We start from the raw sequence: 72,089 nt of genomic DNA, 5'->3' as shown, positions 1-72,089 counted from the left end.
AGGAACACTGGTTTCTAGGTGGTTTTAAGTAGAAATATATATCTATATTTTTAGATAGGTATGCATACTTTTGTGTCTGTGACTATGTATGTGTATATCTAGTTATCTGTATATAGAGTGCTGGCCAAAAGTATTGGCACCCCTGGAATTCTGTCAGATAATACTCAGTTTCTTCCTGAAAATGATTGCAATCACAAATTCTTTGGTATTATTATCTTCTTTTAATTTGCTTGCAAGGAAAAAACACAAAAGAGAATGAAGCAAAAATCAAATCATTGATCATTTCACACAAAACTCCAAAAAAGGGCCAGACAAAAGTATTGGCACCCTCAGCCTAATACTTGGTTGCACAACCTTTAGCCAAAATAACTGCGAACAACCGCTTCCGGTAACCATCAATGAGTTTCTTACAATGCTCTGCTGGAATTGTAGACCATTCTTCTTTGGCAAACTGCTCCAGGTCCCTGATATTTGAAGGGTGCCTTCTCCAAACTGCCATTTTGAGATCTCTCCACAGGTGTTCTATGGGATTCAGGTCTAGACTCATTGCTGGCCACCTTTAGAAGTCTCCAGTGCTTTCTCTCAAACCATTTTATAGTGCTTTTGGAAGTGTGTTTTGGGTCATTGTCCTGCTGGAAGACCCATGACCTCTGAGGGAGACCCAGCTTTCTCACACTAGGCCCTATATTATGCTGCAAAACTTGTTGGTAGTCTTCAGACTTCATAATGTCATGCACACGGTCAAGCAGTCCAGTGCCAGAGGCAGCAAAGCAACCCCAAAACATCAGGGAACCTTCACCATGTCTGACTGTAGGGACCGTGTTCTTTTCTTTGAATGCCTCTTTTTTTTTCCTGTACCCTCTATGTTGATGCTTTTTCCCAAAAAGCTCTACTTTTGTCTCATCTGACCAGAGAACATTCTTCCAAAACGTTTTAGGCTTTCTCAGGTAAGTTTTGGCAAACTTCAGCCTGGCTTTTTTATGTCTCTGGGTAAGAAGTGGGGTCTTCCTGGGTATCCTACCATACAGTCCCTTTTCATTCAGACGCAGACGGATAGTACGGGTTGACACTGTTGTACCCTCTGACTGCAGGGCAGCTTGAACTTGTTTGGATGTTAGTCGAGGTTCTTTATCCACCATCCGCACAATCTTGCGTTGAAATCTCTCGTCAATTTTTCTTTTCTGTTCACATCTAGGGAGGTTAGCCGCAGTGCCATGGGCTTTAAACTTCTTGATGACACTGCGCACGGAAGACACAGGAACATTCAGGTCTTTGGAGATGGACTAGTAGCCTTGAGATTGCTCATGCTTCCTCACAATTTGGTTTCTCAAGTCCTCAGACAGTTCTTTGGTCTTCTTTCTTTTCTCCATGCTCAATGTGGTACACACAAAGACACAGGACAGAGGTTGAGTCAACTTTAATCCATGTTAACTGGCTGCAAGTGTGATTTAGTTATTGCCAACACCTGTTAGGTGCCACAGGTAAGTTACAGGTGCTGTTAATTGCACGAATTAGAGAAGCCTCACATGATTTTTCAAAGGGTGCCAATACTTTTGTCCACCCCCTTTTTTGGGTTTGGTGTGGAATTATATCCAATTTGGCTTTAGGACAATTCTTTTTGTGTTTTTTTCATTGAAGACTAATTAAATGAAGAGAATAATACCAAAGAATTTGTGATTGCAATCATTTTCAGGAAGAAACTGAGTATTATCTTACAGAATTGCAGGGGTGCCAATACTTTTGGCCAGCACTGTAAGTGTGGATATGGGTGTAGATTTTTATGTATCTGAATATGTATGTGTATATGGATGTATCTGTATACATATGAGTACACCAGTGGCGTACCACCATTGGCGGCAGGCCACATAACTGCTATGGGGCCCGTGGCCGTAGGGGGCCCGTGAGCCAGCGGACCTCATAGCAGTCTCCCCCATTCTATACCCCAGGCTCCGCTGTTTGATTGCCGCCACCGCCCACTGCCACTGTGTTCAGACATGGCCGCGCGCTGTGCGGCTGTGTCTTGTGGTAATGACGGCAGGGGCGACACTGCACCTTTAATTGTGCTTGTGTCGCCCCTGCTGCGTCATTACTACAAGACACAGCCGCACAGCACACTACGCGCAGCCATTACTGAGTACAGTGCCGGTGGGCGGCGGTTAATCAAACAGCGGCTACGATGCACCACGCTGTGTCAGACAATGGAGCTGCCAGCTGCTGTCGTGATGAGAGAGACAGGCTGCAGAGACTGAAGCAGCGGGGAATGAGGAGTGGTAAGTATGTATTTATTTATTTTTGTAAATCAGTCAGTACTGATAATACTGGAGGACTGGGGCTGCCTTTTACCCTATGGGGGGCTGCATTATACTGTGTGGAGGACCACAGCGAGTGCATTATGTATATGTATGCATATGTATATGCTCTCCCATCCTGGTATACAGGGCAGTGGAGTCGGCAAGCCAAACCGACTCCTCAATTTCCATGACTCTGACTCCACGACTCCGACTCCCTCATACATGGCTCATGTGATACATTTCCTATAGCACAGATTCATCTCAGCTAAAAGTCCAGATCCAATCAGGAATAGAACATTTATAGGACATTTCATAAATTTCCCAAATTCTTTGGAAAAAAATATTCCACACAAACTGCATTGAACTACTGTACTCAATTTATTATATATTTTATGAGTCGGTCCTTTTTATACCGACTCCAACTCCGACTCCACAGCCCTGACAGTAGGGTCATTACTCTGTATGTGGAGGCTAAAAAGGAGGAATTCACCATCGGGGTATCATACTGTGTTAAGGGGGACACTTTTGTTGGCATCACATTTTATGGGGCTATGAAAGAGGAATCTAGGAGTTCAGAAAGGAAGAAAGTTGCTATGCAAAGGCTGGAAGGTTGTGAGATCTGCTCTTCTGTGTCCCCAACAATTATTTACTTTTTTTTTTTTTTTTTTTGTGGGGGTCCCCAATTATAACTTCTGCTATGGGGTACCATGATTCCTATGTACGCCCCTGGAGTACACGTATGTATATACGGGCCCTTACTACTGAAACAATGAGAAACAAAGCTTTTGCAAAGTAAAACACAGTTTATTACACAAATCAGTACAAAACTGAAAGTAGTGTATAATTGTCAGTAGTTGCCCACTATAAGTTCTGATGCTGCCAAGTAACAGCACCAGGACCTTTAAAATACTGGCAGTAGTTGTCGCGGCAGGTCTTCGCATCCTGGGTGTTTCTGCCATATCCCACTGGTTGAAGGCCTGCAATTGCAGGATCGTTTGCACGCCATTCTCCGAGCTCCACTTCCCCATTGGCTAGGTCCACAGAGTCCACGAAGCCAGGCGGAGAGTACGTAATTGCATCACGTCGACGAAGAAAGTTTTGAAGCGTGCCACAGGCCAAAACAACAGAGTCTATTGATGTAAGCTTCATGTTAATTGGCGTATGAAAAACTCTGAAGCGGTTGGCCATGATACCGAAGGCATTTTCTATAACACGACGTGCCCTTGACAAACGATAACTGAAAATTCTTCTTTCCTGGGTCAGACTTTTTTGGGGGAACGGTTTAATAAGATTGGGATGAAGTGGGAAGGCTTCATCACCGACAAAAACAAAATTAAGGTTACCTGTAGTCTCTGAGTTGGGACGCAAGTGTAGGTCACAGTTGTCCAATCGCTCTCCAAAAAGTGTGTGCTCTAAAACACCACCATCAGAAACCCTGCCGTTCATGCCAACATCTACATTTATAAATTCGTAATTGGCGTTAACAAGGGCCATCATGATGATGCTGAAATAGCCCTTATAATTATAAAAATAGGATCCGCTATTTGGTGGCTGAGTGATTCGGACATGTTTCCCGTCCAAAGCCCCACCACAGTTAGGGAACTGCCACAGCTGCTCAAAATCAGAGGCAATCTTTTTCCATTCCACCTCCGTGTTGGGAAACTGTATGTAACTACGTAGACTGTGGTAAATCGCATTACATGTCTCCGGGATTAGAACACTGAGCATGGGCCTTGAAATGGCTGCAGAAAAATGCAAGTCTTGCAGTGAGCGTCCGGTGGCCAAGAATCTCAGTGTGACTGCCAATCTTTCATCTGCCGGAATGGCAGCACGCATCGCTGTATCCTTCCGTTGAATACGTGGCGTAACTCGTTCCAGTAACTCTTTAAAAGATTCCTCTGACATCCTCAGATAGTTGCGGAAATCATGAGTGTTCTTCTCCTGAAGCTCTCTTACAAGTTGCATGTGGGACAATTCAGACCTCTTCTGCAGCCACTCTCTGGTCCACATGCGACGTTTTCGTTTGGAACGCCTCTGTAGCTCTCGTGCCTCATCTTGATGCCGAGCTTCCTCAACCTGCAATGCAGCAACCACAATAGCACACTGCCCGTCGTCCATGATGTGCAAACTGCAAACATAACATGAAAAGATGAGAACACTTTCAACAAAACAATTAAAACAAGTATTTAAACTGTACATAAAAAATATCATGGAAAACTGTGTTCCATTCTGTTAGTGAGCATGACAGAAAACGTGCTGTGTGGGTGCGTGTGCACGAGACCCCTAAAATATCTGTCCATGCAAAAGCATATATATACAGATAGAAGCCAAGCGCTCCCTGAAGAGCAATGATAGCAGATAATTGGTAAATGTCCTATAAATTAATTAGAAATGGAAACTCATTTGAGACCTCAAACAATTCCTACCTCGCTAAAGATGCCTGATTTCTTCAAAGCGGAGTCACAGCTGGAGAACGCTACAGTGATCCGCAAAAATCATCACTAGTCCAATGAACGGATATTAACAGCCCGGAGAACTCTGCTACGATCTGCAATCAAGCACGAGGTCAGAAACAAAGGACGGAATCGCTATTCTGTTGCCTTCTTTATGCGCGGCCGGAAATGAGAACGCTGTAGCGACCACCAATCGGGGACGAGGGGCGCGGAAAAGTCCAATTTATGCACGCCTACGTGTCTCTGCTCTGAATCGCTGACAAGGTCGTTGGTTAGGTGTCAAATACAGCGATGCACACTACCCAGCGGGAGTGCAACGACCCAGGAATGGTCCAGGAAGCTTTGTAACGATCAATGATCTCACAGCAGGGGCCTGATCGTTGCTACCTGTCAAATGTAACGAGATCGCTAGCGATGACACTATTGCGTCACAAAACCCGTGAGGTATCAACGATCTCGCTAGCGATCTTGTTATGTGTGACAGGGCCTTTACAGACATTTGTTTAGTGATATTTTTAATGGTCTTTCCAAAGGGGCGTTGCTTGATACAATACTGTAATTTCCCTGGGAATCAGTAACGTATCACTGCAGCAGAACATAACATGAATAGACATGCTCACAGTGTAATATAAAGCACCTAAAGACACACCAATTGACTCCTGTGAATAACACACCCTTGGTGCGGACCATAAAAATTGTCACTAAATACAAAGGCCAACATCTTGGGAACTGCATAAAAGAAAAGTGAGAAGTCAGAATTAAATAAGAGCAAAAGTGACCATTATTGACTTGGTAACAGTTCCTCTTTAAAAGCGTGCCATAAAAGAAACCGCTCAATAATATATAAAGACCAAGCTCAACTTATGAAGAGGGGTGCCAGGAACACAACATACTCGTCAATGTAGACAAAGATTCCGGCACACCAAATGAATTTACAGAGTCAAAAGTATGAATACAATAATAGTTGCTTTAATTATTTCTCCAATATATACTTGCTCAAGGTGTTGTCAGTATAGTTGCACAACGTTTCAACCCCACAGGGGTTTTCATCGGGGGCTTCAGATAAGCTAAATCACATAGTCTGTAAGGTACTGGAAATCTTCACATGTGGCATACTGTATATCGGGGATGAATACCAGGTATAGCCAGAAATTGCTTGATGCAAAAAGGGGGGGGGGGGTAAGGTATACACCGCCAGTAATGGCTGTGGGCAGCCTAAATAAGTCGTGGCCGAGAGGTGCCAAGAAGAGGTGAAATGTACACCGGCAATAATAGCTATAGGCAGCTTAATTAGTCGTGGCCGAGAGGTGATATTTCTTGGTGAGGGCAGGTATAGCCGTCACTTAAGAGTGTTCGGGTGATCCGTATGCCGGGGGTGGTGAAACGTTGGGCAACTATACTGACAACACCTTGAGCAAGTATATATCGGAGAAATAATTAAAGCACCTATTATTGTATTCATACGTTTGACTCTTTAAATTCATTTGGTGTGCCGGAATCTTTGTCATCATAAAAGAAACAGCTGGCATGAAGCACTGAACGTTGTCAGTCACAATGCTTACATACGCCTTGTTGAGTGCAGTATCCCTCTCCAGCAGTCAGAGGGTGCCAGGAAACCATTCTCCACATCATTATTCGGACTCCACCAGCGTGAAAGGATGACACTTGGCTGGAAGGGTTCACTGCTTCCTGCTGCTTGTGCAATACTAGGGCTCTCCTGTTGGCATGCTGGAACAGAAACCTGGATTTGTCTCACTAGGGAATGTTTTTCCACTGCTCAGTAATCTTAGTGTTTTTGTTTCTTTCCCCTTTGGAGTCATCTACAGTAATAGCCCATCTGTACTTAGGACTGATGAGTTGTGCATTCGGACCCGTTAGTATGAGCATGGCATTCTTTATTCAAGAATAAGTGTTTTTACATTTTCTATATCTATGAGAATGCTGGATTTCTCCATTTCCCCTGCTGCCAGGGATGCTGTATCGAGCCCGTGCACCTGTCTTCTACACCTGCCTATTACTGGCATTGCATTCAGCTGCTTTTACTTGATATTACCGCATGTTTGGCAGAACAATTTCTGACATCCTCCCTTAGCTGCTATTGTCTACAGGATCTGCACTGACTGGCGGTTTGTCCTTGATCACACCATTCCCAGCATGCTCATACCATTTTTCCACAAGAAAACCACATAAATTAGTCAGTTTTTATATACTGCCTTCACCCCTCTTGCACGGATGACTATGCCCCATTTGAAGTCGCTCAGATGGCTCAGTTTTCCCTTTCTAATGAGGATTCACACTGATCCTGATCTTCAGTTTCTGACTTGGTTTTATGCCGCACTGCAGGGGCAGGTGTCTAATAAATTGGAGTTTTGTTATACGAAAATCAAAGTGCTCACGACCTCCAGTCTCAAATCTTCTGCAGGGAGTTTTAACCACAGGGAGGCAGTGATCCCGCTACCGTCTGACAACGCTGGACTGATTCGAAACGCGTCGTCTGGTCCTTGTCTCCTGTTCCTCACCATTTCTTGTCATGGATTTTTAATCAAGCTAAATAAAGATGGACTGATTTTAAGAACTAGCCAGAAGCTGGAACCCCTTTCTTTTGGACATTTGGTCAGAATGACATTCCCTGCAAGCTGGGCTTTATACTTCATTGGTGAGCTGCAGTTTTCCCATTTTGAACAGCTGTAATAGTCTCCAGCGCCGAGGTCATGTCAACAGCGTGGCAACCTGTCAGGCAAAAGGTATTTCTGCCTGAGATTTTAAAAATGAGAGATGTTTTAAAAAAGAAAACCCCCACCCCCTATCCGTTTGTAAGAAGACATAGAACTGCAGTGCTGGCCCCCACCCTAAGAATTTGTATTAGCGTCGTAAACCCTCAGTGTAGCGCAGCTTCTAGCTCAAACTAGATTATTCCCTCCAAAATTCCCATTGTTTAAAAGCTTGTACAGTTAATGTAGAATTTAATAACGCACAGGTCTGACAGAAACATCGGGACCACTTTTTTGGAATGCTCACCTTTTTCCCATTACAATAGTATAACTTGCATAACTGAGGAATGACCGGGAACTGAGATAATGAATTCTGAGCTTCTGAGCGTCATAGCAATTTCATATTTGATATCTATCTTCATGAATATTGGTGACGGTCAAGATGATGTCTCCCTCTTGGATGTGGGACCCCCCCACACCAAGATATGAAATCTGAAGGATTTTTTAGGTCTTCTGCAGCTGAGTGGGCTCGCAAAACCGAGCCCCCTTGTGAGGTAAATAATGGGTGTCTCCCAGAGTTTTGGCTGCTTGCTAAAAACCAGATCGGCCATTTTTCAAGTCATTCCAACCAGGGACGTCGACGCATGCACTACACGCTGCGTGGAGGAATCAAATCTAATTTCCGGGGAGCCGTCCCCCCCACAGAATCTGAGACCATCACCACGTGGCACAGGTTTTGCTATTACTTATCCCTTTTATTTTAATAACTGTTTTATGCATACATGTAAATTGTCTCCTTTATATTATCTTGTATATATTTTGTAAACACTGCCCCCCTTTGGGAGTAAATCATAATTATTTACCAGTTTCGTCTTCTTGTCCTATGTCGAGCAAACACGTTCCTCACCCGCTAATTCACGTTACCTAACGGGTACCCGATCCACCTGTTAAGCGATCGGTGGTGGCAGTATACCAGTATTTATGTGATATTGTGGTTTGAGGGTGGCTGGTCGGAGGTATATATACGTTCCTGGAAGGAACTGGTGGTATATATACGTCCTGTCACATCACGTGCCGCAATAGTCGACATAAACTAGAGCAGCTGCACCCGTGCTTATCCTCGGTCAATACCGGGTTTGACCAGCAGGATAAGGGGGCGCCAGAGAGCTGCAAGGTCTGACCCAAGAGTGGGTGTCATTTTCCTGACAAATTGGTGGCAGCGGTGGGATCATAGGACATTAGTGATCGGGTTTGAGCAATCATTCCTCTCACTAAAAACTTGCACAAAAGTTTTGGAAGATCGAACTCAGTGTTTATTAGATCTGAGACAATACTGTATGTGTAGCAGTTACCCCTACCCTTCTTCGTTTTTTCTTTTCTATTTTTATTTTGGTGATCATGGTCGTAGTTGGGGAGTCCTGGTACAGCCAGCAGAAAAAGGACACTCTTTTTGGAATATGTATAACCAAAGGCATTGACCCCCTCGGCAAAAGCAGAGAACAAATGATTGCTGAACTGTTACAAGAGGCTGTAGAGCCCGTCCGACAGCAGAGCCCTGATGAGGGGGCGGCCAGCCAAGGCCCGGATGGCGCTGCTGCAGGGGTCCAACCTGTGATTGCCAGCCATACCCGCAACCAGGGTAGTGTGGACCCCCACCTGCAGATGGCCTTGGAGGAGCTCGCTGCAGACGATCGTGATGGACGACTGCAACTGATCCTGAAATTCCGAGAGGCTGCTGAGCGACAAGCTGACCAAGAGGCTGCTGAGCGACAAGCTGACCGACAACACCAGCTGGAGCTAGCCCGGATTCAGAAGGAGTCGCCCTCTACGCAGACCCGTGAGTCCAACAGTGCCAGCTGCTTTAAACCTCGTCCTGAGCACTTCCCTGTGATGGAAAAGGATGGGGACTTGGACACATTTCTGCGAGGCTTTGAAAAGGCCTGCAGGCAGTATCAGCTGCCCACCGACCAATGGGCAAGATATTTAATTCCAGGGCTCCGAGGAAAAGCCTTGGAGGTGTTCGCTTCCCTCCCTCGAGAACAAGATGGAGACTATGAGGCCGTCAAGCAGGCCCTGATAAAAAAGTACCAGCTGACTCCGGAGGTTTACCGGAAAAAGTTCAGAGCCCTCCAACGTGGACCACATGACACCTACAGCGATGTGGTAGACGGGCTCAGAACCAACTTTGAGCAGTGGATCCAAGGACTGTCAGCGACCACCTTTGAGCAGCTAAAGGATCTGATGGTGAAAGACTAGTTCCTGCATCTGTGTCCGACTGAGGTACGGCAGTTCGTGATGGATCGGGAGCCACCAGATGCCAATAAAGCAGCGCAGATTGCAGACACCTACGAGGCCAACCGGAGACCAGAGGTGCGGAAGCCGGTCGTCGCCAGCTGGAAAGGGGGTAAGCCATCAACCACCATCCCTGCCCCTGCCAGCCGACCTTCCGGAGGCCTTTTTCCCGTTACCAAGGCCCTGCCTGCATCTGATGCCCGCAGGTGTTATTCCTGCAACCAGACTGGTCATCTCAGCGCCACTTGCCCAGAGAAGCAGAGGAAGAACCCCCCATCCAAGGCCCCAGGGCCTAATGCCTCAGTTCTTTTGGTGGGTGGGCCGGTTGGGAGGGCCTGTGAAAACTTTCAGTCTGTCAGGGTGGGGGACACTCTCACTGTAGGCCTCAAGGACACTGGGGCCGAACGAACCCTCATCCGACCTGAACTGGTGTCCACTGAAGAGCTTATTCCGGGTAAGACCCTGACTGTCACCGGGATTGGGGGCGTCCGATGCCCCTTGCCCATGGCCCGGGTTTTTATTGATTGGGGTGCGGGGAGTGGGGTGAAGGAAGTGGGAGTATCCAAAAACCTACCTGCAAATGTTTTGTTGGGAACTGATTTGGGGAGGATGCTTGCTTATTATGTCCCTAACACCCCTCCCAGATCTGATACGGTTGGTAAGGTTAATGCTGATACTGTGAATGTCAATGCTTTACCTGATGATGATGATGATGATTGATGATTGATGATGTTGTTGTTGTTGTAGTATTGGAAGGTGCAGAACTCAGCCATGTCACTCTGCGGGGTGATGTTGCTGAGGATCCCCTAGCAGGAACAAAGGTCAGTGCCAAGGGTAATGGGGAGAGGCACGAGGACCATGAAGCAGGTGGTGCTGTGCCAGCGACTAGTGTCACAACAGAAGGTGACCTGGCTGATGGTAGCTGCCCCATACGTAGCACTGTGCCTGAGGTAATGGAGGATGATGGAGAAGTAGTTCTCATGGCCTCGCAGGCTAATGAGACGGTGTTATTCCCCGGGGAGACGGCCTATATAGCCGCTGTTACCCGCAGTCAGAGTGCCCAGAACGCAAGTAACGCCCTGCCTTCTGGACCCTCCTCGGACAGAGGAATAACAGGATCAGGTATGGACCCAGAGCCGGTCCCAGAGGGTCCCAGTGAGGACGTGGCCTTAACCTCACTTCTGGCTTCCTCCAGCCAGGAGTTTCAGGCAGCTCTGCACTCAGATGCTAGCCTGGAGACGTTAAGGAGCCTCGCTGAGAAACCCACCTCCGAGTCGGATAAGGAGAGGGTATTCTGGGACCAAGGGAGGTTGTACCAGGAGACAGTTCCCTGTACACCCCAACAGGAGTGGCTGAGGGAAAGACAGCTGGTCGTCCCCTACCAATTCAGGGATGAGTTGTTGCGGATCGCCCATGAAATTCCACTCACTGGACACTTGGGGGTCAGCAAAACCAAGGCCCGGCTGTCTCATCACTTTTATTGGCCCAAAATGAGGACAGATGTGGTGAACTACTGTCGCTCCTGTACCACGTGTCAAAGAGTGGGAAAGTCAGGGCCGGCCCCCAAAGCCCCCCTGATCTCTTTGCCAGTGATAGAGAAGCCTTTCCAGAGGATTGCTGTGGACATTGTGGGACCACTGGCCATGCCCAGCAGCTCTGGAAAACGTTTCATCCTTACCGTGGTAGACTATGCTACCCGGTATCCGGAGGCAGTAGCCCTGTCCTCAATTAGGGCGGATAAGGTGGCGGACGCCCTCTTGGCCATCTTTTTGCGAGTAGGATTTCCCAGGGAGATGCTTACCGACCAGGGGACTCAGTTCATGTCACGCTTAATGGAGGCTCTATGTAAGAAAATGCAGGTGCAGCATTTGGTATCGAGCGCGTATCACCCACAGACCAATGGTTTGTGTGAGCGATTCAACGGTACCCTCAAACAGATGTTAAAAATGCTGGTTAAAACCCAGGGTCGCGACTGGGAGCGTTACCTCCCACACCTGCTATTTGCTTACAGAGAGGTTCCACAGGCCTCGACGGGGTTCTCCCCCTTTGAGCTCCTGTATGGCAGGCGTGTCCTAGGACCCCTTGGGATGATAAGGGAATTCTGGGAAGAAGAGCCGAGCTCCCCAGGAGTGTCCATCGTGGAGTATGTCATGCGCTTCCGTGACAAGATGCAGACCTTGACGCAGTTGGTGCATGACAACATGGTGCAAGCCCAGGCTGACCAGAAGCATTGGTACGACCAGAACGCCCGAGAACGGACCTACCAGGTGGGTCAGAAGGTGTGGGTGCTGGTCCCCGTACCAAAGGACAAGCTTCAGGCGGCCTGGGAAGGCCCGTACGTCATTCACCAACAGCTCAACCCGGTCACCTACGTGATCACACTTGACCACGAGCGGGGTAGGCGGAAGGCGTTTCACGTTAATATGATGAAGGCTCATCAAGAACGTGGAACCTGCGCCCTACCGGTCTGCAACCTGCCCGAGGATGGGGAGGATGACCCCCTCTTGGATATGCTCGCCCAAGCGAAGGCCAGCGGGTCCCTAGAGGATGTAGAGCTAAGCGACTTGCTATCCGCAGACCAGAGGTCTCAGATGCAAGCAGTGCTGAAACCCTTCCAAGCAGTGTTCACCAACCTGCCTGGCAGGACTGAAGTGGCGGTCCATGAAGTGGACACCGGGAATCATGCCCCACTCCGGCGGACAGCCTATCGAATCTCCGACGAGGTGCAGCATGTCATGCGCCAGGAGGTCGAGGAGATGCTGCAGTTGGGGGGTGATTAAGCGGTCCAAGAGCGCGTGGGCCTCGCCTGTAGTCCTGGTGCCAAAGAAGGACCGGACCACCCGGTTCTGTGTGGACTACAGGAGGCTCAACGCTATCACAGCCTCTGATGCACAACCAATGCCACGCATTGAGGAGCTGCTGGAGCGGTTAGCCAGTGCGAGCTATCTCTCCATTATGGATTTGAGTCGGGGATATTGGCAGATTCCCTTGAGCCCCAGGGCCCAGGAGAAGTCCGCCTTTATCACCCCCTTCGGATTGTATGAATCCACGGTCATGCCCTTCGGCATGAAAAATGCCCCTGCCACGTTCCAGCGAATGGTCAACCACCTGCTCCAGGGACTGGAGAGGTACGCAGTGGCGTACCTGGATGACATTGCCATCTTCAGTCCCACCTGGGAGGATCACCTCGAGCATCTGCAGCAGGTGTTCGGGCGCATTCACCAGGCGGGCTTGACCATCAAGCCGGGAAAGTGCCAGATGGGCATGAACGAGGTCCACTACCTGGGGCACCGGGTAGGTGGGGGTACTCTGAAGCCAGAGCCTGGAAAGGTGGACGCTATCGTGTCCTGGCCCACCCCCAGGACCAAGAAGCAGGTGCAGTCCTTCTTGGGCACCGCAGGGTACTATAGACGCTTTGTACAGGACTATAGTAGCCTTGCGAAGCCCTTGACAGACCTCACCAGGAAGAGCCTACCCCATTCCGTCAAATGGACAGATGAATGCGAGGTGGCCTTTAGGGCGTTGAAGACTGCCTTGAGCAGATCCCCTGTGCTAAAGGCGGTCGACGGCATGCAGCCACTCTTAGTACAGACCGACGCCAGTGAGTTTGGCCTCGATGCTGTACTCAGCCAGGTCGACTCGGGGAACCAAGAACACCCCGTGTTGTACCTAAGCCGGAAACTGCTGCCGAGGGAAGTGGCCTATTCCACCATAGAGAAGGAGTGCCTGGCCATTGTATGGGCCCTCAACCGCTTACAGCCTTACTTGTACGGGCGCCCCTTCACTGTCGTGACTGACCACAACCCCCTGAGTTGGCTGCACACCATGTCCGGTGCCTACGGAAGGTTGTTACGCTGGAGCCTCACGCTCCAGCAGTACGACTTTACCGTTCAACACCGCAAAGGCAGCGAGCATGGCAATGCCGATGGGTTGTCCCAGCGAGGGGAGCCTCCAGACATACGCTTGGAGGAGTAACAGAAGGTCCTACCTCCATAGCGCAGTCTAAAAGGGGGAGGTGTCAGGCAAAAGGTATTTCTGCCTGAGATTTTAAATATGAGAGATGTTTTAAAAAAGAAAACCCCCACCCCCTATCCGTTTGTAAGAAGACATAGAACTGCAGTGCTGGCCCCCACCCTAAGAATTTTTATTAGCGTCGTAAACCCTCAGTGTAGCGCAGCTTCTAGCTCAAACTAGATTATTCCCTCCAAGATTCCCATTGTTTAAAAGCTTGTACAGTTAATGTAGAATTTAATAACGCACAGGTCTGACAGAAACATCGGGACCACTTTTTTGGAATGCTCACCTTTTTCCCATTACAATAGTATAACTTGCATAACTGAGGAATGACCGGGAACTGAGATAATGAATTTTGAGCTTCTGAGCGTCATAGCAATTTCATATTTGATGTCTATCTTCATGAATATTGGTGACGATCAAGATGATGTCTCCCTCTTGGATGTGGGACCCCCCCACACCAAGATATGAAATCTGAAGGATTTTTTAGGTCTTCTGCAGCTGGGTGGGCTCGCAAAACCGAGCCCCCTTGTGAGGTAAATAATGGGTGTCTCCCAGAGTTTTGGCTGCTTGCTAAAAACCAGATCGGCCATTTTTCAAGTCATTCCAACCAGGGACGTCGACGCATGCATTACACGCTGCGTGGAGGAATCAAATCTAATTTCCGGGGAGCTGTCCCCCCCACAGAATCTGAGACCATCACCACGTGGCACAGGTTTTGCTATTACTTATCCCTTTTATTTTAATAACTGTTTTATGCATACATGTAAATTGTCTCCTTTACATTATCTTGTATATATTTTGTAAACACTGCCCCCCTTTGGGAGTAAATCATAATTATTTACCAGTTTCGTCTTCTTGTCCTATGTCGAGCAAACACGTTCCTCCCCCGCTAATTCACGTTACCTAACGGGTACCCGATCCACCTGTTAAGCGATCGGTGGTGGCAGTATACCAGTATTTATGTGATATTGTGGTTTGAGGGTGGCTGGTCGGAGGTATATATACGTTCCTGGAAGGAACTGGTGGTATATATACGTCCTGTCACATCACGTGCCGCAATAGTCGACAAACTAGAGCAGCTGCACCCGTGCTTATCCTCGGTCAATACCGGGTTTGACCAGCAGGATAAGGGGGCGCCAGAGAGCTGCAAGGTGTGACCCAAGAGTGGGTGTCGTTTTCCTGACACAACCAGTGAGCCACAAGGCTAGGCTCGTGTCATCTACTCGAGCAGAGCCGCTGAGCTCCGTTATTGGTTGCAGCGCTGTCTGTGTGACATCAGCACTGCAGAAAATACCAGGCACCAGGAGCAGGGGTGGAGACACAGCGCTGGACTAGGGGAGGGTGATTAAAGAACAGTCTTTGTTTGTACAGTCATGGCCAAAAGTATTGAGAATGAGACAAATAGTAATTTTTCCAAAGTTTACTGCTTCACTTTTTGTAATGGCAATTTGCATATACTCCTGAATGTCAAAGAGTGATCAGCTTAACAGCAATTACTGTACTTGCAAAGTCAATATTTGCCCAGAAAATGAACTTTAACCCCCAAAACACATTTCAACATCATTGCAGTCCTGCCTTAAAAGGAGCAGCTAACATCGTCTTAGTGATTGATCCATTAACACAGGTGTGGGTGTTGATGAGGACAGGGCTGGCGATCAATCAGTCATGATTAAGCAAGAATGACATCACTGGACACTTTAAAAGGAGACTGGTTCTTGGTATCATTGTTTCTCTTCAGTTAACCATGGTTATCTCTAAAGAAACACGTGCAGCCATCATTGCACTGCACAAAAATGGCCTAACAGGGAAGAGTATCGCAGCTACAAAAATTGCTCCTCAGTCAACAATCTATCGCATCATCAAGAACTTCAAGGAGAGAGCTTCCATTGTTGTCAAAAAGGCTCCAGGGCGCCCAAGAAAGACCAACAAGCGCCAGGACCGTATCTTAAAACTGTTTCAGCTGCGGGATCGGACTACCAGCAGTGCCGAGCTTGCTCAGGAATGGCAGCAGGCTGGTGTGAGTGCTTCTGCACGCACTGTGAGGCGGAGACTCTTTGAGCAAGGGCTGGTTTCAAGGAGGGCAGCAAAGAAGCCACTTCTCTCCAGAAAAAACATCAGGGACCGACTGATATTCTGCAAAAGGTACAGTGAGTGGACTGCTGAGGACTGGGGCAAAGTCATTTTCTCTGATGAATCCCCTTTTCGATTGTTTGGGACATCTGGAAAACAGCTTATTCGGAGAAGAAGAGGTGAGCGCTACCACCAGTCTTGTCTCATGCCAACTGTAAAGCATCCTGAAACCATTCATGTGTGGGGTTGCTTCTCAGCCAAGGGAATCGGCTCACTCACAGTCTTGCCTAAAAACACAGCCATGAATAAAGAATGGTACCAGAATGTCCTCCAAGAGCAACTTCTCCCAACCGTCCAAGAGCAGTTTGGCGCCCAACAATGCCTTTTCCAGCATGATGGAGCACCTTGCCATAAAGCAAAGGTGATAACCAAATGGCTCATGGAACAAAACATAGAGATTTTGGGTCCATGGCCTGGAAACTCCCCAGATCTTAATCCCATTGAGAACTTGTGGTCAATCATGAAGAGACGGGTGGACAAGCAAAAACCAACAAATTCTGGCAAAATGCAAGCATTGATTACGCAAGAATGTACTGCGATCAGTCAGGATTTGGTCCAAAAGTTGATTGAGAGCATGCCAGGGAGAATTACAGAGGTCTTGAAGAAGAAGGAGCAACACTGCAAATATTGACTTGCTGCATTAACTCATTCTAACTGTCAATATAACCTATTGGTACTCATGATATGATTGCAATTATATTTCTGTATGTGATATAAACATCAGACAAACACTAATAAAAACCAGAGGCCAGCAGATCATGTGAAAATATAATTTTGGTGTCATTCTCAAAACTTTTGGCCATGACTGTAAATAAACTGCAACATGGAGGCAGGTGATTTCTGAAACCAGAAAACCCCACTCCCCAACCCTGCCCACCTGCTTACCAGAGGGCATGGCACTCCCACTTGCCTGTTCAGCCCAGCAGCACGATTGGCCTGAACTCTCCACTGCAGCAGACAGCTCTGCCTCTGCAGCATCAGAGGAGCCATTAGAACAGCTTCAGGGCAGCACTTACAAGCTCTTCCCAAGAGAGCTTGTAAGAGCTGCGCTCCCTGCCTGAGAATGACCACTGCTGGCAGACTGCAGGCAACAAGCAATAAAAGTTTTGCGTTCTTGAGAACGGAGAGTTTTTTTTCTTAAGTTCCAATAAACCCCCTGAAGATTAGCCACATCCTGGGGAAATGGAGCTGGTCAGCTCTGAGTATAATGATGTGACCTTGTGCAGCTGGCTCCTACGAGGGGCATCTGTGCAGGCACAGTCTGACATACTGGTGAGGCCGGATGTAGATGAACCTTATGGGCTGGGGATACTATCCCTGGTACTTTGTGATCCTCTCATGCAGACACTAAGCTTTCACCACACGAAGGCTCTAAAGTGAATATACAAAAATAACACTACAACTACCAGAATCCTGAGGGTCACGCATCATACTTTACGCCGCATCGCTCAGCCAATCTGAAGAGAGAATAACGGCTTTCTGGGTACGAGGCCTGAACCGCACAGCCGAGAAGTGACGTCAGGCCACGCCCCCTTATAGCTTACTCGCATACCCGGTGTCCTGTCTCGGCTCTGGTTCCGGTGGCTGACTGCCGATGATACGCCGGGCACAGAGCCGGTGCAGGTCAGTGCTGCGCTCCCAGCGCATGCCGTCTGTCACTACGTACTACTTGTATACGAGCCACACTGCCGTCCTTTATTGCACGCGGCTGCTCGTGTCACGTGACTGAAGTCACATGATTTTACAGGCACTGTTGTCTCAATGTAGTAAATCACGCTCTTGCTTTCTTTTCACTTGTCTGAGTCACGTGACATTGGATATACCGCACAGCGTCACGTGCTTCGCCTTAGTGATACAGGTGGCTGGCGTGTTGTGCGCATGTCCGTGTCTGTGACAGCTCTGAGGTGGTCAGACTGAGAATGACAATGACTTTCCCCAGTTGTCCAATATGGGGTCATGACAACAGTCAGAAGTCTCCACGTATCCCTGCCACCACTCCTTCCTATACCCCTGTCCCTGCCCCATGTGATACCACAGCTCCCCTGGAATAGTCTGACCTCTGCAGTAACAATCCTTGGCGTATCTGGTACAGGTTACCATGTCGGGACCTGCAGGGAGAGCAGCCCTACTGAAGCCCCTCCACGCGGTGGGCTCCGCTCCAGTACATGGCTTGTGGCGGTCTCGTGTCTAGATCTGCATGTCCAGCAGCAGCACCTAATCCCATCAGAATCAGTCAGGAGGTTTATATACATGGGGCACCGCCACATGGAGTGGGCACAGTCTGGCTCCCATCCCTCCAGGGCCTCTGTTAGTTTAACCCTTCATGACCGGTGAGTCTTGGTTTTTCCAAGAGCTATAACTTTTTTCCATTGCTATAGCCACATGAGGGCTTGGGGTTTTGCGGGGCACATTGTAGTTTTGATTGATGCCATTTTACCATATAATGTATTGAAAAATGGGCAAACAATTCCCAAGGTAAGTGAACTGGTAAAATTGAAAAAAAAAAAACACGAAATTCCACCATAGGTTTCTGGGTTTTGTTTTTAAAGCATTCATTACATAGTAAAAATGGCCTGACAAACTGATCTTTCAGGTCATAATGATTACGGCGATGCCAAACTTAAAAGGTCTTTTTTTTTCTTCTTTTCATCTTGGTTTTCTTTCTTTTGTGCTGAGCTTGCATCTGTACGGATACTATTTTGCAGTACATTTAAGTTCCCAAGTGGACTTGAACCTGCGATCACTTGTTCTATATACTGCAGCAATATTGACAGAGGCATTTAAATGGCTAAGCAGCGATCAGTGTGACAGCAGGCACCGCTCTATACGACCCCCAATTGAAATATGATATCCTATTATGCCTGTCGTCGGGAGGGGGTTAATATATACTCCAGGAACTTTTCTGGTACAGGCTGCCAAGGGGTTTGGCATGTTTTTTTTCTGTTCCATACACTTGACCACAGTAAAGGTATTAAAATAAGCTTCATGCCGCCTCCTCGGTTCCAGCCCTACCGCTTTAAAGCTGTGTCAGTCACGGTTGATAGGCTGCAGTGGTGATGCCACAACTACAGTGTACATGACTGCTGCAGCCAGTCACTGGGGTCAGCGATGATGCTTATGTAGTTGGCCAAAGATTGCTGATCCCTGTGTTTGGCCAAAGTGGTAATATGCAGTAGTAGCGACGTCACCGCTGCAGCCTGTCAACAAAGACCAATAGTGGCTGCAGAGAGGCAGTGCTGGATCTGCTTTGGGTAAGTAAAGCTCATTTGATTTTACCATTGATAAGAATATACAATGAAAAGATAAATCTTGAAAAAAACCTTTTTAATTGCCATTTATGGGCTCCAAAATCCATATAAAAGTAAGCACAGGTCCTTGTATAGGACTTTATGCTCAGAAGAACCCTTAGTTGTGGGGGGGGAGTTCTGCTGATCTGGCACCTTGGGAGCTATGCAGTTGGCACCCACAAACTTCCAGCAAAAGCCAAATGGCGCTCCTCCTTCTCTTCCACAGTCTTCTCTTTCAAGTTCCCAAACCGTATTTTACAACTACATATGGGTTATTGTTGTGTTTGGGGTAATTGCGTAGCAAACTGTTCGGTCCATTTTCTTTTTACTGCCCAATGCACCTGTGGGTTCAAAATACTCAGTACACCCCAAGGTGAGATCTTTGAAGGGTGTAGTTTCCAGAGTTGGTTCAGTTATGGAGTGTTCCTGTCCCTCAGAGGCTCTGCAATTTATTCCAGTCAAATTTTACACTCCAAAAATAGCGCCCCTTCCATTACGAGTACTGCCAAATGGCCAAACAGTAGTGTCTACCACATAAAGGGTATTGCCTCATTTAGGAGAAATTGTATAACTATTGTGGGGTTTATTTTTTCCTTTTACATTATGAAATCTGGGGTTCTGCAAATGTAACATGACTCTCGCATCCTATTCCAGACAATTTGGTGCTCTATCCATTTTCCCTGCTGCCACATGACCATATATAGTTTACGACCACATATAGGGTATTGCTGCTTTTGAGAGAAATTGAGAAACATTTGTGGGGTTAATTTTCTCCTACTACCTCTTGTGAAAATGAGAACATTTGTAACTAAAGCAACATTATAGTGAAAGAAAATGTAATTTTTCCTGTTGTTTTTTTATTCCATTTTGCATGTATTTCCTGTAAGATGAAGAAACTTCCTGACAGCAGTTTTTAATACTTTATGGGATGCAGTTTTTAAAATGGTATCACTTTTGAATGTTTTCCAATAAATAGGCCCCTCAAAGTCATTTTAAAAGTAAATACGTCCTTTAAAAAGAAAATCCTCGGAAAAAAATAAAATTGCTACTAAATTTTTAAGCATTCTAACATCCTTTTCAAAATGCAGGGACATTTAAAAAATGATGGCTAAGTATGTATCGTGAAGATTACAAACTTTTTTTGCTGTGGTATGAGTATCTATCTGTTTTTCAGATTTCACAAATAAACACATAACACGTATCCACTACTAATATAAAGTACAATGTGTAATGAAAAAAACATTCTCAGAATCTCTGGGATATGTGGAAGCATTCCAGACTTATTACCACATAAAGTGACACATCAGATTTGAAAAATGGGGCTAAGGAAGGTGAAATCAAGTCTACAGGTTAAGAGGTTAAACTAAAGTTATAACCACGCTTAGGCTAAATTCTGATGTCCATCTATCATAGAGTTCGGACCACAGTATGCGGACTGGTCGCAGGTCTCCTAACCTCAACTTGACAGTCTCATATATACCTATGAGGCTGTCCAGTTCAGATCAGGCAATCCTCAGCCGGTCCATGCATTGTGTTCACGGACCATGATACAAGGACGTCTGAAAAATACATTATTACAAGATCCCCACAAGGACCTGTTCTTGCTTTGCTATGAACTTTGAAGCTGATTCTTGTAAAGGTTATGAACACCTTCTTAACCTTTTTTTGGTAATTGAATGTATTTTTGGCTAAAGGACAATTTAGCACCTAGGTTTCACTACAATGGTTCACGGTTTGGCTTCTATAGCCTCTATGTATCACTGTACATAGGACACTGAGTTAGAAGAGTTATGTTCCAATGGGGAAAAGTGCAGCAGATCTTCCCAGTGGAAAATCAGCTGGGTTTTATAATAACCGTGTTGTGGATGAGATTTTAAGAAATCTCCTTTACCTGGTGCAAAAGATATCAGATGTGGAAATTGTTTCCACCTGCCTCAGCTCCCATGAAAGTGAATAGGAGCTGAGCCGCAGTAGCTGGGGACAGCCCAGTGGCCAGATGTAAACAGCTGACTGATGGGAGTGCCAGGTGTCAGTCCCCCACCTATTTGATATTGATGACCTATCTTGAGGATAAATCATCAATATAATATGCCTCATAAACCCCTATAAAGCTCCACGCCAGTGTTTTTTTATATTTCAGCGCTGGAGTGGTGATACTAATCGAAGTTCCCTGACCCTAGTCTGATACTTACCAGCTGCCGCCTTCAGCTCTACCCGGCGCTGCTCCAGTTCCGCACCCCCATCTGGTGATCGCAACTTCTTACTGACCAGAAGTCAAGAGATAACGGTCACAAGTAGGGATGAGTGGACCCGTGGAAGTTTGAGTTCTGGTACCTGACCAAACTTTAGTCCAAAGTTCAATTTGGGTACCAGAACTGTGCCCGAACTTGAACCTGAACCCTAACCCCATTGAAATCAATTGGACCCAAACTTTGGAGCTGGAAAATCTCTGTCTTACTCACTCTCATACACCCGAACTGTAAAACGGACTTCCAGGAGAAGTCCGTGTTCGGAGTTCAGCACCGGACACCTAGTCCGGTACGAACCTTGAACTTTACAGTTTAGGTTCGCTCATCTCTAGTCACAAGCTGTCAATGTAATTTTATGAGATCATTGTTCTGGCCTCGTTCTGGCTCTCATAGACTTACATTGAGTAGTGAGGTCTGGCTTTCTCGGCAAACACAAAGCTGGTCATAATGTGCAGAAGTCGACCGTGTCTGCGCCGATAAAAGATGAAGATGGGCAGCTGGTAAGTAGAATACTAGGGGCAGGGAACTTAGGTTAGTGACACCACTCCAGCACTGCAATAAAAAAAAACAGCTGGAGTGTTGCTTTAATGCATTCTTCTTTCACAGTGATATGGAGATATGAAACCCAATAGCAAAAATAATTTTAACAAAAAGTAATGCATTTAATAAAAAGTCTCCAGAGGTCCATATCCTTTACCCCACGGGTGGGGAATTTCTTTTCTGCCAAGGGCCATTTGGATATGTATACCATCCTTCAGGGGCCGTACAAATTGTGCACCAACTCTGCCCACAAAGTATGTCTTGGCACTGGTGTCAGGTCGTAATCATTCACTACACATGCCTTTGCGCTCAGTAGTGAACACTATGCTTAATGGGCCGGTGGCCTTTAAAACACAGCTGCCAGCCCAAGCACTGTGTTCCCCAGGAAACCCGCCCAGGGGCCAGATAAAAGGTCATCGAGGGCCGTAAGTGGCCTGAGGTTCCCCACCCCTGCTTTAACCGTAGACTGCAGACACTGTGTAAAAAGTCTTTGGCAAATGATTTGTAAGTGCTGTTGAAAGCGTGCTGTTAAGATGATCGAACACCTTTGGTGCTTGCGCAGGCCCTGGGCATATTAAAATCTAGCACGTGTGTAGTGTGTTGCAATAGGGGATACTGATGGTTGTAACATCAATTACCCCTCCATATACTGCCATTTTCTGGATGGAGCGACTTGCAGTCGATACTGAAGACTTTGATAACAAAGGACTGTAGCTTTAATAATAAGGGCTACAATTTGGTAGATATTAGTTTTCTATATCAGTGTTTCCCAAACATTTTTAAAAAATTACTTCCGAAGGAAAACTCTTCTTAATTTTTGTGTATTGAAAATCTCAATAACTTACTAGTATAGTATGGTTGAATTTACTGAGACTATTGTATCGTACAAAAGCCCACGGCGTAAAATTTAAATTTTAAATCTATTAAAGGGAACGTTTTGTAAGTTAAGTCCAACCCACAGGAATATTCCTACGTTAATGATCGCTAGGGCTCCAACCGCTGGGTCTCCTACCGATCCTGAGAACTGGGAGTCTGGAGAACCCTGTGTGAATGGGATAATAGTCGATCATGTGAACCTCTGCTCCATTCTGAAGACCAGCAAGGCGAAGTGCTCTTCTGGTGGTCCCATAGAGAATGAATAGCGCGGCAGTGAACATAATCAGTCATTTCTTCAGAGCCCCAGGTCTCTGGATTGTGGTGGTCCCAGCGGCTGGACCCCAGCGATCAGGAAGTTACTTTCTATCTAATGGATAGGTGATAACTTCGAAACTTGGTACAAACCCTCTAAGGCCACGGTTCCACTATCAGTATTTGGTCAGTATTCGGTCAGTATTTTTTCTCAGGAGTGGGAGCCAAAACCAAGTGAGGAACAATCAGAGAAAAGGTATAATAGAAACAAGTCACCAATTCTACATTTATCACCCACTCTTGGTTTTGGCTCCCGCTCCTGAGAAAAAATACTGACCGAACGCTGATAGTAGGTCCGTGGCCTAAGAAGCGTACATCTCCTTAATATATTTTGTGCTTCTTGTGCGGTCCATATGCTGCAAATGGAGGTCTATTACAGCAAAATGTTTTCTTTAATTTAGGCCAATTTCTGGTACACAATTGCTGCCCTGTGTTTGGACAGGTCTATCAAAAACCAAATGATTATACACTGCAGTGATTGGCATCAGTATGAAACAGAGTAAACAATGGCAAAATTGCTATCTCAACACCCTTCCCCCACTCTCCCCCAAAAATGTTTTTCAATACATTTTATGTCCCTTAAAATAGCTACTTCGCCAGGAAAAAAATTATATGATGTTTTGGTTGCACACCTTAAGAGTGTGCTACTCTGTCTGTCTCCAAATTTGATCTTAGAACATGCACAGAAGGATCACACTGACACCAAATAGGATCAAAGCAGAACTTGTTTATTGCGCAGCAAGCAAAGCCTTTTATAGTGTTCTGTTGGGTGCTTCCCAGCCAAGGGTGCGTGTACATATACATATCTTCACCTTAGTGGAGTTTGGAGTGTGAATGTTTGAGGTTGCGGCCAGTACTACAGGTAATGAGTGGAGGACAGAGGAGCCTCTTAAAGAAGAAGTTACAGGTCTGTGAGAGCAAGAAATCTTGCTTGTTTGTAATTGACCAAATACTTATTTTCCACCAAAATTTGAAAAAAAATTCTTTCCAAATCAGACAATGTGATTTTCAGGATTTGTTTTCTCATTTTGTCTCTCATAGTTGAGGTCTACCTATGATGTCAATTACAGGCCTCTCTCATCTTTTTAGGTGGGAGAACTTGCACAATTGGTGGCTGACTAAATACTTTTTTTTTCAATTGTAAGGCTATAAATTCTATGGTTATATCTATTGCAAAATTACAGATATATGTTGAATCATATAAAATATAAAGAATTTAGGTGCGATTTTCAGGATGTCAGCACCATTTTGGATATCTTCATTTCCATGCTTCCTTAACACTTCCCCTTTTGGAGATATCCAAAATATTGCCTTTACTTTCTCAAGGCTATGGATCTGTCCAAATGTACCACGGGGCCATTCCAGTCAGATCCTACCCTGTCCTTCCGCTTGCTGTATGTGTGATCGGACTCCTCTTTTAAAGGTGGTAGCATCCTCATGGCTTCATAGGGTCCCTGCATTTGGTCCCCGAGATCAGCGTACATAGTTGGGATTGCTTCTTCAATCATCCGAGAGAGCATTCTTCTCACGCAAAGAACTATGCAGCACATGACTAAGGCAAAAATAATCAATACGCACATAGCTATTAAATCAATTTTTATGAGCAAAATTTGCCATCTTCCTCACCACCCAAACCATGCATCCCACGTTTTTTCTACTCCTGAGTTTTTGGCCAGTTCTTTGGATAGGTCGGTTAGTTTGTTGAGGGCCCTTGTAATTCTTCCATCTTTGGCAGTATTGTTGGAGATGGAAGTGCAACAACTTGTAACTATCATTTTACAAACTCCACCCTTCTCTGCCAGGATCATGTCTAGCGCCATGCGGTTTTGGAAGGCCATCATGGATGTGGGGCCTAGTTGTTCAACTATGTCTTTCAGAGCATCCCTTGTATAATTGACAAAGCATTGTTTATTGTAATAAGGTAATTTACCCCATCTACTGTCTTACATTTGGTGATAACCAGAATCATTGCCTTGAATCCAGTTGTCACCTGCTCTCTAGCTTTGAATTCATCTGGAACCCCCTCGTCTATGTACATGTGGGGATCAAATGAGCCTTTTAGTTCCCTCCCTTTTCTCCCGTCACTTTAGTTGTAGCTGTTCTCTAGCTAGCCGGTGGAGGTCAAAGATATGGAATGGCATTAACAGCTTTACTAACGTACATTGTCCCTTCCATGGGGTCAGTAATTTTAACCTGATTTTTAGGTCGCTGCAGAGCTTGTAGACATCAGGTAACCGGTGGGTGTTGTTTGTGAAGAGAGAATCATTATAACTACTCCCATGTTTGAGTTTTATGGTGTGGGTGGCATTTTCCTACCTCTAGGCCTGCCTTATCCCTCTGGAAGCAAGTGTAGTCCCTGGGATATGGTGTTAAACCATTTCCTGATTGCCCCCCTCTGCTAGATGGTGGGTATAATTGATGTAACATCTGGCACCTTTTTGTATGTCTTGTCTGACCAATTGTCACGGCGTTACCGTGACAGTGTGGAGCCAGAAGCCCACAGCGTCGGATGGCTCCTACTCCAGCTTTGAGAAGAAGCACTTCTCTGTAATTTTGTTTGCTTATTTCCTTCTGGCAGAGCAGGGGTTAAACGGTATGTTGAAAATCCGTGTGTTCACAGCTAAGCTCGGTTAGCCACTCATTTTTCCCCTTCTCCCATGACAGCACCACCTGAGAGAGGGTATCCGCCCACCAAGGACAGGAACCTACTGAATAAAAAGGCGGTACCTCTCCTCCGCATCAGTTTTTGGTTCCTGTCCCTGATGGGAGCCTCACCAGGTGGTACCTCACGTACCTGGATTATGGACGGTGCGGCCTGGAGGCCGTGGAAGCAGCAGATGGTCCCTGTTCCCAGCCCGTCTGGCTGCTGCCCGGGTCTGCGTGTGGGGAGGTGCTGTTTTCCTTCGGATGCCTCCCCGCGTGCGCCGGGGCCTGCGGCCGGGTCTGCGCCTCGCAAAGATGAACTGAGCGCGCCGGCCGGCAGGTCTTCCGGGCTGCGCACGTGGGGGTCGCGTCGCACCCTCTGACGGAGCGCGCCGGAAGTCCGGGCTGCGCACGCGCGGGGTGCTGACGCGTCCTATCACGGAGTGCGCCGGAAACCGGGTCTGCGCATGCGCGGGTGGGAAGCTGTCATCCCGCTGCAAGCGCGCCGGGTGCCGCTGGGCTGCGCACGCGCAGAGGCAGGTGGATCTGCGGGTAGCGCGCCAGCTGGCTAAAATTAAAAAAAAAAAAAAAAAGGAAAAAGAGAGATGAGCACGCTGCCGGAAGGGGAGGAGCCTAAAGGAGGTGGAGCCCTACTGCTTTTAAGGATGGGGAGCAATCAGGATGGCGGTGTCTGCATCCCCGCCATGATGAATGAGGAACCGCAGTCACCTGGGCAGCAGCTGTCACCGCCACAGGAAGTACAGCAGCAGCCACAGCCATCAAAGCAGCGCAAGCAGCTCAAACAAATGGAACGGGAATCTTCCCATCGACAAAGTCACAGCAGTGAGGGGCGTACGAGTTCCGGCAAGACTGGTCAGAAAAGACTTCGTCAGTCCACCTCCGCCAGATGGGAGCCCTCATGTGAACGGCAACCACCGCCTCCGGTACCCTTAGTCTGAACGGCAGTGTGGTGAGTGATCTTCGTGAAAGTCTCACCTTGAATAATGTGCTCTTCTCTCTCTCTCTCTCTCTTTTCCTCCTTCTCCTTTTATTTCTTGGGGCAGGAGGCGAAGAAGTGTAGTGCTAAAAATAAAAACAGGGAGTGTGCTTTATGCAAAATCGGTCTTCCCACCTCCTATGCCAAAAACCTATGCTCAGACTGTATTCAGAAAACCATTGCAGAGGAGTCCCCCAGGTTTTCTTTAGAATTAAAGGATCTAATCCAGACAGAGGTCAGAGAGTCTTTAAGAGGCTTAACCTCACTCAAAAAGAAGAAGCGAAAACTAGTTTCTTCAGAATCAGAGGAATCAGTGGAGTCCCGTTTTACGAGAGAACTGCCTTCCTCCTCTAATCACTCCTCATCGTCATCGGAGTCTTCGGATGATAATGGGGGGGGCAGACCTTGTTTTTCGGTTGATAATACTGAGAGACTAGTTAAAGCCGTCAGAGGGACTATGGGTATTACCGATACCAAAGTGCCCAGAACAGTCCAGGATGTTATGTTCGGGGGCTTAGACCAAAGGAGGAGACGCTCATTCCCGGTCAATGACAGGATTAAATCTCTGATAGAAAGGGAATGGAAGAAACCGGAGAGGAAGGGTCAGCTGCCGTCATCCTCCAAGCGGAGGTACCCCTTTGAGGATGAGGATGCGGCTAAATGGGACAAAACCCCTAAGATTGACGTGGCCATTTCAAAATCTTCAAAAAAATCCACTCTGCCCTTTGAGGATTTAGGAGCCTTAAAAGACCCGCTGGATAAAAAAGCGGAGTCCTTCCTTAAGCAAACCTGGGAGTCGTCAGCAGGGGCCCTTAAACCGGCAGTAGCAGCGACCTGCACTGCTAGATCTATGATGATCTGGCTTCAACAATTGGAAGACCAGATCAGGGGGAATGTGTCCAGGGAGAAAATTCTATCAGACCTTCCTCTTGTGCAGGGAGCGGCTGCATTCCTGGCAGATGCATCGTCAGATTCAGTTAGGCTGGCTGCCCGGTCTGCAAACCTCTCTAATGCAGCCCGTAGGGCGCTATGGCTCAAGAGCTGGCCAGGAGATGTGCAGTCAAAGTCTAAACTGTGCTCAATCCCTTGTGAGGGGGACTTCTTGTTCGGCAAAGGTCTAGATGACATCCTAGATAAAGCCGCAGGCAAAAAACATGGATTTCCCACGGTGTCTGGTTCCCGATTTAACAGTTCCTTTCGGAAGAGAAAATACAGCCGCAGTAAAGCTCCCAGAGACCAAGGTAGCTGGAAAGACCGAAAGCCGTATAGCAGAGGCTTCATGTTTGGGGGTCCCTCCTCCGAGAATAAGAAAGCCCCTAAGTGACAGTTCCCCCCAGGTGGGAGGAAGATTGTCCCACTTCCTGCCTGCCTGGAAGAAAATTTCATCCAATTCTTGGATCTTAGGGATAATCAGGAGGGGGCTCACACTAGAGTTCAAGAGCAGGCCCAAGAACACTGTCAAAATATCAGCCCCCAGAGGTTTAGTGGAACAGATAGCCTTACAGCAGGAAGTTCTCTCTCTGCTCAGGAAAGGAGTTCTGGTGGAAACACCTGCACCCGAGCAAGGAAGAGGATTCTATTCGACCCTCTTCCTAATAAAGAAGCCGGACGGCTCCTTCAGGACCATTGCGAACTTAGAGACTGAACGACCATTTAATCTACAGGCCTTTCAAGATGGAAACAATAAAATCAGCCATAAAGATGTTATTTCCGGACTGTTTTATGTGCGTCCTCGATCTGAAGGACGCCTACTACCACGTCCCGATTTTGCCAGATCATCAACAGTTTCTAAGAGTAGCTGTACAATTCGGCAGGCACGTAAGGCATTTTCAGTTCGCAGCTCTTCCCTTTGGCATTTCCATGGCGCCGAGAGTCTTCACAAAAATCATTCTGGAGGTCACAGCGCACTTGAGGGAAAGAGATATTTTAGTCATCCCTTATCTGGACGACTTCTTAGTAGTGGGCAGATCAAGTCAACTCTGTGCTCTAGCCCTGGCGGACGTCATGGCCAGTCTAAGACGCCTAGGTTGGCTGTTAAATCTGGAGAAGTCAAGGCTGGAACCAAAGAGGGTTCAGTCTTTCCTGGGTCTCATTCTGGACTCGGAAAACCAAACCTGTCTTCTGCCAGAGGAAAAGAAACTGAAGATCAGATCCCTAACATCTCAGATTGTCAGCAATCCGACCATCACCCTGAGGAGTGCAATGTCTCTGTTGGGTACAATGACGTCTTGCATTCCGGCGGTTCAGTGGGCCCAGCACCATTCCAGATGTCTTCAACAGGAGATTCTGGCAGCGGACAGGCGGCTCAAAGGTCGCCTGAATGGGAAAATATCTCTTCCAGATGTTGTGATCAACTCCCTGGACTGGTGGACATCTCCGGTCAACCTATCTTTGGGGGTTCCTTGGACCTTCCAGGTGTCGGATACAATTACAACAGACGCAAGTGCGGAAGGTTGGGGAGCTCACCTAAGGGATCGTTCTGTACAAGGCCTCTGGTCGGACAGCGAGACAAGCCTCTCTTCCAACATGAAAGAGCTGTTGGCAGCCAGAAACGCGCTAAAAGAATTCAGTTCTGTTCTTCAGGGTCCTCACGTCAGGATAATGTCAGACAACAGATCAACAGTCGCCTACATCAATCATCAGGGGGGTACCAGGTCTCTCCCTCTGATGTTAATAGCGGATCAGATCTTCAGGTTTGCCGAGAGTCGGCTGGTTACGCTCTCGGCACTGCATATAAAAGGGGAAGAGAACATAAAGGCCGATTTCTTGAGTCGTCACATCTTGAAACAAGGAGAGTGGGAGTTGAATCCAGCCGTTTTTCAGCAGATTGTGGATCGGTGGGGACAGCCCCAGATAGATCTGTTTGCAAACAGACACAATCGGAAGACCGAAACCTTTTGCTCCCTGAATCCAAAAGAGGGGGCGTTTGCGGTGGACGCGCTGCAGATTCAGTGGGATTTCACTCTAGCTTATGCCTTTCCCCCTTTAGTACTGATCCCTACTATCCTGAGGAAGATCCGAGAGGAACGGGCGAGGGTTATATTGATCGCCCCGTTCTGGCCCAAGAGACCATGGTTCACTTGGATGAAGAGAATGTCCCAAGCAGATCCATGGGTTCTTCCGGACATCCCGGATCTCCTCAGGCAGGGCCCAGTCTGTCATCCCCAAAGAGCGGGCCTGCATTTGACGGCTTGGATTTTGAGAGGTCGTTATTGACGCAAAGGGGGTTTTCTCCAGATCTTGTTACTACCCTTCTAGCAAGTAGAAAGCCGATAACAACTAGAATCTATGGTAGAACCTGGGCTAAGTTCTTGTCTACCTCGGGTCAGTCTGCCAAAGGGAGGGTTCCTATTGAGGCCATACTAGAATTCCTCCAGAAGGGGTTAAACATGGGACTAGCCACCAGTACTCTTAAGGTACAGGTATCTGCTCTGGGGGCACTGTATAATTATGACTTGGCAGCAAATAGATGGATCATTAGATTTATTAAAGCCTGTCATAGATCCAGACCTATTCCTGTTCCAAGAATGCCTCCTTGGGACCTTAATTTAGTTCTGGAAGCATTAACCAAACCTCCCTTCGAGCCCTTAGAGAAGGTTTCAGAAAAAATCTTAACTTTAAAGACTGCGCTATTGGTGGCCCTGACATCAGCTCGTAGAGTCAGTGACTTACACGCACTATCCATTAACCATCCATTCACTCAAGTATGTATGGATAGAGTAATCTTAAGACCAGACCCGGCCTATCTTCCAAAGGTAGCCTCCAAGTTCCATAGGACGCAAGTAATCACTCTCCCTTCCTTCTATCCTAATCCTAGGGATTCTGAGGAATATAAGCTTCACACCTTAGATGTTAGGAGGGTGTTAGTCCAGTATTTGGAAGTGACAAAAGCCTGGAGAAAGAGTGACGCTTTATTTATATCCTTTCAGGGGGCTAGGAAAGGACTTAAGGTTACAAGGGGGACCATAGCTAGATGGGTCAGGGATACTATTACCTTAGCCTACTCTTCTATCAATCTGCCGGTTCCTGAGAACCTGAAGGCCCATTCCACCAGAGCGGTAGCTGCTTCCTGGGCTGAGAAGGCGGATGTGCCCATCGACATTATATGTAAGGCGGCAACTTGGTCATCCCCTGCTACATTTTACAAACATTACCGTCTTGACCTTTCCTCTTCTACTGATCTGTCCTTTGGTAGAAAGGTGTTGCAAGCGGTGATCCCTCCCTCTGGTATTTAATCTCTATAAATCTCTCAGGTGGTGCTGTCATGGGAGAAGGGGAAAAGATCCTAGTTACTTACCGGTAACGGGATTTTACAGAGCCCATGACAGCACCCTATTAATTCCCTCCCCTTTATCACTGTGGTGTGCACTTTTTTTAAGGTGTTTAGTACATATGTTGAGGTGGTGGTTATGTATTAACCTGTCTTCGGAGGCCCTCTCATGCTCTGAAACAAAAAACTGATGCGGAGGAGAGGTACCGCCTTTTTATTCAGTAGGTTCCTGTCCTTGGTGGGCGGATACCCTCTCTCAGGTGGTGCTGTCATGGGCTCTGTAAAATCCCGTTACCGGTAAGTAACTAGGATCTTTCCCTTTAGAATCTGGGCTCTGATACTAATCCTTGTCAGAGCTAGCTCTTGCTGCATGGCTAATGGAGGGAGAGGAGTTGTTATGAGAAGGAGAGTTGGAGGAGTAATCAGTGACTGTTGTTTGGTTTGCATGCATGATTAATCCTTAACCTTCTCTACTTTGGTTTATTCCCTTACCTTCACACCCCGATGCATTCCTCTGTTATATGTGAGTGAATATTTTGTGTGCCTGGAGTCTTCTGTTTACCTTTGTCTATGTTGCCCTGTTTGTCGGGTTAGTGTACTACAGTAGTGCCCCTTTTCCCTGGGTGAGGGAGGTGAACAAACAAAGGGCTTATTTAGGAAGCAGGGCGAGGTCTGAGGCCCCGGCATCTTCACCTTTAGAAGTATCCCGGGGGAGTAGGGCGCCCCCTAGCGTTAGGGACAGGGTAGGTGCCCCTGGTCCCGGATCTTTCTACAGCTGTGTCGTGACATTAGCTCTGACCACAACTGTTTCTTCTGATCATTGACGGATCCTATCACTGCCCTGACTGCGCAATTACAGCAGCTCAGTCTGGAGGTGACGGATTTACGCACGGTGGTCTTGCAGTCCCCTAATACGTCTGGTGTGGGAGGCGCGTCTCTCAGACAAGCCATAGTGGAGCCCAAGGTCGCGTTACCTGACAGGTTCTCTGGGGGCGGGACAAGTTTGTTGTATTCAGAGAGGCCTGTAAACCGTACTTCAGGCTAAGTCCGGTTTCCTCGGGTACAGAGGAGCAACGTGTGGGGATAGTGATTTCGTTCCTTCATGGGGATTGCTTCAGACTGTGGAGGTTTTTTTCAGGCATTGGGCCTTATGTATGATGACCCCGATCGCAACTCCTTAGCCGTGCCAACTTCGGCAGGGAGTTCGGCCAGCAGAGGAATATTGCTCTGAGTACAGGAGATGGACCATGGATACCAAATGGAATGACCCCGCACTCCATAGTCAGTTCTGTGAGGCGCTTACAATGAGGGACGCTTTGGCTCTGTATGAGACTCCTGACTCCCTTGAGACAGCCATGCCTCTGGCGATTCGGGTTGATCGCCGTCTTCGCCGGAGACATAGGGAGTCACCTCCATGTGTGTGGGGGGTCCAGAGTCAAAGGAGGTCAGCGTGGAGCCACCTGTGGAACCTATGCAAACCCCTTCCAATCCACTAGAAAAAAGGACTTTTCCTCTTACCCTTTTGGTGGCCAGAATGTTCTCTACCTCAAACTCGTTTTCAGTGGAAACCGGAGCAGGAGGCGTACCTGTAGATTTGGAAAAAGAGTTAAGTACCACGGGTTTGAGTAGAGATACATGGAAGGAGTTAGGAATCCGCAAATTGGCCGGGAGTTTAAATTTATAGGCCACCGGGTTGATCTGTTTGATAACTTCCAGTGGACCGATGAACCGAGGCCCTAACTTGTAGGAAGGAATCTTGAGCCGGACATATTTGGATGAGAGCCAGACTTTATCTCCAGGACAGAATTGTGGTGGATCCAGACGTCTTTTGTCAGCCTGTTTTTTCACCCGCTCGGATGACTGAAGAAGTGTGGATCTGGTACTTTCCCAACTGGAGGAAAATTCGTTAACGAGAGATTCCGCAGCCGGATTGTCCACCGAGGTGGAGACGGGAAACGGGATCCGAGGATGCTGACCGAAGACTACAAAAAAACGGGGATTCGGAGGAAGATTCGCTCTCGTGATTATTGTAGGAAAATTCGGCCCACGGTAAAAGATCCACCCAGTCGGAATGGTGAGCATTAACAAGGTGCCAGAGGAAACTGGTTAAAATTTGGTTGATCCGTTCTACTTGGCCATTGGACTGTGGGTGATAAGCAGAAGAAAAGTTCAAGGTGACCCCCAGCAGTTTACACATGGCTCGCCAAAAGCGAGAGGTGAACTGAACCCCTCGGTCGGATACGATGTGGAGAGGAAGACCATGAAGACGGAAGACATGATGGATAAAGTCTTTAGCTAACTCTGATGCAGACGGGAGACCCGGCAGGGGAATAAAGCGAGCCATTTTGGAAAAACGGTCAGCGACCACCCAAATGACCGTACAACCGGCAGAGACAGGGAGGTCCGTTATAAAGTCCATAGCTATATGCTGCCACGGGGCAGCAGGTACAGGAAGAGGAAGGAGACGGCCGGCTGACAGATGTCTCGGAACCTTGTTGCGGGTGCAGGACACACAGGCTGAAACAAAGTCTTTTACGTCCTTGTGCAGGGTAGGCCACCAGTAATGCTGGGTAATAAGCTGGAGGGTCTTTTTCTGACGAGCGTGGCCAGCTAGCTTGGACAAGTGTCCCCAGTGTAGAACCTTCTCACGATCAGGTACAGTTACGAACGTCTTACTGGGTGGAAGACGATTTAGATTCACGGGGGCCACCTGCATTACTTTGGCAGGGTCGATGATGTGTTTAGGCTCCTCCTCAAGATCAGAGACCAAAAAGGATCGGGACAAGGCATCAGCTTTGATGTTTTTGTCAGCCGGGCGAAAATGAAGAATGAAATTAAAGCGGGCGAAGAACAAGCACCACCGGACTTGGCGCCGGTTAAGTCTCTGGGCACTCTGGAGGTAAGCCAAGTTCTTGTGGTCCGTGTAAATTATTACCGGGTGAAGAGCCCCCTCGAGCAGGTAATGCCACTCCTCCAGTGCCAGCTTAATGGCCAACAATTCTCGGTCTCCTATAGAATAATTGCGCTCAGAAGAGGAGAAGAGTTTGGAGAAGAAGCCGCAGGTTACCATTCTTCCGGAAGACGACTTTTGGATAAGTACCGCTCCAGCTCCGGAGGAGGAAGCGTCGACTTCTAGGAAGAATTGTTTGTTGCCATCCGGACGATGCAGCACAGGGGCGGAGGAAAAAGCTTGTTTTAAGAAAAGGAAGGCCTCCTCTGCTTCGGGCGGCCATTCTCTGGGATTAGCGCCCTTACGGGTGAGTGCCAAGATAGGGGCAGTCCGGGAAGAGAAGTGCGGAATGAAGAGGCGGTAGTAGTTGGCGAAGCCCAGGAACCGCTGAATAGCCTTCAACCCCTCTGGTCGGGGCTACTTCTGGATGGCAGACAGTTTCTCAGGATCCATTTGTAGGCCGGTCTGAGAGATTATGTAGCCCAGAAACGGAAGCGAGGTCTGCTCAAAGAGGCACTTCTCATATTTAGCATAGAGGTGGTTCTACCTGAGCCTGAGCAGGACCTGACGAACGTCCCTCCGGTGAGTGAGAAGATCCGGAGAGAAGACCAAGATGTCGTCCAGGTACACCACCACGCAGGAGTAGAGAAGGTCACGGAAGATGTCATTGACCAACTCTTGAAAGACGGCGGGAGCGTTACAGAGACCGAAGGGCATTACAAGGTATTCATAGTGGCCGTCCCGGGTGTTGAATGCTGTCTTCCATTCATCCCCCTGACGGATACGGACCAGATTATACGCCCCACGGAGGTCCAGCTTGGTGAAGATTCTAGCCCCCCTCAGACGGTCAAATAATTCAGGAATGAGCGGAAGGGGGTATTTATTTTTCACTGTGATCTGGTTAAGGCCTCTATAGTCTATACAGGGACAGAGTGAGCCGTCCTTCTTTTTGACGAAGAAGAAGCCTGCTCCCGCCGGGGAGGTAGATTTCCAGATAAATCCCCGGGCCAGATTCTCCTCAATATATTCAGACATGGACCGGGTCTCAGCAGCGGACAAAGGGTAAATACGCCCACGGGGAGGAGTAGCGCCGGGCATCAAGTCGATTGGGCAGTCGTATGGTCTATGAGGGGGTAATGTCTCTGCTTCTCTTTTATTAAAGACATCCGCAAAAGACCAATAGGGAACCGGTAGGCCGGGTAGATTGGCTGGGGTAGGAGAAGAACGAGCAGGATGAACGGGAACTAAACAAGTCTTATGGCAGTCCTGTCCCCAGCGAAGAACTTCTCCTGTCTGCCAATCAAGCACGGGTGCATGTCTCTGGAGCCAAGGTAGGCCTAGCAAGAGGGCGTGAGAGAGTCCAGGCAGAACATGGAAGAAGATGCTCTCAGAGTGCAGCATTCCCACCTGCAGAGTTATGGATTCGGTGATGAGTTGGATGGGATGTGGTAAGAGGCCCCCATCCACGGCGGCGACAGATAAGGGTACAGCCAGAGGTTTGGTGGGAATGCGGTATTTCTTTACCAGGGACTGAGAAATGAGATTTCCGGCAGCTCCAGAGTCAAGTTGAGCCAGTTCAAAATAACGGTTCTCCCCGCAGATGATAGAGACCGACAGCATTTGAGATGGAGAGGGTTTATTTCTGTCTAGGGCGACCTCTCTGAGCGATCCTAGACACAGGCGTTTCCCGACCTCTCCGGGCAGGAACGGATCCGGTGCTCCTTACTGTCACAGTAGAAGCAGCTCCCCTCGGCACGGCGTAATTCTTGATGGGTCTTGACCATCTTGGTCTGGTCGACCTGCATAGGCTCGGGTGAGTGCGCCGGGGGAGTAACGGAGGAAGTGACGGGTCTCTGGAAGGTAGGGGCGAGGCGTGGAAACCTCCTCTCACGGGTTGCCTCTTTGGTGCGATCCTGGAACCGGATGTCAATCCGGGTGGCAAGTGTAATTAAGTCGTCGAGAGTGGTAGGAATGTCCCGACCTGCGAGTTCATCTTTAATACGGCCGGACAGACCCTCCCAGAAGACGGACACCAGGGCGTCGTTATCCCAGGCAAGCTCCGAAGCAAGGGTACGGAACCGTATGGCATATTGGCCCACGGTGAGACTTCCTTCGCGAAGGCGTAGCAGAGATGAGGCGGATGAGGTCTTCCGTCCTGGTTCGTTGAAGACCTTCCGGAAAGCCGTGAGAAAGGCTGGCAGGTTGGACACCAGGGGGTCTCCTCTCTCCCATAGAGGATTTAGCCAAGCCAGCGCCTCCCCCGTGAGATGGGACATGATGAAGGCTACTTTGGCTCGGTCGGTGGAAAACTGGTGTGCCAACAGTTCGAAGGGCAGAGTGTACAGGTTAATGAAGACCCGTGCCTGACCGGGATCTCCGCCAAAACGAGGCGGGGCGGAGAGGAGGGGACCGGGAAGAGATGCCATGGAATTGATGGGCAGCGACGCTGCCGTGGTAGGAGTCGTGCGACTGGAAGCAGGTCCCGAAGAGGAAATCAGTGTGTCCAGGCGGGCGTTAACACTACGCAGGTGGCTCAGGATGGACTCCTGTTGGGACCTCTGACGGGAAAGTTCATGACATAGGTCCGAGAGTGAGGGAGCTTGGGTGCCACCGGGTTCCATGGCCCGAGCAAACTGTAACGGGTCTGGGAGGTGGAACCTCAGAGCAACTATACAAAGGGGCAGTCCTTGTAACGAAGCGGGTAGCTCCCAGGGAAGGCGGGCAGGTAGTCACGGCAAGTGACAGGGACAGTCTCTGGGTAAAAGGGCAGGAGGTCACGGCAAGTGACGGGGACAGTCTCTTGACAGGCAGGTGGTCACGGCAAGTGACAGCGGGATAAGAGTCTCTAGACAGGCAGGTGGTCACGGCAAGTCACAGCAGGGAAAGAGTCTCTAGATAGGCTAGCTGGCAGGTAGCAGGTGAGCGCTCCCAGGTGAGCGGGCAAGAGTCTCTGGACAGGCAGGTGGTCACGGCAAGTAACAGCAGAGCCTCCAGATAGGCTAGCAGGCAGGTAGCAGGTGAGCGCTCCCAGGTGAGCGGGCAAGAGTCTCTGGACAGGCAGGTGTCACGGCAAGTAACAGCAGAGCCTCCAGGTAGGCTAGCAGGCAGGTAGCAGGTGAGCGCTCCCAGGTGAGCAGGCAGGAGTCTCTGGACAGGCAGGTGGTCACGGCAAGTGACGGCAGAACCTCCAGGTAGGCTAGCAGGTGAGCGCTCCCAGGTGAGCGGGCGGGCAGATCCATAGACAGACTGACAGGTGTTGGAAGGCAGACTGTCGGACCGTAGGAATGCAAGCAGATAGACAGGAATCAGGTAGGTATAAAGCAGAGATCTGGCAGGTATCTGGTAACGGGACCTGAGGGCTGAAGCAGAGTTGAAAGGCTTTGCAACAACATTGCTCGGGCACCTCCCTCCATTTTGGAGGAGGTGCCTTATATATGGTGAGGTCCTCCGGCCATTGGCCGGGGACTCCTTAGGACGGCGCGCGCGGCCCCTTTAAGAGAGGGGGAGCGCGCGCGCCCTAAGCACAGAGGCCGGGAAGCAGCGCGCGCTGCCAGCAGAGCGGGAGGAAGCCGCCGGGCACGGAGCGGAGAGGTGAGGGGAACGGCGTCCCTGCCTAGCAGGAGGCAGGGACGCCGACGCTACAGGTACATCCTGAGAAAGAAAGAAACCACTGGTGAACTCATCAATGCAAAAAGACGTGGGCGCCCACGGAAGACAACAGTGGTGGATGATCGCAGAATAATCTCCATGGTGAAGAGAAACCCCTTCACAACAGCCAACCAAGTGAACAACACTCTCCTGGAGGTAGGCGTATCAATATCCAAATCTACCATAAAGAGAAGACTGCATGAAAGTAAATACAGAGGGTTCACTGCACGATGCAAGCCACTCATAAGCATCAAGAATAAAAAGGCTAGACTGGACTTTGATAATAAAAACATGTAAAAAAGCCAGCACAGTTCTGGAAGAACATTCTTTGGACTGATGAAACCAAGATCAACCTCTACCAGAATTATGGAAAGAGAAAAGTATGGCAAAGGCGTGGTACAGCTCATGATCCAAAGCATACCACATCATCTGTAAAACACGGTGGAGGCAGTGTGATGGCTTGGGCATGCATGGCTGCCAGTGGCACTGGGTCACTAGTGTTTATTGATGATGTGACAAAGGACAGAAGCAGCCGAATGAATTCTGAGGTATTCAGAGCCATACTGTGTGCTCAGATCCAGCCAAATGCAGCCAAACTGATTGGTCGTCGTTTCATACTACAGATGGACAATGACCCAAACCTTAAAGCCAAAGCAACCCAAGAGTTTATTAAAGCAAAGAAGTGGAATATTCTTGAATGGCCAAGTCAGTCACCTGATCTCAACCCAATTGAGCATGCATTTCACTTGTTGAAGACTAAACTTCAGACAGAAAGGCCCACAAACAAACAGCAACTGAAAACCACCGCAGTGAAGGCCTGGCAGAGCATCAAAAAGGAGGAAACACAGCATCTGGTGATGTCCATGAGTTCAAGACTTCAGGCAGTCATTGCCAACAAAGGGTTTTCAACCAAGTACTAGAAATGAACATTTTATTTACAATTATTTAATCTGTCCCTTTAAAAACAGGGTGGCACATGTTAAGGAGCTGAAACTCCTAAACCCTTCATCCAATTTTAATGTGGATACCCTCAAATGAAAGCTGAAAGTCTGAACTTCAACTGCATCTGAATTGTTTTGTTTAAAATTCATTGTGGTAATGTCTAGAACCAAAATTAGAAAAATGTTGTCTTTGTCCAAATATATATGGACCTAACTGTACTTCAAGACAATAAATTATATGTTAAACATGAGACGTGTATGTTATCGGTTGAGCTGATCCCTTTCCTAGGATACGTGTTGTCCTCCACCGGTTTTCGCATGGATCCAGCGAAAGTCCGGACGTTATTGGATTGGGATCGTCCGGAGGAATTGAAGGCGTTACAAAGGTTATAGCTTTCGCCAACTACTGCCGTAAATTCATAAAAAACTTTTCGGTAGTAGCCAAACCTCTTACGGATATGACCAGGAAGGGGGCAGACTTCTCCAGGTGGTCCGGACCTGCCAGGGAGGCATTTGATATGTTGAAAAAATGTTTTTCTTCTGCGCCGATTCTTATACAGCCTGACGTCTCTCAGCCTTTTATCGTCAAGGTCGATACGTCTGAGGTGGGGGCGGTGTTGTCGCAGGGTGGTCTCCTTGGAAATGGCAAACGTGCTTATTTCTCAAAAAAAAAAATTGTCACCTGCTGAGAGAAATTATGACATTGGTAACAGGGAACTCTTTGCTATCAAATGGGCTTTTGAGGAGTGGCGTCATTTTTTGAAGGGGGCGGTCCAGATTTAACTTCTGAGTCACTTATAGGCCGGGAAACAGAAACATTAAGATGCCTTATCCCTTTGCTTTCCTGGAGTAGGAGATAAGTGTGAACCAGTACCTCTTCTTCAAAAGGGGTGGTTATTGCGTCTGTATGCTCTGATATAGAAATAGAGGCTGTTGATGCTCAGGGGGATGCCCCTGCTGCCTATCCACTTTGTAAACTGTTTGTTCCTGGAAATCTCCGTCTTAGAGTCCTTAGCGAACATCACGATACAGTGTTGGCTGGACATCCTGGTAATAAGGCCACCGCTGATTTGCTTTCCCAGCCGTTTTGGTGACCAGGTGTTCATAAGAATGTCCGAGACTATGTAGCCGCCTGCAGTGTCTGCACGTGTTCTAAAACCCCTCGTTCTCGTCCGTCGGGGGCTCTCCAACCGTTGGAGATTCCCAGCAGACCGTGGACTCACTTATCTGTCGATTTTATCACAGATCCACCCTTATCGGCTTGGGAGCTCTGTAATTCTTTTGGTGGTTGATAGTTTCAGTAAGATGTCTCATTTTGTCGCATTACCAGCTTTACCGAATGCCAGAGATTTGATGCAAGTTTTCGTTAGGGAGATAATTAGTTTACATGGGATCCTGACCGATATTGTTTCTGATGGGGGGGTACAGTTATATTTGGATCCCATCTTCCTCAAATTATTAGTAATCCCCTGCCAAATGGTGAAAATAGAAGATGAAAATCGTTACACTGGCATACAGGGAGATTATGCTGCCAAATCCAATGGGATTCACCCGAGGATCTATGGGGAAAGTACTGTTCCAAAGTGTGGCCTCGCAGTGGCGCAACCTATGAATGAGGATTGGTTTTGCGAGTTTGCCATATATCTTGTCCATTTGAGCCAGTAGTTTACGTCCAAAAATACAGTTTCTATGGCCAGTTTATCTTCATATGTCAGATTTACCAAGTATCTGACACCTATTGTGGGTTTATCTATCAGTGAAACAGATGGATGTTTTAGTTTATCTTTTATATCTGTCTAAATTTTCCCAGGTTTCCACTCCCTCCCCTCTGGGTACCATGTACTTAGTATGTATGTCCCTCTGTCTTCTTCTGATGGGCTCTCTATAATCAAATACATGGGCATGCATCCATTTTTAGGGCAGTAGCCACCATCATAGTAGAAGTTGCCTATTGTCAATGTCATGCGCACCAGTAGGCTCTTCCCCATTTTATCTTTCATATTCTGCAATTTTGGGGGGTTGTAATCCCATTTGACATTTCCTGTATTCTATCCCACCATTGGCCAAGTGTCACCATTAGATCATGACCCAGTTTCTGCCATGGTTACACAGACGTAGTGACTCTGGGCCCATAGATTACTTTGTTGGCTTGGGAGGGGCATTCCCCTATTGTATAGTAATCAAATTGGTATTATTGGGGCCGTAATATTAAACCAGAAGGTAACCACACTCTCTCTCATGTTATATCCCCTTAGCTAACCGTACCAGTGTAAAGGATATGCATTAGATGGATCCTGATGAGGAGGACCCATCATTTTACAGTCTTGAGGATTTTTTGCAGTGTGTAACGTAGATCCATGTGGGTCTGCCGTCCACTTTCACAGCCGTATCGATGGTCAGCAGCACTTAAAAAGTTCTGTCAAACCGGGGTTCCAGGGTATGTTTGTTGAACTTCCTTATGAGCACCCAGTTTCCAGGTCGGATTTGATGGCGTCCTTCCAAGTTCTCGGAATCTGGGAAGGAAGAGAAAACTAAAGCATGTATTTTAGTCAAATACTTAGCTAACTCAACCATATATGGTGTTAGGGTGTCATATTGCATGGACAATTGCTGGGGGAAGTACAAGCCTAGCCTGGGGGCACTACCAAACAGAATTTCATAGGGGCTGAGTTTTAGTACTCCTGTCGGGGTATGGCATATACTAAAAAGGGTAAGTTGAAGGCTTTCTGGCCATGGTTTCCCCATTCTCTGAACTGCTTTCAGCATTTTTTATTTTAACGTTTCATTGAGTATCTCCACTTTTCCACTACTCTGTGGGATATATAGGGTATGCAAAGCTAACTCTGTTCCTAGAGATCTCCATATTTCCTTGGTCAGGGTTTCTGTGAATGCGGGTCACTGATCACTTTCAGTGGTTTCCGGCTGGCCGAACCTGCACACGATCTCCATCCGTAGTTTCTTCGCTGTTGTCCTTGCCGATTGGTTCTACACCGGGTACACTTCTGGCAATCCTAAGAATATATCTATAATTACCAAGGCATATCTGAATCCTCCTTTTGGTGGCATTTGGATATGGTCCGTTTGTATCCTCTAGATGGGATATAATGGCTTTGGATTGCATTTGGAAGGGGTCTTTTATGTCCTTCCTCGGTTGCATCTTGCACAGATCATGCATCCCTTGGTATAATTGGGAGCCATTACTGAAAATCCAGGAGCATGGTAGTATCTATCCACCAAATTATGCATCTTCATCTTGGACTGGTGGGTAGGTCCATGTGCCCATTCCGCCGCCAATGGGTATAGTGCTCGAGTTAGACAGATTTTTCTCTCCAACTGCCCACAGATGATTGTTGTCATCTTCTCTTGCTCAATTGGAGATCCATTTGTATTTTTCTCCCTGGACTGTTTGCTTCTGTAAATCCTTGATAAGGGTTTTCCAATGTTGGTTCTCTGTTCCCTCCTCCCTAGCCTTATATAATCCTATTGGATTTTCCTTCAAGATTGGAAACACAGCAGCATCTTTCGCTCTCTCGTTTCCTTCTGCCTCCCTTGTTGTACCATTCATATATGCCTTTACCTTTTTACTACTGCCACTTGTTCCAGCATCAATAGGGCCTCGCCATCAGTTCCTGGATTGCTCGGTGGGCGCGAAAAAGTGTACCATTTGCCTTGATGAAGCCCCCTAGCCCTCCAGATTGGTCCATAGTCATGTGCCATCCCATATGCATATCTTGAGTCACTGTAGATGTTGGCCCTAGCATGGGCAGCCCTGCAGGGTCCCAACACTGTGGTCATCGCCTGGCTGAACATGGACTGACTGTTTTGAGCTCCCTGTGGCATGACTGTCCATATGTATTGTCTCCCTTCATGGGTAAATGTGAACAGATATTGGCTGTACTGGTATAGAGGAATGCTGAAGAAGGCATTTGCCAGATCGATGACTGTGAACCAATAGACGGTTGGTGGGATTGAGGCCGGTAGCATGTGTGGGTTTGGTACGATTGGGGTCTCCAAGATGGTTGCTTTGTTGACAGCTCTTACATCCTGTACCATTCTACAGCCCCAAAACATCACTGCTCTAGAGGAGATCTGCATGGAGGAATGGGCCAACATACCAGCAACAGTGTGTGCCAACCTTGTGAAGACTTACAGAAAACGTTTGACCTCGGTCATTGCCAACAAAGGATATATAACAAAGTATTGAGTGAGATGAAGTTTTGTAATTGACCAAATCCTTATTTTCCACCAAAATGTGAAAAAAAAATTCTTTCCAAATCAGACAATGTGATTTTCAGGATTTGTTTTCTCATTTTGTCTCTCATAGTTGAGGTCTACCTACGATGTCAATTACAGGCCTCTCTTATCTTTTTAAGTGGGAGAACTTGCACAATTGGTGGCTGACTAAATACTTTTTTTCCCCACTGTATGACTGTGTATAAGGAGGTGGGTCAGTGTCTTCGCGCCAATCTGTGTCTTGTGTTTGACAGACGCATGTCCAGCCTTCTGGAGGAGAATGGGGGCTGTGTGGACTGGAAAGGTGCCTTGCCATTCTGTACAATGCCTCGGCGTCCTTTAGGGCTTAATGATCCCTAAGGAGTCCCTTTTTGTTCATTAACACATCCTTCCATTCTTTCTCATCTAGCCCCCTTCCTGGGGTTGATAACCATGACAATTTGAGGAGGGTCTTTACATTTTTCACATGTCAGAGTGCCTGTGCACAAGATCCATGCTCTACAATGGTACATAGACGGCAGGAATAAATGCGCCTTACAAAAAAAAGGTGAAGTGTGCATAGCTGTATGAGGGCTTGCTTTTTGCGGGACAAGTTGTACTTTTGAATAACTGCATTCAATTTATCATGTGATGCTCTTGAAAGTGGGAAAAAAATTCAAAGTGCATTGAAATTTCAAACAAAGTGCAATTCAATATATGTATATTTTTTTATTTACCATGTTCAATATATGGTAAAACTGACCTGGCAATATGATTTTCCAGGTCAGTACGAGTATGTAGTATCAGTACAAGTATCAGCGACAATGTACAGTGTACATAGAAAGCTGCCAATCAGGGTTTGGTCGAGGTTATACATATCTCAGCTTTCTGAGCATTACTGCAGATAAACAGAGATTCTATTAAAGCTGCACCAAGCAGTGCGGTTAGTGATACATTGCTGGATTCAGGGTCTCTGCCCCTACATCATGTAGCTCTCAAAGTCCATAGCAATAACCTGCTGACAGATTCCCTTTAACATTCTTAAAAAGTTTGCACACTGTAACTGACAGTGGTCTTTACTGCGTTCTACTTATCATTTGCCATAACCCTAACTAATGTAATGGGCATAAAAATTAAGCGATTTGTGTCTGCTTACTAATGGAAACATTAAAAAAAAAAAATCTGCCCATTATGTTGTGTATATACAATAATATCTAGGAAGGTAATACTGTTGAGGCTATATGTTGGAGTAAAGTGTAAACCAAATTCATTGTCATTGATGTGCTTAAAGAACTCTAATATGGATTAATACCATACACCTCCAAATGAAGATGTTATCAATAAAACTCCTGAGGACCAAATTTTCCCGGAGCGTGCCCCCGAGGAAGATGGTAGGTTTTCCCAGCTGCTCATATACTCGTTGGTGTAACTGGGGGCGAACCTGATCCCCCATGGTGGTACCAGAACTGCTGTAGGAAGGATGCACCTTTGTATACAAAATAGTTATGCTCCAATATTAACACAATGCAATTAACAAATAAACTCAGTTTGTTCCTGGGAAAAAAAATCCATTTTGCTCAGGAAATATTAGCTATATTTAATCATATGTTTTCATTTGGTGGGTCATTCCGATTACGGCTATACCAAATTTATATAGGTTTATTTCCATTTTGTTTACATTTGTCCCAAAAATAATTGTTATTCTGTCACTATGTTCTGAGAAACCCACAGCTCAATTAGAATTCAACACGCATATAGATACACTTCAAAATGTTTGTGTAGTCTGTAGTGTATTTTATTCCACTGGCAAGTGATTTTTCAGACATTTTAATTCAAGGCAATCTTTGTCAGGTTTATCTGTGTGTGTAAGATGGTAAGCAAATAAGTGGCATGAGCCTGCAGAGTCAAGTCACACAGGTCCATCAAAACTACTTCAGACCTGAACTGATGCCTGAAAACCACTCTAGTAATTGGCACCGAAAAAAACACTTCCAAATTTATATTTTCAGGACGTTAGATAACATTAAGATAAAGACTTAAAATATTGCAACGTGAAGTAGACATATGGTAGATGTTAATTATTAATGGGAACCTGATGGGTCCGATAACACTATTAACCTGCATATATAGGGTTCATTTATAGATTAATGAAGGTACCTGGATGAAAATCCACTTTCTTTCACCAGGGAGCCGCTGGCTTTGAGTCATGCAGGTGTGCCCGGAGGAATTACGATAGTCACTGCTCACAGCACTGAGAGGTGACTGTAATTGATCATTTTCTCCCAGGTGCCACACTTTTAGTACTGCAGGTTAATAGTGTTATCTGATGTCACAGGTTCTCTTTAAATGGAAACTTACAGGTGATACATGCTGCCCAATCCACAAGTGGCACTAGCGATTGCAGCCAGGTATGCTTCACTCTGAAACTCTATTACGCTAATTATCTTTTAATGCCAACTAGAAGTTGCTTGGCACCTATCCACTGATCAAGGTACCAGCTGAGGCTAGCTAAATGTAACAAACCCTAGGGTCTTACAATAATTTTTGTACATTAATTTGAGTGTAATTAAACATTTTTATCACAATTAAAAGTCAAGTAGTGCTGTGGATGATATTTAGCTATTTGGAACAATTGTCACCAGGGTGGATTTTAATTAGGCTTTCAGTAATCTTTTTCAGGCATAATCGTTCCCACTTTCATGGCTACATAGCTAATGCCTTTAAAAAAATGGTGTCAGGATTGCTTGCATGGTATCAGTAAGTCCAAAAAACTTGAAGTTTTTCCCATAGTATGACGAAAGGGTCATATGTGAACAAAAAGTAACCTTTTATTTAATCAACTGCAGAATCCTGGCCATCGGTCCCACATGCTACCAGGGCATTACATGTATCTACAATGACGGACATGACTAGGAGTCCTCTGATGGAGATATTAAGTCTCACCTTGGAGATCCTCTGTGTGCTGATTGGAGAGGTGAGGGCTTCCCAAAATGTGACAGTAACCTTTATCATTGGTTAGTGCCAGACCAGTTTTGAATTGAATATGCACATAGAGTATTAGTTCTAATTTTGACAAAATCATAGGTAATCTGAATTCAGGATGTAGCGCTTTAATTTGTAGTTTGGTATTTAAATCTGAGAACAGATCTATAAGGTAATTGTGACTACACAAGGAAGAGGATTCATTGTAATGAGTGTCAGAATCACGGCGTGGGAAGAACAGAGTACACTACCTGAAGGTGCTGTGACAGGAACTTTACTGGAGTCAGTGGGGGAGAAAGCGTCTACAGAGCTTGTGATACAAGGGTGGATATCGCTAGCATAGAATAGGAAGTGCTATGGGAATAATAGGGCCTCCTAGTTCCATCAGGGTCTGCAGTAGAAAAAAAAAACGAAAGATGCATCCAACAGAATTAACAGAGGAAGGTTAAGTTGTTTACGATTGTGGTTTTCTTTGTTTTTACCTGAAATACACCATTACAAATCTCTATATTATAACAACCAATGTTTAAATGATCCTGTAGGATTGTGTAATAGTGAAAAAGTTCTGCGAATGGATGAGAACTCAATCACTGATACGTGGGGAAAGGAATTACAAGAAGATCCTTGAACTCACCAACGAGATCATTGAGCTGCTGACTGGAGAGGTGAGGAGCTCTGGGACATTATGCACTAACATAAGCTATACTGTGTCTGGATGATGATGGATCATTATGTATATCAGGTTCCTGTAAGGTGTCAGGATGTCGCTGTGTATTTCTCCATGGAGGAGTGGGAGTACATAGAAGGACACAAGGATCTGTACAATCATCTTATGAATAATGGCCAGTCCCCTATGGCTCTGGGTAAGTTTACAATTAGTGATGGCTGTTCAGCAAATATACATAGCTATTATTGGAAATAACAAATGGGCAGCGCTCCAGAAGATATGGAAAAAGGTGGGGTACTATATTGCTCCATATTTCTAGATTGAGATGGGTCAATAAAGTACCCCACTTTTATCATCATACTTTTGTAGCTCAGCCAGTTGGTTTTTTATGCTATTGAAGAATGCGGATTTTTGGCATTGTGCATATTTTGATTTTTCAGTTGTTATTGGTGGTAGCTTCTGAAAAGCCAGGTTACATTGTTGTTCTTTTCAACTTGAAATGGGTTTACAATAATGTGTAGTTATCGAGTATCAGGGAGTAAAGGAGTAATGTCTGCTACATGGTTTAAAGGGAATAATAACCTACAATTAGATTGCACAACGGCAGATAATAGCAAAATTAGAACAACTTTATTTGATAAAATTTAGACATACAAGATCAACAATATAGAATCCAACAGTTGGTATACAGAAGGTGGGGTACTAGAATAATAATAGAATTTCATCATGGGTACATATAAATATTAATACATGATTGGCCATATTATATAATGTAAAAATGGAGTACCCATAGACATAAAATTTAGTAATCACAAGGTAGGTAAGAAATAAGACACACAATGTATGTTCATCCGTATTGAAAAGGGTGGTGTCAAAGGCTCAGAAGCAATAAATAACAAAATACAACTGATTTAGGAAAGGCACCTCTAAATATATAGTCCGCAAAATGGTGGAGTAGTATAACACGGACGAAGGTTATTTCACATGGTAGTGAAGAATTATAATAAAGTGACCGTGCATGAAAGGTGCAAGTGTGCAAGAATTAATAAATAGGAAATAAGAAATTCATAGGATTTGAGCAGCCACTGTCAAAATTGAGACAAATTATCACCACATAATTGAGGAAGAGCTGATGTAGTTAGATGAACTTGCTTACAACCGGAGTACTGGTACCACACACCACGTTTCCTGACGCGTGTTTCGCCACTGCGGGCTTTAACGAGGGATTTAAAGGGAACCTGCCACCATGAAAATGCCGTCCAATCTGCAGGCACCTTTATAGGGCAGGGGAAGCTGAGTAGATTGATATATAGTTTTAAGACCACTCACTGGACCAAATATCCTAGAAAGAGCAGAGGTTTAAGTAATGAAATCACAGGTTATACTGAATCTTTTTTCACAAACCTATATATCAGTCTACTCTCAGTGGTCCCCTTTAACACATACCACGAATCATGATGCACAGATTCGGCAGAGAACTATAGGTATAGTACAATGCCAAAAAATTCACTATTTCAACCCCTGGCAAAAATTATGGCATCACTGGGCTCGGAGGATGTTGATTCAGTTGTTTACTGTTGTTGAAAAAAAGCAGATCACAGACATAGCACAAAACTAAAGTCATTTCAAATGGCAACTTTAGGGCTTTAAGAAACACTAAAAGAAATCAAGATTAAAAATGTGGTACTCAGTAAGGGTAATTTTTTTCAGACCAAGCAGAGGGAAAAAATTATGGATTCACCCTGTAAATTTTCATTTCCAAAACTAACACCTGCATCAAATTAGATCTGCTCGTTAGTCTGCATCTAAAAAGGAGTGATCACACCTTGGAGAGCTGTTGCACCAAGTGGGCTGACATGAATCATGGTTCCAACATGAGAGATGTCAATTGAAGCAAAGGAGAGGATTATCTCTTAAAAGAAGGTAAATCATCACGCAATGTTGCAAAAGATGTTGGTTGTTCACAGTCAGCTGTGTCTAAAATCTGGACCAAATACAAACAACATGGGAAGGTTGTTAAAGGCAAACATACTGGTAGACCAAGGAAGACATCAAAGCGTCAAGACCGGAAACTTAAAGCAATATGTCTCCAAAACAGGAAATGTACAACAAAACGAGGAACGAATGGGAGGATACTGGAGTCAATGTCTGTGATCGAACTGTAAGAAACCGCCTAAAGGAAATGGGATTTACATACAGAAAAGCTAAACAAAAGCCATCATTAACACCTAAACAGAAAAAAACAAGGTTACAATGGGCTAAGGAAAAGCAATCGTGGACTGTGAATGACTGGATGAAAGTCATATTCAATCACAAATCTGCATTGGGCAAGGTGATGATGCTGGAACTTTTGTTTGGTGCTGTTCCAATGAGATTTATAAAGATGACTGCATGAAGAAAACATGCAAATTTCCACAGTCATTGATGATATGGGGCTGTATGTCCGGTAAAGGCACTGGGGAGATGGCTGTCATTGCATCTTCACTAAATGCCCAAGTTTACATTGATATTTTGCTCAGTTTTCTTATCCCATCAATTGAAAGGATGTTTGGGGATGATGACATCATTTTTCAAGATAATGCATCCTGCCATAGAGCAAAAAATGTGAAAACATTCCTTGAAAGAAGACACATAAGGTCAATGTCATGGCCTACAAATAGTCCAGATCTCAATCCAATTGAAAATCTTTGGTGGAAGTTGAAGAAAATGGTCCATGACAAGGCTCCAACCTGCAAAGCTGATCTGGCAACAGCAATCAGAGAAAGTTGGAGCCAGATTGATGAAGAGTACTGTTTGTCACTCATTAAGTCCATGCCTCAGAGACTGCAAGCTGTTATAAAAGCCAGAGGTGGTGCAACAAAATACTAGTGATGTATTGGAGTATTCTTTTGTGTGTTTGTTTTTTCATGATTCCATAATTTTTTCCTCAGAATTGAGTGATTCCATAATTTTTTCCCTCTGCTTGGTCTGAAAAAAAATTACCCTTACTGAGTACCACATTTTTAATCTTGATTTCTTTTAGTGTTTCTTAAAGCCCTAAAGTTGCCATTTGAAATGACTTTAGTTTTGTGCCCTGTCTGTGATCTGCTTTTTTTCAACAACATTAAACAACTAAATGAACATGCTCCGAGCCCGGTGACTCCATAATTTTTGCCAGGGGTTGTACATAGTCATCCATGTAGTATAACGCCCAGGCCATAGTAATCATCCATGTAGTATAATCCACAGCCCATAGTCATCATCCAAAAGGTATAATGCACAGCCTACAGTCATCATCCATAAGATATCGTGCACAGCCCATACTCATCCATGTATATGACCACTGTGTACTCACTGATTTAAGAAAAAAAAAAATACTCTGCTTCCCTGCGCTGCATCCTCTTCTGAAGCCAGCAGCTGACTTCAGCATGTAAGCCACTTCCATACGCCTACAGTCACGTGCATGCCGATGTCAGCTGCTAGTCTCTGATTGTCCAGCAGCGTGTATTGCTGTGCACGGACCCGAAGGATCTGTGCGCTGCAATATATTTCAGCTGAATGTGTGTCTGAGGACACACCTCCAGCTGAAGTATTTTCTGGCGTTGGCAGGCCCCTCATCCGCTGGGCCTGATCGCAACAGTGAGTGGGCCCCCTGTCTATCCAGGGCCCCGGCACTTGCCCAGGTGCACCAAGTGGTGACACCGGCCTTGCTACTCGGCTTCCCCGGCTCTATATCATGTTGCCTGCAGATTGGACTGCACTGTCATGGTGACAGGTTCCCTTTAAGCCTTATTCACATTTTGCTAGAAAAACTAATAACAATTGTACATCTCTCCCTACCAGATACTACTGAAAGCCAAAAGGTCCCAACAGGAAACCATATTGATGTTTTAACAAGAAAACATATTGGTGTGCAAGAAGAGTCTACCAACTCACAAGCCTCCCAGTCTGAGGACAAAAAGATCTGCCATTCAGAAGCACATTTGTCATCTGTCTTCAGTGATGGAAAAAATGTCAGACTAGATGAACAGTATGATGTTACCTCACCTAATTCCCAGATAGCATGGGAGTCCATATCTTATAATGGAGTAAAATCTGACAGCAATTTCTTATTGAAAGAGAATAGTTCCAACCAAACAAAAGAGACGGAGCTAGCATTACTGGAGAAACCAACATGTGCTCAGGATTCCAAGAAAGGTCTTCAGTTACTTCATATAAAAGAAGCACTAAGTTCATGTGAGGAAGATTTTACTGATATGGAAACTTTAACAATTACCGATCTTGATGAAATAGGCTATGCATCTCTTGCTAACAAAGACACAGACTACATTAGGAGTCCACACGTAACAAGAACTTCCAATTCTACAGGCCCTAACCAAGAAGGTAGTGAAATGGAATACACACATGGTCCATCAGGCAGTAACTTCATGGAGTCGGAGACAATATCCTTAAATGGTGAACAGATACCCCAATATTCTTATTGTTTAAAGGCATACAACAACACTGCACAACTTAATTTGCACTTAAAGAGTCACCAAAATCAGAAAACATTCACGTGCTCAGAATGTGGAGAACATTTTTCTAAAAAATCTGAGCTTGTGACACATCGTAGCGTTCAAATGGGAGAAAAAACATTTGCCTGTCCAGAATGTGGTGAACAGTTTGCCAATTGTGCAAATGTCATTGCCCATCAAGCGACTCATAAACCGCCAATATCTATGGGTACTGACCCGCTGCTTGCTCAGAAAGATGAAACTTCAGTTTTATGCTCAGACTGTGGAATGACTTTTAAGAGCGGCAAAGATTTTACTGATCATCAAAAGAGTCACAAGCAAGGGAAACTGTATATATGCCCTGTGTGTGGTAAAGGTTTCACAACAAGAGGGCATCTTAGTAACCACAGTAGAATTCACTCAGGGGGAAAGCGTATTGTGTTCCCTGAAAGTGAAGAACGTGCTCCTCCAAAAAGAAAGAGACCATTTATATGCTTTAGATGTGGTAAAGGTTTCCCAAGTCGTTCCCATTTAGACAGACATGAAAGAATCCATACAGGAGAGAGACCATTCTCATGTTCTGAATGTGACAAACGATTTACTGACCGTTCTGGCCTTGTGATACATCAAAGGATACATACCGGAGAAAAGCCATATAAGTGTAATGACTGCGGCAAATGTTTCCGAGATCGCTCCGGACTTGTCGTCCATCAGAGACATCACACTGGACAGCAGCCATTCAAGTGCCTTGAGTGCGGAAAGTGTTTTCACAATAGGGCACGGCTGGAACGACACAAAGGCGTTCACAAGACAGAAGCATCATATTCTTGCCCAGAGTGTCACCAGCCTTTTACAAGTGTTTCTGCCATGACTACTCATTACAGAAGTCACTTTAGAGAACACCTTAGTGATCAGGGCACTGAAAACATGGCTTCTCAATTTCTTCCTCAAGGTCAACCAAGATATCACAGAACAGATAAGTCACTTCCAGAATTATCTGCCCTTTCCACAGATTACAGGACTTGTTTAGGAAAGCAGCAACATGTCCACCCTGAAGAAGGTGTGACCAGTGCAGAGTTACATCAGGAGGCTCATCCCACTGAAAAGCTCTCCTCTTCTAAAAAGTGTAGAAAGTTACCTCTTGCTCATTCTTTTCTGGTGCATAAGAGAAGACATGCAGAAAGCAAAGTATTATCCTGTTCTTAGTGTGACGAGTCTTTTTTACATCGTTCAAGTTATATTGCACATGAGGAATGTTTTGTTTTGAAAGGTTGGCTAACTAAACACTTAGAAACCCATGCATGATATGTTTCTGTGAATTAATGGACTCACTGTGTCTATTGGGTATTTAAGTGTCAGCCACAGTAAAAAGGAATTTCTCATACGCAGTTGGTTAAGTTGGTGTTATGTGACATCACCTTAATAGAAATTTAAAGGAAGCATATATTCAACCTCAATATTACGGCTTGACTGGGCCATGCCTTGAAAGGGTTTTTGTCTTTTATTCTCACATTGGCAAAGCTGCTAAGTGATTGGGTGCAGTGATTTCAAGAGCGGTAGACGTGACGTCACAGCTGCAGCCCATCAACAAAGATCAGAGAAGTGTCTTTATAATGGTTAAAGGAGAGCCTGTCACCAGGATCAGGCATGATAAACTAAAGATATGTGCATAAAGGCGCTGTGCTGCTCATTCCATAGGTACTATCATAGTAGAAATCCGCAGCCTGGTTATTCTTTATACAGTAATAGAAGTTTTGGTACAATAAGCTGTTTGTGCATCGGGGTGGGACTGTGGGTAGGGTCTTCATCTCTGCAACGCCCCTCAGCTGCCTCTGGTGTAAGGATCTATACTGTTTGAAATTTCATGCCAACACCGTTCTAGTTGTGGGCGGCGCTTGTGCAAATTGATCTAGTTGCAGGCTTCAGTAAAATAGCGCTGGTGTCGGCACATGCGTACATTAACATCCCGGCAGGCTACAGGAAAAATGGTGCCGGTGGCGGCGCATGTGCAGATTGAGATCTCAGCTTGTCAAAGAGCAGCTGAGGGTATGGCAGAGATGAAGACCTCACCCACACGCCCGCCCCGATGCACGAACAGCTTATTGCACCAAAACGTCTAATGGTGAATAAAGAATAACCAGACTACGGCTATCTACAGTGAAGGTACCTATTAGACCAGCAGCACAGCGCCTTTATGCGCATACCTTTAGTTTATAATGCCTGATCCTGATGACAGGTTCTTTTTTAAAACGTGACAACCTCTTTATTCTATATTTTTGGAGACTGTGTTGTTGTCCGCGGTCTGTTGGCCAGGCTTGCACATAGCTTTGATTCTGGTTATTGCCGCAGGAGCCATGCTATATGGAATAGCCATCTAGTGCTATGGATGGCACAACCCCAGAATGTGTATATATGATGAGGTGCATTACATTACTCCTCATTACAATCTATATGGTATCCATAGGGGCTAAGTAATGATGAATTATTTAATACATATATAGTATACTGACTTTATAGAGATTGTGATCTTGTTTTTCCAATGCAAATTCTCTTTAGACCATAGCGTTAAATGAGCACATTTTGTCTGCTTGCAGTCACCACTGGGGGATCTTGCGACATAATGTTATAAATGTACCTTAACCCCTTTGCTCCCCAGGGTGGTTTGCACATTAATGACCGGGCCAATTTTTACAATTCTGACCACTGTCACTTTATGAGGTAATTACTCTGGAACGCTTCAATGGATTCCCCTGATTCTGAGAATGTTTTTTCGTGACATATTGTACTTCATGATTATGGTAAAATTTCTTCGATATCACTTGCGTTTATTTGTGAAAAAATGTGAAATTTGGTGAAAATTTCACAATTTTCAAAATTTGAATTTTTATTCCGTTAAATCAGAGTTATGTCACACAAAATAGTTAATAAATAACATTTCCCACATGTCTACTTTACATCAGCACAATTTTGGAATAAAATTTTTTTTTTATTAATGCCCTATAAGGGTTAAAAGTTGATTAGCGATTTCTCATTTTTCCAACAAAATTTACAAAACCATTTTTTTAGGGACCACATCACATTTGAAGTGACTTTGAGGGGCCTTTATGACAGAAAATACCCGAAAGTGACACCATTCTAAAAACTGCACCCCTCAAGGTGCTCAAAACCACATTCAAGAAGTTTATTAACCCTTCATGTGCTTCACAGGAATTTTTGGAATGGGAAAGAAAAAAATGAACATTTAACTTTTTTCACAAAAATGTTACTTTAGACCCCAATTTTTTTATTTTTGCAGGGGTAACAGGAAAAAATGAACCCCAAAATTTGTTGTGCAATTTCACCTGAGTACGCAGATACCCCATACGTGGGGAAAAAACACTGGGGGCACGGCAGGGTTCAGAAGGGAAGGAGCGCCATTTGACTTTTTGAATGTAAAATTTGCTTGAATAATTAGCGGACGCCATGTTGCGTTTGGAGAGCCCCTGATGTGCCTAAACAGTGGAAACCCCCCACAAGTGACACCATTTTGGAAACTAGACCCCTCAGGTAACTTATCTAGATGTTCGGTGAGCATCTTGAACCCCCAGGTGCTTCACAGAAGTTTATAACATGGAGCCGTGAAAATACAATTTTCACATTTTTCCCACAAAAATGTTTTTCAGCCCCCAGTTTTGCATTTTCATAAGGATAACAGGAGAAATTGCACCATGCAGTTTGTTGTGCAATCTCTTTTGAGTAAGCCGATACCCCATATGTGGGGAAAACCACTGTTTGGGCGCACGGCAGGGTTCGGAAGGGAAGGAGCGCCATTTGACTTTTTGAATGTAAAATTTGCTTGAATAATTAGCGGATATGCCCATGATGTGCCTAAATAGTGGAAAACCCCCACAAGTGACAACATATTGGAAACTAGACCCCTGAGGGAATTTATCTAGGTGTGGTGAGCACCCTTAACCCCCAGGTGCTTCACAGAAGTTTAGAACATGAAGCCGTGAAAATAAAAAAATCTAACTTTTCCCACAAAAATTATCTTTTTGCCCCAATTTTTTTAGTTTCCCAAGGGTAAGAGGAGAAAATAGAACCTAGAAACTGTTGTGCAATTTCTCCTAAGTACGCCAATACCCCATATGTGGGGAAAATACAGTGTTTGGGCGCACGGCATAGTTCAGAAGGGAAGGAGCACTGTGTGACTTTTTGAACGCAAAATTGCCTGGAATCAAGAGCGGACGCCATGTCGCATTTCGGGAGCCCCAGATGTGCCGAAATAGTGGAAACCCCCCCACAAGTGACCCCATTTTGGAGACTAGACCCCTCAAGAATTTTATCATGGTGTATAGTGTACATTTTGAACCCAGAGGTACGACAGAATTTGATAACATTAGGTCAACATATTGAATAAGTTGTCATTAGTCTTGAGCGCAAGTGCTCGCTACTTGAGTTTGCATCAGGTACTCGGGTATGCACCAAGTATCGCAGCTGCTCGAGTGACATGCTAGAGTCCCTGCCCCGCATGTTTCACGGTTGTTAGACACCCAAAAAAAAAACATGCGGGGACCGCTCGTGCATGGCAGGCGATCCCAGCAACGTTTTTTTTGGCCACGAAGCATATGGGGCAGAGACTCGGGTATGTCACTCGAGCACCCGCGATACTCAATGCAAACTCAAGTAGCGAGCACTTGCGCTCAACACTGGTCACCATATTGTCATCATTTTTTTTTTCTTTACTTTTGAAAAAAACCCAACCGTAGCCCCAACCCTAACCCTAGCACAACCGTAACCCTAGAGTTTATTTTTTTACACCATTTCTCGCGTGGTATAAGTGATTAGACTACTTTATTCTTCGGGTCGGTGTGATTACAGCAATACCAGATTCATATCTGGTTTTTATGACTGACAGCTGTCACACACTAAAAGACGCTTTTTTTTGCAAAGACTAGTGTTTGCATCACCATATTTTGAGAGCTATAATTCTTCCATATTTTGGCCGACAGAGTCATGTGACGGCTTGTTTTTTGCGGGACAAGTTGATGTTTTTATTGGTACCATTTTCGGGCACATGACATTTTTTGATCGCTTTCTATTCTGATTTTTGGGAGGCAGAATAAACAAAAACCAACAATTCAGGAATTGTGTTTTTGCGTTTTTTTACGCTGTTCCGCGTATGGTAAAATTGATAATGCAGCGTTATTCTTCGGGTCAGTGCATTTACAGCGGTACCGCATTTATATAGTTTTTTTATGTTTTGGAGCTTTTACACAATAAAAACGATTTTCTAGAAAAAATAATTTTTTTGTATCGCTTTATTCTGAGAGCTATAACTTTTTTTTTTCAGACAATGGAGCTGTATGGTGGCTTGTTTTTTGCGGAACAAGATGATGGTTTTAGCGGTATCATTTTTATTTGCATTCGTCTTTTTGATCGCGTGTTATTCCATTTTTTGTTTGGCGGTATGATAAAGCATTGTTTTTTGCTTCGTTTTTTTTTTTTTTTTTACAGTGTTCAGTAAAGGGGTTAACTAGTGGGACAGTTTTATAGGTCAGGTCGTTCCGGACGCGGCAATACCAAATATGTGTACTTTTATTGGTTTATTTTTTTTTTTCATAATAAATAAATATTATGGGTTCAATATATTTTTATTTTTTGGGGATTATTTTTTTATTTATTTTTTTTAATATATTTTTACAAATTTTTTATTTTTTTTTACTTTTACACATTGTCCCACTATGGGACTTTCACTTTTTGCAGCCTGATCGGCTGCATGGCATAGAGAGCAGCAGCTGTGCACTGCGCATGACCAAAGGAACGTCCTACCTCCTGTTGACCCGGATGTTGCCATGACGACATCGGGTCGTCATGGCAACATCCAGAAGCCGCCGCAGACATCGCTGGACCCCGGCAGGAGAGGTGAGTATACCGATCACCTCCCCCCTTGCCACCGCAATGCTGCGATCGACTAGTTGCCACTAGTTGCCATATCGTCATCTTTTTTTTTTTTACTTTTGAAAAAAATCACAACCCTATTGCAACCCTATCTCCCAACCCTAACCCTAGAGTTTATTTTTTACGCTGTTTCTTGTGCGGTATAAGTGATTAGACGATTTTATTCTTCGGGTCGGTGCGATTACAGCGATACCAGATTCATATGGGGTTTTTATGATTGACAGCTGTCACACACTAAAAGACGCATTTGTTTGTAAAATCTAGTTCTTGCATCGCCATATTTTGGGAGCTATAATTTTTCCATATTTTGGCCAACAGAGTCATGTGACGACTTGTTTTTTGCAGGACAAGTTGACATTTTTATTGGTACCATTTTCAGGCACGTGACATTTTTTGATCGCTTTCTATTCAGATTTTTGGGAGGCAGAATAAACAAAAACCAACAATTCAGGAATTGTTTTTTTTATTTTTTTTATTCTGTTCCGCGTGTGGTAAAATTGATAAGGTAGCTTTATTCTTTGGGTCAGTACGTTTACAGCGGTACCACATTTATATTGTTTTTCTGTGTTTTGGCGCTTTTACACAATAAAAGCTGATTTATAGAAAAAAATATTTTTTTGCATCGCTTTATTCTGAGAGCTATAACTTTTTTATTTTTCAGCTGATGGAGCTGTATGGCGGCTTGTTTTTTGCGGGACAAGATGACGTTTTCAGCGGTACCATTTTTGTTTATATTTGTCTTTTTGATCGCATTTTTTGTTTGGCGGTATGATAAAGCATTGTTTTTTGGCATTGTTTTTTGCTTCGTTTTTTATTTATTTTTTTACCGTGTTCACTAAAGGGGTTAACTAGTGGGACAGTATTATAGGTCAGGTCGTTCCGGACGCGGTGATACCAAATAAGTCTACTTTTATTGTTTTGTTTGGTTTTTTTTTCATAATAATATTTATTGATGGGTACATTATATTTTTATTTTTGGTGGATTCTTTTTTTTATTTTATATTTTTTAAACACTTTTTTTTACTTTTATTCTTTGTCACACTATGGGACTTTCACTTTTTTTATTCTGATCGCCTGTATAGCATAGGAATGGAGCACCCTCCCTGTGCTATACAGACTGTCAGCGCTGCAGATGCAGAAGATACTTTGGTCATGCACTGCGCATGACCAAAATATCTTCCTGCTGTCTGGTGACCCAGATGTTGTCATGACGACATCCGGGAAGCCACGGCAGACATCGCTGGACGCCGGCAAGAGAGGTGAGCATCCCTATCACCTCCCCTTGCCACTGCAATGCTGCGATCGACTTTGATCGCAGCATTGCGGGGGTTAATGTGCCGCGAGCGGTGCGGGACCACTCCCTGCACATTGTCACAGCTGACACCCGGCGGCGATCGCGCCCGCACAGCCTGTGTGCTGGTGCGATCGCCAAGACGTACTAATACGTATCAGGCTCTTAAGTCCCAGGGCACAGATGCGTATTAATATGTCTTGGGCTTTAAAGGAGTTAATAGCTTTCTTACATCCCACACTGAGTGCCCCGCTGCCAGGAGGAAATGAATGTGATTTCTCCCGGCAGGCTCGTTCTTTAAGTCCTAGGGATTGGCTGGCACAGTTTGTCACCGCTCTGTACATAGAGAGCAGTGGCTATAACCGCGCCCACAGCACACTGACAGTGGCTCATCATTAGGGCCGGCTGTCAACCAGTGCTTGAGGCGCGTTATAGCCACCGCTCTCTATACTCAGAGCAGCGACTGAAACCATGCCAGCCCACCCCTATGACTTGAAGACTGAGCCTGCCGAGAGGAAGAAAGTTAATTTCCTCCCCGCAGCAGGGCTTGCAGTGCAGGCTCCTCACAGTGTCAGAATGCTATTAATTTGCAGATTAACCCAATATCTGCAGGTTAATAGCGTTATTTTACATGATAAGTTCTCTTCAATTGTTAGTCATCAATTCATTTTTTCAGCATACTCCCAAATCTAAACAGCTGACTGCTCGGGGTTCCTAACACTCTGAAATCAGATTATTGCTGGGAAATTTTTAGTTAAATAATACTTAAAGGGAATCTGTGAGAAGGTTTTTGCTATCCCATCTGAGAGCAGCATAATGTAGGGGCAGAGACTCTGATTCCAGCAATGCAGTAATTGTGATAAAATAATTGTTTTTTCTGCTGCAGCTCTACCAGTTCTCTGAAAGGTAATATGTCAGCAGGTTTTTTCTATGTAATCTGAGGACAGCATCATGTAGGGGTTAAAACACTGAATTCAGTGATGTTTCTCTGATTAGGCTGTGTGTGGTTGTTTACTTAGAATGAAGGTTTTATCACCAGGATATTATCACTGCCTGGATTACACCGCACGCACCTGCTAGACCGACCATGCACCCTCCTCTGATAAGCAGCTTACTGTCAATAGACAATGTGCACAGAGAGCTGTAGAGTGGGCGGCGTTAGCTTTTTGAGCTCTGCTACATCTAAAAACTGATTTTGCCACAATTGCTGCACCCAGTAAACTAAGGCATACATCTGTGGAATTAGGGTCTCTATTCCTACATTATGCTGCTCTCAAATGAGGTAGCAAAAATGTGGTGACATATTTCCATGAATGCAGTTGAATTAACCTGACTGTCCTGCACAAGAGATTTGGTCCTGTAGTGATAATCTCCTGCTGATAAAACACTGATTTTATGGAAAACATCACATAGCCCAGTAAGTGACACGTCCCTGAAATCAGGGTCTCTGCCCCTACATAATGCTGATATCAAATTACATAGCTAAAACCTGATGACATATTCTCTTTACAGATACTGGGCATACAATCAGGTGTTGTATATAGTTTTCTATTATATGTTAATTCCTTTTCTGAGTGGTGGGTTTTGTTTTTTTCAGTGTTGAATACAGCTGTGTTCAGAAGCATTTGGATAGCGACACACTTTTGATAATTTGGCCACTTTTGATAAGTACAAAGGTCTTCACACAAAGCCATCAAAAAGACATGTCATTACTGTGGTTGTCTCGAGTTCCTAAATGTTGAGAATTGCAAAAACTTTGTAAAGGAAAAGCAACTTTGCAATTCATCCCTTCTTGAAAATTCCCTCTATTTTCAAGAACATATGGACTTTTAATTCCCTAGTTTAAAGCTTATTGCCAGCCACCCTGCTGTCCCATAGTAGCCGGTTACCTAGAAATGAAGCACATACTGCTTACAGCAGGGGTGGACACGGACAGCTTGAGGGGTCCCCTGTGCAAGAAATGTGTCTGGGCCACCCTCCTTTTGTGGAAACCGAGAGAGAGATATAGAGAGAGAGAGACAGATATGTATAGATATAGATAGATCTCAATTTCCCTGACTCCCGACTCCACAGCACGGCTTCAGCATGTTCATAAAGTGCAGCACAGATTCATCTCACCTAAAAGACAAAAACCTTAGATCAGGAATAGGACATTTCATAACTTTCCCAAATCCTTCTGAAAACAGTTAGGCTGTGTGCCCACGTAGCGTTTTTCAAGCGTTTATGCTGCGCAATTTCCGCAGCATAAACGCTTGTGAAACGCTAGGTAATCCGCACCCCATGGTCCCCAAGGGGATTCCGCATGTTCTATGCACATGCTGCGGATTTTTCCGCAGCGTTTATGCTGCGTACAAAAATCCGCAGCATGTCATTTAATTTTGCGGAAGCGCAGCGGAACTCCCGCCATTGACTTGCATTGAGACGCATAGAAATCGCGACTGTACATTTTTACAAGCGGCTTCTATGCGTCTCTATGTGCGGATGGTACCCAGTTCTGGAGGAGAGGAGACTCTCATCCAGACCTGGGTACCATTGTACCTGTAAAAAAAGAATAAAATAACAAATAAAGTTTATACTCACCTGTCCGGCGGCTTCTCTCTGAATGCCAGCAGCGCTGAAGGACCTTCGGTGACGTCACAGTCATGTGACCGCAGGCCCTTCACCGCTCTGTCTCGCGATATGCCGGCATCCAGGAACCAGACAGGAACGAGCGCTGCTGCCACGCCGGGGCCTCGGAGGTGAGTATAGCTTTATTTGTTTTAATTTTTACGGTTCACACTGTATAAATCCATGCTGTTTGCATGGATTTATACAGTGTGACCTAGTTGTCAAGCACTTTCCAAGTGATGCTATCGCCTGGAAAGCGCTTGATAACCCGCATGCGGAAACGCACAATCTGCATGTACAATCTGCATGCGTTTTTTCTGCCAGGGAGATGCAGAAATTTTCTGCTTCATTTCTGCATCGTGGGCACATAGCCTTACAGCACAAACTGCATTGTACTACTGAACCCAATTTATTATATATTTAAGAGTCGGAGGCAGTCCATTTTATACCGACTCTGACTCCACCAAAATGGACTCTGACTCCACAACCCTACTTATTACACAGTGCCCTCTCTTGTTATGTACAGCACCGTCCCTTACATATCTGATCCTATTGTTATTTTTGGTAATTATAGCTTCCTGTTCTTTATTACATAGCGTCCTCTCTTGCTAGATATAAAACAAAGTGACTGCTAAAGGAGCATGGTAAAGCTTCTTTTCTGATGGAGGAGCTGATAGAGCAGTATCTGACCAGTCCATCAGCAGACAATCCTCTCTTGTTAGATATAAAATAAAATGACTGCTGATAGAGCAGCATCTCACCAGAAGACCAGTCCATCAGCCTCCTCCATCAGAAAGAAGCTGTACCATGCTCCATTTGCAGTCATATCGTTTTATATCTAACAAGAGAGGACGGCATGTAATAAAGACAGGGCGCTATAATAAAAATAACAAGAGGATCAGATATGTAAGGGACGGTGCTGTACATAACAAGAGGTTAACTATGTAACAATAAGACAGCAGTGTACATAACAAGGGACACTACGTAATAAAGGATCTCCCCATACATAACCAGAGAGGATGATACGTAATAAGGGACTCCCCTTCCTGTAATAATGTCCCCATTTTGGGCCCCTTCATGATTTGTTTCCCAACCTGGCCTCCTTCCTGGTATAATATCCCCCATCCTGGTCCCCTTCCAGGTATAATGTGCCTAATCCTGGTATATGTACCCCCACCTGGAATATGTTCAACGCCTCCTGGTATATGCCCTATACTGGTCCCCTTCTTAGTATTATGTCCCCCATCCTGGTCCCCTTTCTGGTATAATGTGCCCCATCCAGGTATATATGTCCCATATCCTAGTATAATGTGCTCCATCCTGGTACATGTCCCATCGAGGTATTATGTGCTCCTTCCTGCTACACTGTGCCCCATCCTCGTATATATGTGCCCACCATCCTGGTATAATGTGCCCTGTTTTGTAATACATTAAAAACAAATGATACTATCCTTCCTCCACTCCCACACCGCGCAGGGTCCTCTTCTACAGCTGGTGTGGAACCCGGCAGCTGACTTCTGCGTCCCTGTCACAACGCACGATGTCCCTGCCATGCACCCCCAGTCAAAGGCACGCCGACGTCAGCTGCTGGCCTCTGGCCGGCGGCAGGTATTGCAGCGCAGTAAGCCGGAGGGTTCCCAGCGATGCAATACATGTCAGCTGAATGTGCATCCTCAGACTCCTATCCAGCTGGAGTAGTCGCTGACGGAGGCTCCCTCCACCTCTGGGCCCTGGTGCAGCTGCAGCGGCGACATGACCGCCCCTGGCTTGCAGGTGTTTTGCTTTAGAGCCTACAAGTGCCACAATGAAGCTGGCAGGACTACTGGATTCAGTCAGTTTCAGATCCCCTGGCGCTTCTCCGATACTGCAGAGGCTAAACTGTCTTTGCTAGAAACATGGAAGAGTGCTCATTCCAGAGGTACAAAAAAACAGCACTTGGCTCCCCCTTCACATTTGTGTACTGCATATGACCGTGCGTGCGAAGGTCACAGCTGATGTGGCCACAACATAGGAGATGGGGTCTGAGATCGACCCTAATGTCTTATGGCCAGTGTATGCTATATTTGTTGTAAGTATCATGTTCTGAGACCCCAGCAAATAAATATGGCAACCCCTCGTGCATGCAAAAAAATGTTTTTTGTTTTTTTTTACTCCAGTTACTTTTATACTCGTTTAAAAAAATAAATGTTCATATTACTAATCATTTAAAATTGTGAGATGTTCTTTTTCCTGCAGTACATGAGAAGGCGATTCAATCCTCACTAGCTTCCCTATCCCAGCCACAACCTCTTATAACACCCGTATCAAAAAAGGGCAAGATTTGCCAGAAGATGCCTCTGATTTAGAAATGGATAAGATAAGTGAAAAGCAGTCTATGGAGCGCTAATAATGATCACCAAGGGGACAATGTTTAGGGCTGAAAAACTTTTAATTAGCCCTCTCCACAACGCGTTTCGATAGCCAAACAATCTTCATCAGGTGATACAGGGGTTTGAACAGGAAAAAAAAAACATTTAAAGGGGAGGTATAACAATGATTGGTTACCAAACTAACTGGTTAATCATAGACTCTAAACACCCTTCGTGTGCCAGTGTATAAGCACTTCTCGTGTCAGCACATAGACACCTAGCACATGAATTCACAGAATAGGGGAATATAGACATAAAAACAATAAAATACAGTAATACATATTACTGAAAAATTAGAATCTAGAAAATATAAAATGCAGTAATAAAATATGACATATTATGGAAATAGACATAATAGTAATGATGATGGGAAGGGGGGTGAGATCGCCCACAAGCTCAAAAATGGCCACTAAGAGCTGACCACATTTTCAAGGGCCAAATTCAAACCTGTAGGGGATAATGTGCCCAATTTGAAAATCCAGAAACTCTCCTTATTAATTAGACTAGCCAACTGATCAGGAACAGTATCTGATACATGATCAATGATAGTGAGCCTCATAAATTTTGGATCTTTTTGGTGGACAATACTAAAGTGTTTGGATACACTACGTAGTTGATAACCTATTTGTATAGTATGTCTATGTTTATTAAGGCGTGCATGCATAGTTTGTATCGTGCGGCCCACATATTGGAGGTTACACGTACATTCTAGTAGGTAAATTACATGTGTTGATTGACAATTCACATCATGTCTAATAGAAAAAATTTCACTTGTAGTTTGTGGTGAAAAAATTTTTTTAACACAATTTTGAATAGTTTTGCAATGCAAGCATTTTGGCGTATTACAAGAATGGCAGCCCAAACTGGAGCCATCGTGTAATTTCTGTATTCTTGACTTCAAAGATGTATTACTTGCTGCAATTAAACTTCACAGATTTTTATTCTTTCCATAAATGATTCTTGGTCTATTGGGTATACATTGCCCTAAAATTGGATCCCCTTCAAAATAAACCAAAATTTATTTAAAAGATTCTGAACGGTACTCCATTTAGCCAATTCAGAGACTGCCTAGTTTTTGCCAGTGGATGATTCTATCCTATCAATACAGATGTCCTGAGTCAGGACTCTTGTCCTGGAGAAAGCATCATTTAGTAGTCTTTTCGGGTAACCTTTTTGTATAAACTGTTTCCTCAATATTTTTGATTGTACTAGAAATTCAGAATCTCTAGTGCAGTTTTTTCGAACCCTCCAATATTGGCCATAGGGGACATTAGTGATCCATTTTGGAAGATGTCCACTATCAAACCTCACATAACTATTTACATCCTCCGGTTTAAAAAAGGTTGATGTGAACAATCTCCCCATGGTGTCAAACTGTACCATTAAGTCCAAAAATTGGAGGGCAGTTTCAGAGATGGTTGCTGTAAAGGATAGGCCCCAAGAATTAGAATTTAGCTCATCAACAAATTTAAGTGCACTCTCACTTGTTCCCCTCCACAAGAAAAAAAGATCATCTACAGTACAGACCAAAAGTTTGGACACACCTCATTAATAGATTTTTCTGTATTTTCATGACTATGAAAATTGTACATTCACACTGAAGGCATCAAAACTATGAATTAACACATATGGAATTATATACTTAACAAAAAAGTGTGAAACAACTGAAAATATGTCTTATATTCTAGGTTCTTCAAAGTAGCCACCTTTTGCTGTGATGACTGCTTTGCATACTCTTGGCATTCTCTTGATGAGCTTCAAGAGGTAGTCACCGGAAATGGTCTTCCAACAATGTTGAAGGAGTTCCCAGAGATGCTTAGCACTTGTTGGCCCTTTCGCCTTCACTCTGCGGTCCAGCTCACCCCAAACCATCTCGATTGGGTTCATGTCTGGTGACTCTGGAGGCCAGGTCATCTGACGTAGCACCCCATCACTCTCCCTCTTGGTCAAATAGCCCTTACACAGCTTGGAGGTGTGTTTGGGGTCAATGTCTTGCTGAAAAATAAATGATGGTGCAACTAAACGCAAACCGGATGGAATAGCATGCCGCTGCAAGATGCTGTGGTAGCCATGCTGGTTCAGTATGCCTTCAATTTTAAAAAAATCCCCAACAGTATCACCAGCAAAGCACCCCCACACCATCAAATCTCCTCCTCCATGCATCACGGTGGGAACTAGGCATGTAGAGTCCATTCATTCACCTTTTCTGCGTCGCACAAAGACACGGTGGTTGGAACCAAAGATCTAAAATTTGGACTCCTCAGACCAAAGCACAGATTTCCACTGGTCTAATGTCCATTCCTTGTGTTCTTTAGCCCAAACAAGTCTCTTCTGCTTGTTTCCTGTCCTTAGCAGTGGTTTCCTAGCAGCTATTTTACCATAAAGGCCTGCAACACAAAGTCTCCTCTTAACAGTTGTTGAAGAGATGTGTCTGCTGCTAGAACTCTGTGTGGCATTGACCTGGTCTCTAATCTGAGCTGCTGTTAACCTGCGATTTCTGAGGCTGGTGACTTGGATAAACTTATCCTCAGAAGCAGAGGTAACTCTTGGTCTTCCTTTCCTTGGGCGGTCCTCCTGTGAGCCAGTTTCTTTGTAGCGCTTGATGGTTTTTGCAACTGCACTTGGGGACACTTTCAAAGTTTTCCCAATTTTTCGCACTGACTGACCTTCATTTCTTAAAGTAATGATGGCGACTCGTTTTTCTTTACTTAGCTGCTTTTTTCTTGCCATAATACAAATTCTAACAGTCTATTCAGTAGGACTATCAGCTGTGTATCAACCAGACTTCTGCACAACACAACTGATGGTCCCATCCCCATTTATAAAGCAAGAAATCCCACTTATTAAACCTGACAGGGCACACCTGTGAAGTGAAAACCATTTCCGGTGACTACCTCTTGAAGCTCATCAAGAGAATGCCAAGAGTGTGCAAACAGTCGTCAAAGCAAAAGGTGGCTACTTTAAAGAACCTAGAATATAAGACATATTTTCAGTTGTTTCACACTTTTTTGTTAAGTATATAATTCCACATGTGTTAATTCATAGATTTGATGCCTTCAGCGTGAATGTACAATTTTCATAGTCATGAAAATACAGAAAAATCTTTAAATGAGGTGTGTCCAAACTTTTGGTCTGTGCTGTATATAACGACAATAAAAGACCACATGGTTCGCCGCCATAGGGGACTATGCGATGAAGATGGATTCAAAGGCCCCCATAAACTAGTTAGCATAACTCGGGGCAAATCTCGTCCCCATCGTACAGCCCCTCAACTGGCGGTAAACCAACCCCTCAAATGTGAACACGTTATTATTTAATATAAACATAATAGATGTCTTTAGGAAATTCTTTTGTTCTGTTGGGATGTTATCCGTCATCAAGTAATGATCGACTGCTTTCAACCCCAAGTCATGGGATATGTTACTATACAGGCACTGACATCAAGGGTCAGAATAAGACAGTTGTTCATAGGGGGGAGACCTCTTAAGAGCTTAATCAGTTGGGAGGAATCTCTCAAGTAAGAGTCAAGTTGGAGGACATACTTTTGAAGGAAAAGGTCAACATAATGAGAAAGATTACTGGTGATGTAAAGGACATATTGATATTCATGCTATGGTGTAGCGCCGGCGTCCCTGCCCTCTGCTAGGCAGGGACGCTGTTCCCCTCACCCCTCTGCTCCGAGCCCGGTGTCCTCCTCCCGCTCTGCTGGCAGCGCGCGCTCCTTCCCGGCCACTGTGCTTAGGGCGCGCGCGCGCTCCCTCCCTCTTAAAGGGGCCGCTCGCGCCGTCCTAAGGAGTCCCCGGCCAATGGCCGGAGGGCTTCACCATATATAAGGCACCTCCTCCAAAATGGAGGTGCCCGAGCAATGTTGTTGCACTGTTCACTACTCTGCTTCAGCCCTCAGGTCCCGTTGCCAGTTACCTGCCAGATTCCTGCCAGTTTGCTGTCTGATTCCTGCCTGATATTCCGCTTACCTGCCTGCTAGCCTGAGGTCCGACGGTCTGCCTACCGACTCCTGTCAGTCTGTCTATGGACCAGCTTGCCCGCTCACCTGGGAGCGCACATCTGCTACCTGCCTGCTAGCCTACCTGGAGGCTCCGCCGTCACGTCCTGTGACCACCCGCCTGTCCAGCGACTCCTGCCCGCTCACCTGGGAGCGCTCATCTGCTGCCTGTCTGCTAGTCTACCTGGAGGCTCCGCCGTCACGTGCTGTGGCCACCCGCCTGTCCAGAGACTCCTGCCTGCTCACCTGGGAGCGCTCATCTGCTGCCTGTCTGTTGGTCCACCTGGAGGCTCCGCCGTCACATGCTGTGACCACCCGCTTATCCAGTGACTCGCCTGCTCACCTGGGAGCTCACGTCTACCATCTGCCTGCTAGCCTACCTGAAGGCTCAGCCGTCACAGGTCGTACCAACCCTTCATCCAGAGACTGCCCCGGTCACTTGCCGTGACCTCCTGCCCGTTCATCCAGAGACTGCCCCGGTCACTTGCCGTGACCTCCTGCCCGTTCATCCAGAGACTGCCCCGGTCACTTGCCGTGACCTCCTGCCCGTTCATCCAGAGACTGCCCCGGTCACTGGCCGTGACCTCCTGTCCGTTCACCCAGAGACTGTCCCGGTCACCTGCTGTGACTGCCTGCCCATCTTCCCTGGTCGCCACCCGCTCCCTTACAAGGACCACCCCCTTGTATAGTAGCTCAGAGGTTCCGCCTCCCTGACCCGTTACAGTTTGCTCGGGCCATGGAACCCGGTGGCACCCAAGCTCCCTCACTCTCGGACCTGTGTCATGAACTGTCCCGTCAGAGGTCCCAACAGGAGTCCATCCTGGGTCACCTGCGGAATGTCAATTCTCGCCTGGACACTCTGACTGCTCCACCAGCAACCACCGCCAGTGCCATGACTCGTAATCCGGCAGCTCCGCTGCCCACCAATACTATGGTATCCTATCCCGGACCCCGGCTTTCTGCACCTCCTCGCTTCGGAGGCGACTCCGCTCAGGCTCGGGGCTTTATAAATCAGTGCACCCTGCACTTTGAACTCCTGTCCCACCAGTTTAACTCCGACCGGGCCAAAATTGCCTTCATCATGTCCCATCTCACTGGGGAGGCCCTGGCCTGGCTAAATCCTCTATGGGAGAGAGGAGACCCCCTGGTGTCCGACTTGCCTGCCTTTCTCACGGCTTTCCGGAAAGTCTTCGACGAACCTGGACGGAAGACCTCATCCGCATCATCTCTGCTACGCCTCCGTCAGGGAAGTCTCACAGTGGGCCAATATGCCATACGGTTCCGTACCCTTGCCTCGGAGCTGGCCTGGGATAACGACGCTCTGGTATCTGTCTTCTGGGAGGGTCTGTCCGGCCGTATTAAAGATGAACTTGCCGGTCGAGACATTCCTACCACTCTCGATGACCTAATAACTCTTGCCACCCGGATTGACCTACGGTTCCAGGAGCGTGCCAAAGAAGTCACCCGTGAGAGGAGGTTCCCACGTCTAGCTCCTACTTTTCAGAAATCCGTCACTCCCTCCGTTTCTCCCCAGGTACACTCTCCTGAGCCTATGCAGGTCGACCAGACCAAGATGGTCAAAACCCGTCAGGACTTACGCCGTGCCGAGGGGAGCTGCTTCTACTGTGGCAGTAAGGAGCACCGGATCCGTACCTGCCCGGAGAGGTCGGGAAACGCCTGTGTCTAGGTTCGCTCAGAGAGGTCGACCTAGACAAGAATAAATCCTCTCCATCTCTGCTGCAGTCAGTCTCAATTATCTGCGGGGGAGAATCGTTTTTTCGAACTAGCCCAACTTGACTCTGGAGCGGCCGGGAATCTTATTTCACAGGCCCTGGTAGAAAAATACCGCATTCCCACCAAACCTCTGGCTATACCATTATCTGTCGCTGCTGTGGATGGGGGCCTCTTACCACGTCCCATCCAACTCATCACCGAATCCGTAGCTCTGCAGGTGGGAATGCTGCATTCTGAGAGCATCTCTTTTCATGTTCTGCCTGGACTCTCTCACGCCCTCTTACTAGGTCTACCTTGGCTCCAGAGACATGCACCCGTGCTTGACTGGCAGACCGGAGAAGTCCTTCGCTGGGGACAGGACTGTCATAAGACTTGTTTGGTTCCTGTTCATCCCGCCCGTCCTTCTCCTACCCCAACTAATCTACCTGGACTTCCGATTCCCTATTGGTCATTTGCTGATGTCTTTAATAAAAAGGAGGCAGAGACATTACCCCCTTATAGACCATACGACTGTCCTATCGACCTGTTACCCGGTGCTACGCCTCCCCGTGGGTGTATTTACCCATTGTCCGCTGCTGAGACCCGGTCAATGTCCGAATATATTGAGGAGAATTTGGCCAGGGGATTCATCCGGAAATCTACCTCCCCGGCGGGAGCAGGCTTCTTTTTCGTAAAAAAGAAGGACGGCTCTCTCCGTCCCTGTATAGACTATAGAGGCCTTAACCAGATCACGGTGAAGAATAAGTACCCCCTTCCGCTCATTCCAGAATTATTTGATCGTCTGAGGGGGGCTAGAATCTTCACCAAACTGGACCTCCGTGGGGCGTACAACCTGGTCCGTATCCGTCAAGGGGATGAATGGAAGACTGCATTCAACACCCGGGACGGCCACTATGAATATCTGGTAATGCCCTTTGGTCTCTGTAACGCTCCTGCCGTCTTTCAAGAGTTGGTCAATGACATCTTCCGGGACCTTCTCTACTCCTGCGTAGTGGTGTACCTGGACGACATCTTGGTCTTCTCTCCGGATCTCCAGACTCACCGGAGAGACGTTCGTCAGGTCCTGCTCAGGCTCAGGCAGAATCACCTCTTCGCTAAATATGAGAAGTGCCTCTTTGAGCAGACCTCGCTTCCGTTTTTGGGCTACATTATTTCTCAGACCGGCCTACGAATGGATCCAGAGAAACTGTCTGCCATCGAGAAATGGCCCCGACCGGAGGGGTTGAAGGCCATTCAGCGGTTCCTGGGCTTCGCCAACTACTACCGCCTCTTCATACCGCACTTCTCTTCCCGGACTGCCCCAATTTCCGCGCTCACCCGTAAGGGCACTAATCCCAGAGAGTGGCCGCCCGAAGCAGAGGAGGCCTTTCTTTCCTTAAAACAGGCCTTCTCTTCCGCCCCGGTGCTGCATCGCCCAGATGGCAACAAGCAGTTCTTCCTGGAGGTTGATGCCTCCTCCTCTGGAGCCGGAGCGGTACTTACCCAAAAATCATCTTCCGGGAGAATGGTAACTTGTGGCTTCTTCTCCAAACTCTTCTCCTCTTCTGAGCGCAACTATTCCATTGGAGATCGAGAGTTATTGGCCATCAAGCTGGCATTGGAGGAGTGGCGTTACCTGCTCGAAGGGGCTCTTCACCCAGTAATAATTTACACTGACCACAAGAACTTGGCTTACCTCCAGCATGCCCAGAGACTTAACCCGTGCCAAGCTCGGTGGTCCTTGTTTTTTGCTCGCTTTGATTTTATTCTTCATTTTCGCCCGGCTGACAAACACATCAAGGCGGACGCCTTATCCCGATCCTTTCTGGTGTCTGATCTCGAGGAGGAACCGAAACACATCATCGATCCCGCCAGAGTAATGCAGGTGGCTCCCGTGAGTCTAAATCGTCTCCCTCCCGGTAAGACGTTCGTATCAGTACCTGATCGGGAGAAGATCCTACACTGGGGTCACTCGTCTAAGCTTGCTGGCCACGCCGGTCAGAAAAAGACCCTCCAGCTTATTATCCGGCACTACTGGTGGCCTACCCTGCACAAGGACGTAATAGACTTTGTTTCTGCCTGTGTGTCCTGCGCCCGCAACAAGGTTCCGAGACATCTGCCAGCCGGTCGCCTCCTTCAGCTCCCAGTACCTGCTGCCCCCTGGCAGCATATAGCAATGGACTTTATAACTGATCTCCCTGTCTCTGCCGGTTGTACGGTCATTTGGATGGTCGCTGACCGCTTTTCCAAGATGGCTCATTTCGTTCCCCTGCCAGGCCTCCCGTCTGCACCCGAGCTGGCTAAAGACTTTATCCGCCACATCTTCCGTCTTCATGGCCTGCCCCTCCACATCGTGTCGGATCGTGGGGTACAGTTCACCTCACGCTTCTGGAGAGCCACTTGTAAACTGCTAGACGTCACCCTGGACTTCTCCTCCGCTTACCACCCACAATCTAATGGTCAAGTGGAGCGGATCAATCAGAACCTGACCAGTTACCTCCGGCACTTCGTTAATGCCCACCATTCAGACTGGGTGGATCTCCTGCCATGGGCCGAATTTTCTTACAACAATCACGAGAGCGAATCTTCCTCCAAATCCCCGTTTTTTGTAGTCTTCGGTCAGCATCCTCGGATCCCATTTCCCGTCTCCACCTCGGTGGACAATCCGGCTGCGGAATCTCTTGTTAACAAATTTTCCTCCATACGGGAGAGTACCCGATCCGCACTCCTTCTGTCATCCGAGCGTATGAAAAGACATGCTGACAAAAAACGTCTGGATCCTCCTCAATTCCGTCCAGGGGATAAGGTCTGGCTCTCGTCCAAGAATGTCCGGCTCAAGATTCCTTCCTATAAGTTAGGGCCTCGGTTCATCGGTCCTCTGGAGGTCATCAGTCAGATCAACCCGGTGGCCTATAAATTGAAACTCCCGGCCAACTTGCGGATCCCTAACTCCTTCCATGTATCTCTCCTCAAACCTGTGGTACTTAACTCTTTTTCCAAGTCTACAGGTACGCCTCCTGCTCCGGTTTCCGCTGAAAACGAATTTAAGGTAGAGAACATTCTGGCCACCAAAAGGGTAAGAGGGAAGACCTTTTTTCTAGTAGATTGGAAGGGGTTTGGTCCTGAAGAGAGAACGTGGGAGCCCCGGGAGAACATCCATGCCCCTCTCATCCTAGCTAAATTTCTC

General features: G+C 46.0%; 2 protein-coding genes across 2 annotated transcripts; both read left to right on the top strand.

The window, feature by feature from the left end:
- Positions 1 to 17,759: 17,759 nt before the first annotated feature.
- LOC141273091 (uncharacterized) lies at positions 17,760 to 52,242 on the top strand. Its single transcript, XM_073684465.1, has 5 exons — positions 17,760 to 18,224; positions 45,666 to 45,793; positions 46,344 to 46,466; positions 46,544 to 46,664; positions 50,291 to 52,242. Exons 1-5 carry the CDS (start codon positions 18,218 to 18,220, stop codon positions 52,144 to 52,146), a joined length of 2,235 nt encoding a protein of 744 aa, XP_073540566.1. The 5' UTR covers positions 17,760 to 18,217; the 3' UTR covers positions 52,147 to 52,242.
- On the top strand, positions 26,245 to 40,533 carry LOC141270796 (uncharacterized). The gene is made up of 4 exons (XM_073680906.1): positions 26,245 to 26,745; positions 26,866 to 27,943; positions 39,938 to 40,177; positions 40,418 to 40,533. The coding sequence occupies exons 1-4, from the start codon at positions 26,407 to 26,409 to the stop codon at positions 40,531 to 40,533; spliced, it is 1,773 nt and encodes a 590-aa protein (XP_073537007.1). The 5' UTR covers positions 26,245 to 26,406.
- Positions 52,243 to 72,089: the final 19,847 nt, after the last annotated feature.

The sequence above is a fragment of the Phyllobates terribilis genome, unplaced genomic scaffold (assembly GCF_046119375.1).
Source record: "Phyllobates terribilis strain yellow unplaced genomic scaffold, ASM4611937v1 Scaffold_5__5_contigs__length_657084704, whole genome shotgun sequence".
NCBI classification, from domain to species: domain Eukaryota; kingdom Metazoa; phylum Chordata; class Amphibia; order Anura; family Dendrobatidae; genus Phyllobates; species Phyllobates terribilis.
Note: the sequence above shows the minus strand (reverse complement) of the source record. Positions and strands in the feature narration are given on the sequence as shown.

Bases quoted from the DNA above. Each gene is read 5' to 3' on its own strand.
- LOC141273091 (XM_073684465.1), top strand. The intron at 45,794-46,343 runs GTGAGGGCTTCC...ATGATCCTGTAG, and splicing joins TCTGTGTGCTGATTGGAGAG to GATTGTGTAATAGTGAAAAA. The intron at 46,467-46,543 runs GTGAGGAGCTCT...TATGTATATCAG, and splicing joins TTGAGCTGCTGACTGGAGAG to GTTCCTGTAAGGTGTCAGGA.
- LOC141270796 (XM_073680906.1), top strand. From the start codon at position 26,407: ATGAGCACGCTGCCGGAAGGGGAGGAGCCTAAAGGAGGTGGAGCCCTA. The intron at 26,746-26,865 runs GTACCCTTAGTC...TTCTTGGGGCAG, and splicing joins AACGGCAACCACCGCCTCCG to GAGGCGAAGAAGTGTAGTGC. The intron at 27,944-39,937 runs GCAAAAAACATG...TCGCATTACCAG, and splicing joins CATCCTAGATAAAGCCGCAG to CTTTACCGAATGCCAGAGAT.